This window comes from Diadema setosum, chromosome 12, assembly GCF_964275005.1.
Source record: "Diadema setosum chromosome 12, eeDiaSeto1, whole genome shotgun sequence".
In the NCBI taxonomy this organism is placed as follows: Eukaryota; Metazoa; Echinodermata; class Echinoidea; order Diadematoida; family Diadematidae; genus Diadema; species Diadema setosum.
The window spans coordinates 23,800,741-23,872,829 of NC_092696.1; the positions used below are offsets into that span (position 1 = coordinate 23,800,741).

At 38.7% G+C, this 72,089-nt stretch overlaps 1 protein-coding gene across 1 annotated transcript; it reads left to right on the forward strand.

Annotated features, from left to right (window-relative positions):
• Positions 1-2,800: 2,800 nt before the first annotated feature.
• On the forward strand, positions 2,801-36,903 carry LOC140235643 (serine/threonine-protein kinase tricornered-like). The gene is made up of 10 exons (XM_072315652.1): positions 2,801-2,966; positions 13,086-13,131; positions 14,986-15,192; positions 17,380-17,503; positions 19,742-19,896; positions 25,370-25,472; positions 27,096-27,160; positions 29,232-29,473; positions 34,912-35,096; positions 36,232-36,903. Exons 1-10 carry the CDS (start codon positions 2,830-2,832, stop codon positions 36,360-36,362), a joined length of 1,395 nt encoding a protein of 464 aa, XP_072171753.1. The 5' UTR covers positions 2,801-2,829; the 3' UTR covers positions 36,363-36,903.
• Positions 36,904-72,089: the final 35,186 nt, after the last annotated feature.

The following is a 72,089-nucleotide window of genomic DNA, read 5'->3' on the forward strand; positions in this document are numbered from 1 at the left end:
TAGAGAAGTGTGCATTCAGACTTGAACATTGAGAAGATTGTGAAAGAGTGTGCTGCCTCTATCAGAAGTGAAGGGAGGTCGTGTGGAAAGCCTCACATTTTGATGACAGCTTTGTTGACAAATGAGTGATAAGCAGGAAATGCATCATTTATATGAATCTAAATTTAGCTGAAACAATGTTTGCAATACCATAAGTTTGGAAACTTACCAATAAGGCTGCATTAGGCACGTGTGCAGGATGGTCCAAACTGCATAAAGCACTGTTGTGACAAAGTTTGAGGGAAGTCAATAGGTGGGGTAGCCTTGTTGAACCTACAAATGTAAAAACGCCCACAAATGTAAAAACGCCCACAAATGTAAAAATCGCCCACAAATGTAAAAAATTTCAACCACAAATGTAAAAAACGCCTACTAATGTAGTAAAAAATTCAAACATCAACCACAAATGTAAAAAAATTTTACATTTGTGGTTGACGTATTTCTACTAAGTGGCTATTGCAAGAAATTTCAGTAGAGGATCATCAGTTAGCCACCAAAGAGTGGCAAGCACCAGCAAGAGGGCTTTTGTAGACCTGTTCAATTTTTTTTCTTTTGCCTCTGCCACAAAGTTTCGCCGGAGGCATAATGTTTCTCGGTTGTCCCTCCGTCTGTCCTTTCTTTCGTCCGTCCGTGATCAATTTTGTGGTCAGCATAACTTAAAAACTGTATTAAAGAGGAATCCTAGTGAAACTTGGCAATTGTATGTATGAGTGGATAAAGTTGTGCCTATCAATTTTTTTATACAAATGCTCAAGGTCAAAGGTCTAGGTCAAATTCACAAATGTCACTATTTCCCCCATATCCATGCAATGTCTGAAGGTAATTCTTTTTTTCAACTTAGTGCACACATGTATTCCACTATAAAAATTCTCTAGGGAAAGTTGTGGGCCATTGGGTCAAGTGAAAATGCAGAAATATCACTTTTTTTTTCCATACATACTGTACCTCAGAAATGGCTCAAGGTATCTTTATGGAACTTAGTACATATGCATGTACACCTGACAGTGATTCTCTAGGGAATTTTGGGGTCAAGGGTCAAAGGTCAGGTTAAAATGCCAAAATTCTACTAGTTGATGCAGAATATGCACTTTTTTCTCCATACCTTGGAGATTATTGAATGCGTAATCATAATAAATCTATGTGTAAGTACATATGCATTTACTGCACAATGCTTGTGTAGGGAAAGATTTTGGCCGCCATGGGGTCAAAGGTCAAGTTTTCAAATGTCACAGTTTTTCCCATAAATTGAAAATAGCTCAAAGTATTGCCATGAAAAGGGATGCTTTCAGTAAAGGATTATTTGAAGAATTAGGGGCTATGGGGTCAAAGGGTAGAGATCAAAGGTCAAATGAAAATGCTCAAATCCCAAATACATGCTCCCACAAAATTTTGCCATCCAGCCAAATAAACCCTTATTCAAGGAAAGTAAATACTCACAAAGTGACAAACATGTCCTTTTCATTTTTTTGCCAATTATGTGAAACTGGTCTCACATTGTCAAGACATACTAGACCAACTGGGAGAACCATGTGATATGGTGGAGGCATACCGGTTGCCATGGTGACATTTCTAGTTTAACTTCAACTCTGCAATTATTGAATTTTTGCTGCCAGTGTCTGGTAGTGAAATATCAACCAATCAGCCGAGAAGAGTTTGAAAAAGGTCAAGCATCTTAGGATTTTCATAAACGGCCTATGAATTTAATGATTCCAAGTGACAAACTGAAATGTTTTATTGAGGGCAATGTGACCATCCAGCCTTCTCCTGGCTATTACAGATATCACATTGGCTGATCTCCCGCTTTGTGCAGGTGCATGCTTGAATAGAAATGATAGCCAAAGGTACCAAGCAGCTAATTATACACAGCCCAGTCGCTGTAAGTAGCGCCACAGGGCTGTACCAACGGACCGACAAACACGAAGAGAGTTCTAACGATCGCATGGCGATCGGCTTGAATTTTGATACTTTAGTTCATCTTTTGTCACCACAAACTCATCGAACGAACAAAATAATAATGAGACTTCATATCTATGCTATCAAAATTGAAATTCACATTTTACAACTTACCGAAAATGATGATTTAATATGCAGCATGTGCAAACGGTACATCTGATAATCGGCAGTTCGCTCGATCTGTCGACCGTGCGTGCTGCTACCATAGAGCGCACGCACGCAATAGATCGCTGCACTTCCAGCCACGCACGCGCACGCATAATTTGCTGAGTGGTCTCTCGCCATTTTTGAATTCTGCAATGATGAACCCTGATGGTCGGGGACTCCTTCGCTGTTCTGCTGTGCTAGAAAGTGCTTTTTTTTTGTTCAATGGACTTATCGTGAGGGCTCTCTATGGACTTATAGAACCTTCTGTAATGCAAGCATGCACTTAACGTGAGTAACGTATGAATGTTAATAAGTTTTGTAGTCATGTTGTGGTTCCCCACCTTGAAGGTGCATGCCTCGTTGGTCAGATGCTGTATTCGCACAGCGTACTAACAGCGTCTGGTCGGGCTACCAAGCAGCTAGCTATTATGATCACTTATCATCCGACGTCCAGCATAAGTCATGTGTTGTGCCAAGTGTATCGACCTTTTAGCTCACCTGTGCAACATACAAGTATTCCTCACAAAAATCTCCACATAAGTACAATTTCCTATTTTTAATGTAGCATGATTTATCTTACACTGGTCTATTGGAAAGAATCATCTGTACATCAGTGTGTATTTCGTTTTTATTTCTTGCAGATAATTAGACGATACTTGGAAGAGAGCTGCCAGGACTCTAGATAAGCCAATGAAGATGGCACAGACAAGCACTAGCCTGCAAGCATATGGAACTTCACACACGCAAGACAAAGTCACCAAAGCAAAAGTAACACTGGAAAACTTCTATTCAAACTTATGGCTACAAAAAGAGGAAAGACAAACCAGGTAAGATTTTGGGGATACTGCTTGAAAAAACAAACAAACCACAAACCTCCTACTGAGGCATTAGAGAAAGGAAATCTGTTGACCACTACCTTTCCTAAACTGGCAAATGCATCGATACTCTCTGTTTCCATGAGTTTGTTGCTCTGATTGCATTGAAAGGAATTAAAGTTCTCATGCCTCATTCCGCGGTGTTCTGGCAAATAAACAATTTTATACAACACCTATTTAGAATGTAGCTATCCGATTGGTCGATTGCCCATCACGTGACATTTAGTGAAAGGTTCTATTACACGCTCTGGCTGTCTCAGCGTGCAATTTTGGTTCGATCAAAATGTTCTATTGCACGCGCTCTTATGTCACAAACAAACGTGCCGCGCGCACTCAACAACTACAAGCGCGCTTACAAGCGCGTACTTTTGTCACTACTACTACTACTACTACTACTATTTCAAGGGCATGTATTTGCTTCAGCCGATGCCAACTCGGGTTCCATAAACAAAGTTGGCCTCCAAACCTCTCTATCTAACATGACTGTCCGTAGGTCATTAATGCTATCAAGGCCTGCGTCCTTCTTCAGGACACTGATTAAAGTGGCCTTACGTCTTTTGTCTATTGTCTTTTGTCTTTTGTCTTTTTGTCTTTTGTCACTATTTTTTGTGAACAACTTCGTTTCGCATATATACGTACGTACACGTTAACATGTACATACACGGTGACTGCGACTGTGAGGCTACTCATTCGTCTTTCACGGAATATGGTTGCCATTTCTGTGCTAAATTCAAGAATCTGTGAGTACCAAACAAATTTGTTGACGTTCGAGGTGTTGTATAAAACAAATAGTGTATGGTCTTCATACCCACCCAAAATGCGTCCTCTTCTAATCCGAGAAGACGCATTTACGAAATGTGGAGAGATTATCGGGAAAAAGTAAAGGACACATTTTCAACCCCTTTTGACACGTGCATCGTAAAAGATTACAGCCGTAGTAATTCATGAAATTGTCACAGTCCCGCTGATATTTGAGGTAAAAATAGGCGCAAAAAGGATCGTGAATTCGGCTGTGTTGTATATCTTTTAGAACGCATTTACGAAATTCGAAGATTTTATTGGAAAAAAATAAAGGACACATTTTCAACCCCTCTTGGTGTGTGCATCATAAAGATTAAAGCCGAATAATAATCCATGAAATTGTCGCAATCCCGTTGAAATTTGAGGACACAATAGGTGCAAAAAGGATCTCGAATTTGACCCTGCATGCTGTTGATAATCTTTCAAAAATGCATGCCGCATGCACAAATGCGAAGAGATATTCGGGAGAAAAATAAGACACATTTTCAACCCCTTTTGGTGTGTGCATTATAAAAGATTACAGCCAAAATAATTCATGAAATCATCGCAATCCCATTGAAGTTTGAGGAAACAAGAGATGCAAAAAGAATCGTGAATTCGGCCGTGTCATATCTTCTAATCCGAGAGGACGCATTTACGAAATGTGAAGAGATTATCGGGAGAAAAATAAAGGGCGCATTTTCAACCATTCTGGTGTGTTCATCACAAAAGATTACATCCGAAGTAGTTCATGAAATCGTCACAATCCCGTTGATATTTGAGGTAGAAATAGGCGCAAAAAGGATTGTGAATTGGACCCTGCCGTATATACCTTTCAAGAGCGCATGCACAAATGCGAAGAGATTATCGGGAGAAAAATGAAGAACCCCTTCTTACACGTGCATCAGAAAATACTACAGCTAAAATAATTCATGAAATCATCGCAATCCAGCTGAGCACCAAGAGTGTGAAATGTGCAGCAAGTAACGTGTGTTACTCTACGTGTGCCGATGTTTACAATAAGTCACAAACGCATTTAATACAATCTGATTTTGTTCATAATCATTTTACACTTTAATTCACAAACAAACATTCAATTCTTTTAAAAGGGTTGTATGCACGAAGAAGAGATAGGAGTACAAAGCATCAGAAATTCGACCCTGCAGTGTACTTTCAAGAACACATTTAAGATACGCGAAGAAATTTTCGGAGGAAAGTTAAAAACGGTATTTCAATCCCTTTTTTTTCTTCCTTTCCGTATCAACAAATCAATTTGCAAATGATTCCTTTTTGTTCCTTCTCAATGTAATGATCCATAAACAATCCAAGTTTACAAAATATTAATCTGTAAAATGTACTTTTTTGTAGGGGGTGGGCAATATTAGTGTCAACAAAAGACATGAAAATAAATTTGCAAGTCATTTAATGCTTTTTTAGGTTGTTGTTGACCAGTAAATTTTCTGCTCCGACCAGTAAAAAATTGGTGAAATGGGGTATTTACTGGTCCGACAGAGACAGGTCGGACTGGCAGAAAAAATGGGTTAGTGTGCAGCCCTGCATTACAGATCCACAGGAACCCTGTCTCAGCTCTTTCCTCTACCATTTTAGGGACAACAGTACAAAAATTGTGAGTTGCTAGTGCCGTTATTGTTACAGTCAAACCTGTCTATAGCATCCACTTACCGCATATGTCCACTAAAAACAAATCCCTCCAAGAATAAAGCATGATATTTAAAAGTACCTTTCTGTACTGGAAAAAACAATATTTTCGTGGCATGAAATTTTCGCAGATTGGAGCCGACGGCCTTTTTCGCGGTGGCGAAATTTTCGCAAGTTGCTTCTAACATTCAAAGCATATGGTGTAGACAGCGACTTTCGTGTACATTTTAATTTTTCGAATCTTGGCTCTCACAAAATTCATGAAATTAAAATGCACGCGAACATTCCTAGTTTTACAGTATAGCAGGCCACCTGTCCATAGCAGCCACTTTTTTTCATCTCCCTTGGGTGGCAGCAATAGACAGGTTTGACTGTACTTCAAAGTTGTTGCTTGGATGTTGGGGGGGGGGGGAGGAATGAGGCAAGGTTTACATGTATTCAAAGTGATGATCTGTTTGTGTAAAACATAGAATACATTCTCTTCTGCAATGTGACATTGTCATGGGCAGAAACCATTTATTCGCCTAGAAAGTTTGTCCACTCATGAACTAAAAAGAATTAAAAAAATAAAAATAAAGTGTTGGCCATCAAAAGTAATAACTGCTTTAAAAAGTACATTTTACTGCACATTTCAATTTCGAATGAATTGATTATGTAAAATTCACCCCAGACTCATGCCAGGCTCACTCCAGACTCGTGCTAGATGCTTTGTGCCAAGACCATTTAGAGTCCCCATCGTGTGGCATGAACACGGCACAACCTCTAGTGCCGTGTTTGATGGGACTCTAAATGGGGTATAGCATGCATCGCATCCACTGTTTGTCCACTGTTCATCCACTGTTCACCTGGATACTTTTTCGGTATACCTTTCATACCAATAGGGGTCTAAGGTGAACAGTGGATGACCTCCGGACGTCATCCACTGTTCACCGTCTGGTATGAAAGGGTTATAAGACATTGATCACCAGAATGATATGACTAGAAGTCCATAATGATGTGCGTGCAACATGTGATATCTCAACTGATTGGGAGTACGGTATAAGGACAGAATCTTTGTATAATGCCCTTCTAGATGCTTTTAGTGCAATTATTGGCAGTTTGCATTGACACAAACTTTGTATGTGCACCACCTTGCTCATACATATTCAGTCAAACTGCATCCTACATGATACTTCGATCAATGAAATTAATGTTTATGAAATTTCTCAAAAATACTTTATGGTGCAATAGTAGGCAGAAATTATCAAGGGTTGTTTTATTGGTTTGCTCATCTTGGCCTCCATGTTCAATCAATCAGCATCTGGCACAGGTGTATGGCCAGCCACATCCATCATACAGGCAGTTCGGTGCATACAAAATTTTGTGTCAATAGTACTTGTAGTCTAAGCAGAACAGACCCTACTCCACCCAGAACAATCACAATGTAGACAGGCAGTATTGACATTGGTTGTATTTTAATCTATATACCCAATTTGCTGGAGATAAGGCTGCACTATTTTTTATAGAAATAAAGTAGTGAATTCTTGTTGCAGATTGTATACCACCACAACCAAGTCATGGTCTTTGCAAGCCTGCAAATCACCTGCTTTTTTAAACCGAATAACAGAAAATATATCGAAATGTAGCACAGGCATTGCACAACTTACGCTACAGATCAAATGGATAAATTGGAATGTCACAGATTAGCACTGAATATACAATATGTATTTCACTTTCAGAGTGTGCGTGTAAAAATAATTAATGAATCAATAAATGCATAGCATAACATTGATTAGTCTTATCACCTGACATGCATGCAATGTACACAGATACCATGCACAATGACACACTGCAATATGTGGTTGTTTATCATGTATTTGTCTATGTGTGAGTGTGTGTGTTGGTTTGATAATGTTTAATTCTTGTTTACACTGTTTAAAAAAAAAAAAAAAAAAAAAGTGCCAGAAAGGAAATACCGGTATTCTTTGTAAACTGTGTCCAAATGATTGGAATATTTTGTTATGTTGTACAGAAATGCATTGTACCAGTTTGACATTTCCACAGGTCCTTACCAAATACTATTTGAATGGAAATGAATGAACACTATTGAGGGGAAAAAAGTGTTGTGATACTGTAAACGTCAATATTTTCGCGCGATTAATTTTTCGCGCTGAGCGGCTCGAAAACGTATTCGCGGGTTCTTAAATTCGCGCTCCGCAGCAGGTTACTTTTACTGTAGTACACATTCACTGCTTTCATCCAAAGCCTCTGCTACATAGCTTGCTATGCCAGCGTACGACAAGCGACGTAGCGAGCGGCTCGACTGCGAGTACAAGCACTCAAATACGTAGTACAGCTGTGACTGTAGTACCGTAGTTACGGGGGAATGTAGCATCGGTGCGTGCGGTGCGTGCGACAATACTGCTAGTGCTATGTTGCTACGCTACTTTATTGCTAGGCCGGTACGCATGGCCACAGAGCTAGAGAGCACATGTGTACTGTACTCGTAGACGTTTACAAAAATAATGAATCTTGGCACGTTTCAGATTTGTAACTTACCGATACTAGTGTAGATGCTCCACTGCCTCCAGCTCATTTCCAAAGATTGGAGATGTAATATTTCCAAAGTTTATCCAAAAACATCCACACCGAACATTTTTACGGCAGCTGCTCAGAGTCAAAGCTAGGTAAATACATTGTATTCCAAATTAATTGCTGCATTCCAAGCTCATCAAGCAGTTGAAGTTGATTCCAGGTTACAGTACAAACATGCTGAGTGAACACTAACAACAGCAGTAACGTTATTCAACATCTGATCTGGTTCGTAGTTGGAACATAACTTTCCATTCTGAACATGTTGCAACGGCAATATCAATGGACAACTCTTAACAATCACGGGATGCGTCCTCAGAAAAAAAGAAAACAAGTAGGCCTACATCCGAAGTCAAAAACAACAGGCAAATTAGAACTGAAAGTCACGAAGAAGTTGGGGAGATGTCTACTCGTCATCCCATTCGCCTGTTTCGGCGTCACTGTCAGCACATGGAGGTACGGGACCTGCACGAGCATCGTACACCGCCTGCACGATTCCAGTTTTCCTGAACCCCTCCTTGATGATCTCTGCCTCGCTTGACACGATCGCTTGGGTGCGGATAAGCCACTGGGCGTGTACAGGCTTGATGGTGGCCGTGCGTAAATCCAATCGAGACGCGATGTCAGCCGCTCCAAGCCCTTGCTCTACCATTGCTGCCACTTTTTCGGCAAACCACATCTGGAATTGCGTGCGCATCACCTGTTTGTACTTGGCATTCACAGTAGCATCGAGAGGCTGCATTTCATCCGTGCATGTAGGTGGAACGAACACGCACAGACCACCTGCTTCCGTGATTGCTCTCCTGACGTCATCAGTACGATGGGCAGCAAACACATCGAAGATGAGAAGTGGAGGAGCGATGGTGTTCAGCCTCTCCTGAGTGCGCCGAACATATGGAACAATGATCCGCTCGATGTAGCGCACCATGGTGTCGCTTGTACTCCAGTGACTGACGCTATGCCAGATGTCCCAATCTCGAGGAAAGTTGATGTTTGGATGACATCTCTCAGTGGTCCCCTGATAGATAATCTGAGGAGGCAACAGCTCGCCACTCATGGTGCATGCAAGAAGGGCAGTGTACTGCCTCTTGTCATCCACTCCCTTGATCTCCACTTGCGTTTCCCCACGATGATTCATTGTCCAGCTCCCAGATGGAATTACTTCCACGGCAGTCTGATCCCAGTTCAAGATCAGTTCGTCTGGGATGTTGTACTTCCGGACACGCCTGCCAATCCGCCGCTGAAACTTCCCCCGCAAAGCCTCAAGGTCATCAGGGAGTTTCCGAGCTGCTTTTGTGCCTTTCCGCTTCGTGAAGTTCATGCGCTGTAGCAAAGAGCGTGCCCAAGTCTTCTCGATGACTAGGTGTCCCCCAAATTCTGACAGAATTGGAGGGGTCTCATTTTTCAACAGTCCCTTCGTTGCCGCTACCACCAGAGGGGTTGATACAGGTCCTCCACTCTCGCGCAAAGCCCTGATGAATTTTTGGACCTTCAAATCCATCTCCTTTCCAAGCATGAGAGGTCTGCCGCGGTGCTGACGGGCAAGTTCGTCGATCGGTCCAGGGATAGCTTCGTCCAGCTTTCCGAGGTAGGCCTTCTTCATCCCTCTCACCGTACTCTCGTTGACAGGGCGTCCGAGTTCCTTGGTGAAATTTCTTGCCGCCGCAACAACGCCATTTTCAGCTGCGTATCTGCCAATCTTCGCACGAAGCTGGCTGGAGTAGACTCCATACGGACCACGCTTGGGTTTCACTTTGCCGCCACTAGTAGAACTAGCGGCAGACAACGTAGACCCAAGCGTTTGGTCCGATGAGTCTTCTTCCACTTTCTTCAAAATCTCCTCATTTGCTGATCGGATGGATGCTGGATCAAGTCCATCCTCTTGCAAGATCTTGTTGGCAGGCTTTGGAAAAAGCTGAAGATTATCTGTCTTCGATACTGGCTTAAAATAACGAAGCATTTTCGCTAAGATTGAATTGCCAACGGAAGGAAATCCCGGGAAAAATTCAAACACTCTTAGGAATCTAGTGCATGCGCGTTGCATACATAGACCGCATACCGTACCGCATACCGGTACGCCTAGCATGACACACAACGATTTCATCACATATACTTACCACATACACACGCATACAATCCAATCGGAATGCACGGTATGTAGGTACGCGCTCACTACAGTACGTCTTGAAATGCACGACGTCGTCCACATACCACAGCTTGGGGGGGGGGGGGGCATGCAATGGGAGCAACATTTTTTTTTTTTTTTGCGCCAATGGGATCGGAGGATCGCGGCCGGATATTCAGCAAGCATTACCGAGCGTCGCTCTCTACGCTACGCTACACACACGTACACGCACAATACTTACAACATGTTCGAGGACACACACCACACACACACACATGCATGCTACAGTACACATCAATCTATCGTCTCTTCGCACAGTAGCGTAAACATGCCTGTACATTGTACTACGCAGCAGTATCATCGATGAAGCGCACACAATTCATCCCGTTCAAAATGTGCATAGAAAATTGTGAAGATATATTCGCGCGTTTTTGAATTCGCGCTAGCTGAACGTAGCGCGAAATCCGCGAAAATTAATGTACCGCGAAAATTTCCACGTTTACAGTATCTGAAAAAACTAACACATGAATAGTCCAAACAAACACAGAAATCTTTGAAGGCAACAATACCATACAGTGAAGCACTTAGTTCTAAATCATATTATTTGAAGTCCCATCTCTACAAACTATGATTTGCTTGCTTTCTTAAGAGTTTCAAATTTGTGTCTCTCCGTACATGTATGTCTCCCCAACTTCATGTTGTTGAGATTTAAACAGGTAAAGCCTGTGTACTTTTGAGCCACTTAGACTTTTGTTGGCTTTGAAATATATGGTCTATTTTTGTTCTGTTTTTCTTTTAAATGAAGAGATGACATGCCCCTCTTAACAAGAATGTCTTTATCAACTTTTCTTACTTTGCTCATGTTATAAAAGTGAAGTTCTTTGTCATTTATTCTTTAAATTGCATTTTGTAGAAAATACACCTTTTATACTGGGTGTTAGCTCGCTTCAGGTGCGGACCTGAAGCGAGCTTACTCTCAGTATAAAACTAAAAAGGTCGAAAAATAGTTAGTCCAAGCTAAAGTTAGTCTCCTCTAGGGGGATGGATCAGGTCAGCTTCAGAAGCGAGCTAACTTCAGTATAAAAGGTTCGCGAGTTTAGCCACGGCTAAATCCCCTGACCCGTGACCGGAAAGCGTGTACAGTGCTTCCGGGTTGCCAATATGTGTGTTTACTGCTGTACTGTTGCCACCGGCGCGCTGTGTTTACGCAGCGCATTGGTGTGTTCGCTGTTCGGTAAAACTCTCAATGCAATGAACTCTTTGAACTAGTAAACGACATGATTAAATCGTAAGAAAAAAAAAATAGACCAGCTCAGTACGTATATACACAGTGTGATATGCCTATGACTGGTTGAATTTCGTGAGTAACGTACTGTATAACAACGGAACTGAATTCGTACTCGTAAGTAAGCATGAAAACTGTCACTGAATTTTTGTGCTCGTTGGAAGGACAGCAGGCTAATGGGGGGGGGCGATAGGTCTGGTCTCGCACGTAACCTTGGGTGGTCGAGAATGGCAGTATAAAACGAAGTTAGCTCGCTTCAGAAGCGAGCTAAAAGTCATGCCCAGTATAAAAAAGGTATTCAGATTATTAAAGTGGAGAGACTATTAATGTTTTGTTGTTGTTGTTCTTACAGTCATACAATTAATGTACTTTCTAAGTTAACATTGATAAGTGCTGGAGACTGTTATCATATGAGACAGTCTGGCTGCATCAATCCCAAGCTGTGTCACCCAAACCTGTTAACCCTACATGTATAAAGCCCGGGGGGGGGGGGGGCACATTGTGCCCCGCCCCTACCAGATTTTCATTCGCCACTCCTTTTCCCTTTGTCCAATTTTAACCAAATTTGGTGACTTTTCCTAAAATCTTATTCCGAACATTTTGATATATGATTTAGTTATATTTAATATTGCTGGTTGCCATGACAACCATAAACTGACAACCATGTCAGTCAGATTTTGCGTATTTTTCTGTTCCAATTCCAATTAACAATATTATAGTGTATGAAATGGGCATTTCTTAGCTGAAATTTGCTGAAGAAGCAAAATGTGAAGTAATTGTGGCCCTGAAATGTTTTTCCTATTATTTCCTTTGTTTTTATGTGACAACGGCATAAAACAATATAATAGAGATAATTGAAAACAACAGTAATTTCCAAAGATTGCCATTCTATTTTGTGTCATTTTGATTCCTTCACCCAAGTTATAACTCTAATATCATTTGTTTATCACATTCTCAATCTGCAAACTTACAAATTCTAATATTATGGAAATATGAAATGTGATAACTATGCATGTACCTATCCAAAACAATACATCACAAGTCTCATAACGTATTTCTTTATGTTATGAATAGTGCCCCCATGTGGTGACCTTGAGAAATTTCAACCATAACAAATGAGCTTCGACTTGCACATCATTTGTGGCAAATATGAAGATGATTGAGCTACATGTATGATTAAAATACTGTACTATATTGGAATGAAGGAATTAGACAAAAAAGTCATGTTTTTAGCATACTTCCTATGTATTTCTTTATATTTTGGTAAAAATTGGTGACCTTGAGAAAAATCAAATGTGCGGTCATGTAGAATATGAGTTGCTCTACCCATGTGCCAAATGTGACAATAAAACAAAAACAATAACAAAGATATATAGGGGGCACAATGTGCCCCCCCCCCCCCCCCCCTTGGGCCTGGGAAGGGTCAAAATGTAGCTTGGGCTTTATAGGGTTAAGATATCTGTGTAACATTGTTCATTTTATTCTAGTTTGTTGGATTTCCTGAAGTACAGTATAATCTCTGATCATTAATCATTAATCCTTCTCTTTATTTCTGTGATTCGTGACGTTGTTTTTATATGTGAGGTCTTCCTAAGGCTATTGCGAGGAAGTTTATGATGATTTTTTTTTCTTATCTGTTTGTTATCTTTAGGCAAAAGAAACTGGAAGAAGCAATATCAGGTCTATCAGAGGAAGATGTAAGTGCTCTCCTGAGTAGTGAAGATTCAAAGGATCAATAGTGTACCATATGCCATATAGCAATAATGAGTGCATGTAACCTTTGTTGCACGCTATTTCTCTGTGTTGTCTTGTATTTGTCCCTGAGCAAACATGATTATACATGATACAGTTTAATGTTTCTGCACTTCAACAAATTTTGTGTTTAGCACAGTTATTCAGAGTCGTTTTAAAGTGTATCATTCTACATTATACTTCTATATTTGTGACATACCTTATTGAATCTCAAGCATATAAGAAATGAGTCAGCAGAACATGGATAATGTACTCAGCTTCTTGATCATCTCACAGGCTGGCTGCCTTTAAGCAAGGATATATTGATTGTATCATAGGATAGAAATGCTTTGGTTGTGTACGTCTGTTTCTTTGTGTTTCACCCATTGTACTGTGAGGATGACACAAGGTTGTATGTTATACAAGTAGGTATAATTCATGGAGTTAGAATACTTTCTGATGCAAAAATTATTACACCGTGATTAAATTTGCTGCATTGTTGCAAGTGTGTCCCATTTTAAAAGATCATTTACTGATGGTTGCATTCGAGTGCTCACAAGTGAACTTGAATTATACCATACCACAGGGTGGTCCCCAACTTGAAATTTGAGCATGTTGTTACAACATGCTCTGAAAGTGAGAATATTGCAGAAATTGTACAGCACACATCGCAAGCACGTAGCGCAGTGTTTTGCAGATTATTTCATGTTGTGCTGTTTACTTTTGATGTTCTGTCTCAGGTTTTGCACCTGTCTTTCACATGTTTGAGTACATTTTATTTTGGATGTTTGCATTTGCATGTTGCCAATTCTCCAGGATGTGTGCACAGCATTTTGTTGGCTTTTGAAGATATTGCACAAGAATTTGAGCATGTTGTAGGGACATGCTCAAACCCTTTGTGGACCACCCTGTACCATACTACGTGTATACCACATTTGTAGCGTTTTGAGCGCGTTGTGGAGATAGCATGTACGGTACTGTACCTCATGAGGTATTTTTGGACTTGAGTCAGAGGGTCACATTTTTTGTAGCAACCAATATATTCACCTCACACGCTTACGCTACATAAACGTGTCCCCTACAAAGATTGTCAACTCTTTTACAACATAGTGCATTTTACACACATTCTTCTCATGTCAGCAACAGGTATGGTACGCTTTTGGCTTGCTTTGTGTTCAAGTGCTTTCTGGCATGCTATGGTATTGTAGGGTTCATTTTTGGAGCTCATCAGGGAGTGGTTCACTTTTGGCATAGTATGGTATGGTTTGGTGCCCTTTGAGAGCATTTGAGTGCTCTGGTAAGGGTATGGTATGGTACGCTTTGGGAGAGCTCTCAAACGCACCTTTGTTTCATGTCCAATTATGACTCGAATTTCACTGACTACTGTTGGAAGCTTGGTAGCTTTTATTTTCAGTAACTTTATGCCTGGGGCATATTCTCCAATGATTAAAAAAAAAGAAAGAAAATGTGACACACATGTGTATAATTTTGTATCTAAACTGTAGTATGTTGGTATAGGAAGTCCTGTTAAAAGGTTGTAATCATTTGTTACCCTTCAAATTTGAACCATTTCTACTTCCTTACTGCATTGTGATCAAATTTTAATGAATGAATTTGATTGAGACTGCTCTGATTCAGAAGTATGCAAACTGATACTTCACTCAGTGTTGATTGTTGAAAGAACAATCACAAACAGTTTTCAAAAACACCTTTCTGCGAAAAGTCAAAGCAGAAGTGCTGTCAGAATACACCTGTTTTTGTTTGTGACTAGATTTTTTTTTCTTCCTGTTGAATTTTTCTTCCTGTTGGTGTTACATCAGAAACGAGAGAAGAGAACACAGCATGCCCAAAAGGAAACAGAGTTTTTGAGGTTAAAACGATCCCGCCTTGGATGTGAGGACTTTGAATCACTCAAAGTCATAGGTCGTGGAGCCTTTGGAGAGGTACGGCTTGTACAGAAGAAAGACACAGGTCACATCTATGCCATGAAGATCCTACGAAAGTGTGACATGCATGAAAAAGAGCAAGTAAGTCATGATTTTTGTCCCTTTAAATATCTGGCTAAGACTACCAAAGATTTTAAAGTTTGTGGAAAGCTGTGTTTACATTATTTACTTTGTAGACTTTGTAATGCTTGATGCAACAAAGATACTGTACATCTCTGTTGAAATGGCACTAAATGAGATTTTTTTCCACCAAGATGTAATGAGCTTTGTGAGAGGCATATTCTCAGATACCATGCGAAAACTCCAAACCTTAATAGGCAGCAGTTTGTAGAGGAGAAATGAAAGAGAGGTTGCTGGTGAAGGCTCTTGTTTTCTTCCGGACATTAAATACAGAAACCTAGCTCCTTTCTTGCCCTCCCACCTGTCAGTGAATTGTTCACAGTAATTGATGTCCTCATTAATCCACTCCTAGCCAGATGAGCTTGGATTGAGTGACTGGTCTGTTACTAGTCTTAAGTACTGTTGATAAGCATAGTCTCATTACAGCTATGGTCATCTGTAAATTGTTACTGATAGATAAACTGTTTCAGTGTGACAATAAGTGACCACTATGTCGCATGTGTTGCAATCAAAGAAAGTCTCAGCTGTTTTTGCTCTTTCGCTGTCTGCTCGACCATATGTCCTCTCGAGGCACGAGAAGTAAAATGTTGCATGTGTTTGTTCACATTGCTCAAGTGTGGAGTGAAAACTTTCAGGGCATTGTTGTCACTGTCCTTTCTAGGCATTGTTTAGCAGTAGTTTCACCAAGGAAATATACCTCCTTGATTACATGGGTGATGTTTGTTATTCTAAAAGTTTGTTCATCCAAAAAAGTAAGTAAGGTTCATTATTTCGAAGGTTCTTTAGTCCGAAAATGAAACAGGTTTGTTCTTCCAAAGGTCCATTAATCCGAAAATGAAATAAAGTCTGTTAATCCAAAAATGAGAAAGGTCTGTGCTATGTAAAAACATTCAGAATTACAAAACTTATTTTTGTTCTTGGATCGACAGACCTTTTTTTTTTTTTCATTTTCAGATAAAAGAACTTTCAGAATGACAAATCTATTTTTCCCCCTTGATTATTGTAATATCATCATTTTGGGATTGACAAGCCTTCAGAGTTACATGGTAATATGGTCGGCTGCTGGGAGGGACTGACTATATTTCTGACCATACAGTTTACAAAAGGCCAAAGAACAAGAGACAGATTTATCAATCTACACTAGGACACTCAGTAAGCTTGAGTTGCGTAGTTTTAGACAAGTAAATTTCCATTTATAAAGCTGTGCAAGCCCCAGTTTGACCTTTAAAATTGGGTGTATGTATGCATGTATGTCAGAAATTTTGCTGCGATTCTGTTGTTCTGTATATAAAGGTGCACTCAACTTTTCGTATTTCCTGACACAAAAATAAGTGCACTGTATACATGGAACTCTACAGTATCATGTTGTATTGAACCTTACAATATCATATAAACATCAGGGAGTTCCTGACATTTGTGTCTGTGACCATAGTTTCATAGTTTCCACCCTCAATTTTTTTTTCACATGCCTGGGGGAGTTTCTCATTCATTTAAGGTAAAGTAGTGCACATTGTTTTGAGAGTAGATTTTGGGGTATGGGAAGGAATTTAAGATGTGAAAGAACTACATATATGTAATGAAAATAGAACATAAGAAAGGAAGATAAAGAGAGAGATAGTGATGTTTGCCAAATTTCTTGAAAACTGACTCGTACATTCAAGGAAAGTAAAGTACTGCATTTGAATATGCAAAACAATTTAACTTGACCAATTTTCATATATCTTCTCAAGGAAAGTTTACATATCATGGAATCTATCTCTGATATTTGAAAACAGATTACCTTGAAAAGTTATACCTATGTTGATTCCATGAAATAACAAGAGACCAAAAGATGCAGGAAAGCAAATCTGCAGACAAATGAAAGAGTACCGATAAATGGAAAAGAAGAAAGAGGAAAAGTGACAAGGAACAAAATGATGATAGGTGGAGTGAGTGAGAGGGTAGGAGGACCAGATTCCATTGTAATATCTTTGCACCATGTACAACATTGCTCTGTTAAATATGTACACTTCTCACCTTCTTGTAATATGTTGCAATTTTTTGTTAAGTACTTAGTGCACCCTGATGTGATAAAAAGGCACTGTATACATGTAAAAACAACTTCTTATATCATTGTTCTATTGGTTATTGCACTGAATGTTCCATCAGGTGGCACATGTGAGAGCTGAACGTGACATCCTGGTAGAGGCAGACAACCCATGGGTGGTGAAAATGTATTATTCATTCCAAGACCCATACAATCTCTACCTCATCATGGAATTCCTTCCAGGAGGTATGTCATCATGTCTGTGAACCTTTAAAGCCAGTATTGTTGTGAATGATACAGTTTGAGCCTAAGAGACAGTCAGTTTGGTTGAGAGAATTATTTGAAGATTTCCAGCCCAACAGGAAGCAGATGTTTGAAGGCAAATATTTCACAAAGAGAAGGTTGTTTTGAATGACATCTATGTAGGTGAAGCAAAAAATATGTATTTTTCCTAAAATAATATTAACTAAAATTCACCATCACATGAAATACTAGGCTCTTGACTGAATGCCTATTCAAGCAGAAGTGCTCAGGAGGAATCAGTCATGTTTAGGGTTTATAGATCTATGAAAATCACACACACTAATCAGTGTACATCGGCAGCAGCCAAGAAAGACTCTTCATGTGCCCAATTAATACCCATCTGAAAAAAAATGTATGGAGATAGAGCCTTCTCTTTGGTCTGTGGAATTCGCTACCAATCCCACTTCTGAATTGTAACCTTGATACCTTCAAATCTGAACTGAAGACCTATTTTTTCCAGCAACTCTGTGAATGATGTGTGACACATTGTGGCAGCCAGAGGTACCTTTGAATATTCTGCAAATAAATGATGCTATGTAAATGCTGTTCATCATCCTCGTGATCATCATCATCATCATCATCTTTTGGGCCCAGAAGTAAGGCACCAAAGCAATGCCCTAATAAACCATGCAAAAGAGAAGTGCCTGATTATGATAATGTTCATCAGTGTCTATATGGTATCTTCCATTGTTTGTTTGTTGTTGTTTTTTTTACAGTATTCTGATTCAGAGAATGATTCATTCTGAGGGCTAGGGACTGCACAGTCATTTAAAATATTGTATCCCCGCGTGTACCATAGATCAGGGCTACTGAGGGCCAAGTCATGTTTAACTTTCAATCTTCATGTCGTCATGTGGTGTAAAGGCAAATTGTATTGTGTATGAAATACCTGGACAGATAAAGAAAAATACATTTTAATTATTTGTATTCCCCCTGAAGAGATGATCACATTGTTTTGTAAATAACAAACTCTCTAGAGGAACCATAGGGATATTATGTCGGGTTATATTAAATGGGTTAGTCAAATGCCGGTTAGTGATTGGCTAAACACAGTCACGTGATGAAGGCACATTGGTTATGTTCGCCCATGGGCAGAACATTTTTGTAAAGTTCTCCCATGGGAAAACATTTTCACGTAACAAATGACAAACGACACCAAACGATTGAACGATAATATTTTTCACGCAATCAACAGGATAAATTTGCCTATTCCATACAACGTGAAAAAGCAGATGACCGATTATTGTAGTGTGCATGAAAGTGTGATTTGAAGGACCCGCGCACAGTGAATTTGGCTCTATGCAAGTGATCGAGTGCGTTGTGCTGGTGATTTGACTAACCCATATAATATAACAGATGATGACTTTTGTTGTCAGGAACATGTACCAAACGTTCCACCTTCAGGGTTTGAAATGCTTTTTCGGGAGGCTACAAGTCCCTCGACTTCGTCTCGGGACTTATAACCTCCCTCAATAGCATTTCAAACCCTTCGGGTGGAACATTCCGTATGTTCCCTCCCCCGCCAGTCATCATCTATATAATGATTTATGTTCAAGCTTTGTAGGTAATGCCCCAGTCACATAGACATCCCGGACCACCCCGAACCACCCCAAATCTGATCCGGGGAGATCCGGGGGGGGAGATCCGTGTTGATGCCAGGATGCCAACACGGCAAACACGGCAACTTCTGGAGGTCAAAAACATCCGATGTCATCCAGGGACTGCCGTGTTGGCAGAGCAATCCGGGATGGTCCGTGTGACTGCCGTGTAGCTGCCTTGTTGATCCACGTAGATGCCGTGTTGGTCCGTGTAGATGCCGCGCTCTTCTGGCCTTATCCGTGTAGCTGCCGTGTTGATGCCGTGTGTACAGTCACATCAACGCTCATCGACTCTCCATCGAGGTCGAAACTATCCCGGGACTCCCCGGATCATCATGTAGATCCTTGAGGATCCATGTTCATATGTGACTGGGGCATAAACATCAGATTCCCCGAGGTCTTTGTTCATTCAGATCATTATTCTGTGCATGATGCCAGTGTCATATTTACCTGATAGTTACTTAAGGGATTCAGATGACTTAGAGAATGCCATAGTATTAAAGGAAGAAATAAAATGAATTTAACAGATTGTGACATGTCTAATATCGTATTGCATTCTAACATTTCTACCGTGTCATGTCAGGTGACATGATGACGTTACTCATGAAACGAGAGACACTCTCTGAGGAGGTAACACAGTTCTACATTGCTGAAACCATCATGGCAATCAACTCTATTCACAAACTCAACTTCATCCATCGAGATATCAAGCCAGACAATCTCCTTTTAGATACCAAGGTAAGAACTATTACAGATGAAACAACACCTTGTCATTTTGTTCACATTTTTCTTTTTCTCCATTTACAAATAGGTGCATGTCAACCCTATATAAATGCTATTGATAAGCAAGTACTGTGTTTCCAAGACCCTATTGTGTTTGTAAGGAATCTGCCTTTCTTTGTTGTTGTTGTTTTTTTTCTCTATTTCTGCCATATTTTGTGGACCCGATGTCTTACAATGACTTCACCAAATTACATAAAACTTTTCATCGTCCTATGTCGTATCAGTATCTAATGACACAAATCTTTTCATTACAATAACTTACCAATGACGTCATATCGGTGCCATTTTGTGACTTTTAGCTCACCTGAGCCGAAGGCTCAAGTGAGCTATTGCGATCGCTCTTCGTCCGGCGTCCGGCGTCCGTCATGCGTCGTCCGTCGTGCATAAACTTTTTACATTTTCATCTTCTTCTTGAGAACCCCTTGACCAATTTTCACCAAACTTGGCAGGTAGCATCCCTAGGGGTATAGGATCTCAATTTGTTCAAGTGGGCACCTTACCTCACCTGAGGTGCCCCCAGAGGGGCCCAAACCCCTCAAAATTATGGAATCTTAAAAAATCTTCTTCTCTAGAACCAGAAGTGATAGAGCTAAGTCAGTACTATGAATTAGTACATTGATGACTGTAGTTATAAGTTTGTTCATGGCAGAATCAGGGGTGTCCCCCTTGCCCCCCTTGGGACCCAGGGGAGGGGGTGGGGAGGGGTCCTAATGGGCCCAAATTGTACATTTTCATCTTATTCTTGAATTATGAATTTTCACCAAAGTTGGCAGGTAGCATCTCTAGGAGGAAAGAATCTCATTCCCATCAAATGGGCACCATGCCCCACCTGGGGGGCCCCAGGGGGCCTAAATTTGGACCGAAATTGTAAGTTTTAATCTTTTTCTTGAAAACCCTATCACAAATTTTCATCAAACTTGGCAGGTAGCATCCCTAGGGGGATATAATCTCAAATCTATCAAATGGGCATCATGCTCCACCATTTTGGGCCCCAGGGGTCCCCCCCCCCCCCCCCCCAGGAATCTTGACAGATTTTCTCTGGAGCCAGAAGTGATTGAGCTTAGTTGATACAATGAGTCAGTATATTGATGACTGTTGTTTCAACTTTGTTCATGGGAAAATCATGGGTGCCCTCCCCTCCCCCCACCCCCTTGGGACCCAAGGAAACGATAGGATGGGGGGGGGGGGTCCAAGTGCGGGCCTAAATTTTGATCTTCTTGCTGAAAACAACAATGGATTTTCACCAAACTTGGCAAGTAGCATTCCCATGGGGATAAGATTTCATAATGGGCACCATGCTTTCTTTGAGGGCCCCAGGGGTCCAAACCTCCTAAATTAATGAATATTCAGTAATATTTTCTCTAGTCTTTTTTTCCCCAAGCTGCATAATCCAACATTCTATAAAGTACAGTGTACTTGGTAGGTATTTTTACCAGTGTGATGGAATATGTAAATGGACACCATACCCCCCCCCCCCCCACTCTCAAAGTTACCCTCACCATAAGTTTCCAATGTTCTTCGGTAAGAGTCTGCAAGAATGCATGAAAGGTGAACTTGCGATACTCAGGTTAGCGCGTGACCCCTGGGTCTCTTGTTACATATTGTTACATTATCACATATCTTCATAACTAAATGTCATATCTGTAGATAGATATTTTCTAGCGAAAGTTTGGGGCCATTGGGTCACAGGTCAAGTGAAAATGCTAAAATTTCTTTTTCCCCCACATCTTGGAAATAGCTCTAGTTATCTCTGTGAAATATGCATCAGCTGCCCCACAATGATTCTTTTGAGAAATTGTGGATCATTGGATCAAAGGTCAAGGGTAAAAGGCCAGGTGAAAATCCAAAAATTTACTATTTGACATTCAAATTACACTAGTACCTCTATTCCTTGAAAATTACTCGGTGCATCATTAATTAAACTAGGTACAGTGTATTACATGTACATATACATACTGTATGTCTGCCAACCCGTTCGATTTTATCGTATTTAGTCTGGGGGTTTTTCTTTAAAAATGGTTAAAAAATCAGAACAGTACGATTTTTCAAGCCGTAAGAGAGGGGGGGAAAAAATAGCATCTGTTATAATATAATGCTAACTTCAGCTCCAGCTCACAGTGTCTTAACCTATGGAAGATGAAAGTAATTGCCAATTTGATGAGGAAATTGATGTACTGATCACTCTTCTAATGCATATTGCGAGCACTAGTACCAACTGCGTATTGACTATCATATCATCCTGTTCAAATATACGATCCTCAAATTGGTTTGCATGATCAGAAGTAATCGCTAACTTCAGTGTATGGCTTGGAAGAACAGGGATTTTAACAGGGTTAGTAATCGCTAACTTCAGTGTATGGCTTGGAAGAACAGGGATTTTCTCCCTAGCGGTGTGCACATGAGTTGCACACCGCTAGTGAGCAATCTTCCATAGGTTAATACATGGTTAGCTTGGTCTGAAGTAAGCAGCTTATTCAAGGCGCTCGTACCAACACCACCACCAAAGATCCAGTTGCAGAGTCTTTGCCAACACGTGAAACATAAAGCACATGCATGTGTTTACGTTTCGTCGATCACATTCTCTGGTGACTGTTGCTTTGAAGTTTGATGGGTATTGCATTGCTGCGTGCATATTACTAGAGGCTAAAGCTGGACAGGAGGAAAAAGATGTGAGCAAAGCAGAACTTTTATTCACAGGATTTATTTTGGCGCATAATCTTCCCATTGCAACCACAGACCATATGCAGGACCCCTCTTCGATAAGATGTTTCTAGACTCGAAAAGCGCCAGCAAGCGCAAGTACATAATAATTATGTACGTCTAGTTCATAGTTGTACTAACGTTAGAACAAAAACTAGGCCTAAATTTACTTACTGAGATCTGCAGAAGATCTAGACCTTCCAATACATGTATGATGGGGGGGGGGGGGTTGTGTACCTGGACACTTAAGAAGTTGAGATTTAGATGAATTTTTCACATTGCCATTCTCAATAAAAATATTCCAATACACAATGATGAGGTTCTGAAAATGATACTTAACAGTTCTTCCAAAGCAAAGCGAACAAAATCAATTTTTGTCGTAATTAGAGAACTTAACTGAAACCCTTGCAAATATATTTTGAACATTGTAGCCAGCCTCCGTGTATTGTCTATGGGAATGGATTAACACTGAAGTTTGTTGTTTCTGACTCAAACACGCGCGCAGGTGTCACATCGTGCGTGTGATAGAATATTGTGCGCTTCTTCTGGTTGACAAATCATGAAACAAATCGCCAAATTTTGCTTTAGAGAAGTTACCTCAAAAATTGGTATAAAATATTTATTCAAAAGCCATTGTATTTTATGCTTATTTTATGGGATTTTATTGTGTTTGTGGAAGTAAACTTTTAGTCCGGTCCCACAACTTGTCTGGTCCGACCACGTATGGTCATACTATGATGTAGGTGAGCTATCCAAGCAAACTTCACAAATTCTATAGCTGAGAAAGCAAGCAAGGTCAGGTTCATGTAATCCAGCGACTGAGATGATGGTAGCAACGATGGGGAAGATGCACAACTTTATGCTGTGCTCCAGTTATTTTGTGTTCCCGATAGTATTATTGGTAGACCTGTACATGTACATGTTGTAACGCATCCCCCTCATTTTTTCCCAGTGTATTTTGATTACTAAAATGTCAAAATAGTGTGAAAATAGACTGACAGAATGGCTTATCCCATGAGCTTGAAAATCTAAGTCTCTGTGAATCTTCTGTCTGCTGTCTACATTCTACATAACATAGTCCTACAAACACATTTCGTGTGAGATTCTCTGACAAGCACCAGCTCTGAACTTGTCCAACCCTAGTACCTACCTTTTGTGCCCTTATATATATAGAATATATTGGTAGATAATACATGCGTTTGTTTATCAAATTCATATAGCTAATCAATTGCACTATTTAGAATTGAGATTAGAGACCCATACAATTTTCTTCCATGTTTATTGTCCATTTCTGGTAATTTCAAACCTTACCCCATGGAGCTTTAAAGGGGCATTGACCCTTTAATTTAGCATGCTAAACTAGTTCAAATTACCATAAACCCTGGACCCCACCCGTAAAAAGCGAGCGCCTTTGGCGCTCGCATATTGGGGTCGCGCAATCAGAGTAAGATTTCTCATTTCAAAATGTTGGCAGGTATGGGAAAGATGTGGGCCATGGGGTCAAAGGTCAAGTGAAAATGCTGACATACTTCCTCTCTGAAACAATTTAGCCATCCAAATAAAATTTAATTCTAGAAATTTGTATATAAGCACTTGACACATTTGAAATTGTGCTATCACCTTCAAACATGTAATGTTTGTACCAATTGTGAAAATATCGTCTAACCTTGTTGAGATGTACTACAGACCTATGGGAGAATAGTGTTATATGGTGAAGGCATACCAGTCACCATAGCAACATTTCTAGATTCTTTCAATCACTAGGCCATTCCAAAAGTTTCGTTCATGGAGACATGTGGATGTGTGGTTAAGAACTCTGCTGCACACACCGGCGACCCAAGTTCTAACCAAGTTTTAACAATCCTGTTTGTTTTTTGTAGTTGAGTTAAACTCTGATTTCGTTCATGTTGAAATCATTTTGTGAAGTATACACACCCACACACACACACAGACATATCCCTGTTGTATCAGAGATTGCATTGACTCAACTGCTGTAAAATTTTGTAAGCTCATAGAGCTTGACCAACTTATATTATATAATAATGGCAAGTTCATACATATCCATCTTTAATAGATATGGAAATTTTTGTCAAAGTTTATATTTCAAAGGCCTATTCTAAGGTCAAGATGACTTTTAAAACACTAAAGTGTCATGTTTGATTTTGTTTGTATCTAAGGTTCGTGGTAATAAATGTACAGTCACCAAGCTTGTAAAATCGACTTACTCCCACACGGGCACACACGTACATGAATTCCCTTTGTTTTCATCAGAGAAACCATTTCCCGAAATATGCCTAAAAATTGTTCGCTTGTAGAACTCGACTACACAAATGTATCTCATGGAAGTGATAAACGTATATCACTTCCATATATCATTTCCTTGGTTGTGGAAATGAGAGTCAAAATTAAGGTATGTAAGGGTGTGATTACTTTTATCCTAATAACAGCATACTTTTGTAAATGTACTGTTTTCACCTGATTTGTAACTATCCTCTTTACAAAGGTGGCGATCACAGGCAACCTACAGTGTATCTGGTCATCACTCCACCCTGTATGTCACCTAACTCATCTCAGTGACGAGTTTCATGTCTCATTTGTTCTTGTTTCTTAGTTTGTTTTTTGTTAGGATGAGAAGACTTCTAGGGCATAGATGTAAGCTTGGATCTGGCTTGTCAACACATTCTCTCTGTATGTGTGTGTGTTATTTTCGTATTCAATCTTATTTCAGGGTCATATAAAACTCTCTGACTTTGGTTTATGTACGGGTCTGAAGAAATCACATCGCACAGAATTCTACAGGGATCTATCACAGGCACGGCCAAGTGACTTTTGTAAGTACGCTATTTGACTCGTCTTTTGTTATACATTGAGCATGCACAAATATTAGTCTTGAGTTACACTTGACACCTAGAGTGTATTAAGAATCCAATAGCATGAAAAACACATCTTTATGGAAATCAAAAGCACACTGAAAATGGAAATGAATGTAAAGAGCACCAACTGGTTACAGAAAAAAGACAAAAAACGCCCACAGCAAGTCACTTCACCCTTTGTGTGCTTGAGTACTGATTGGCACAGAAAGGGTTAATTAATTAGTTAGTGATTATGTCATGATGTGATATCTTACACCTGGCTGCACATATGGCCTAGCATGATAATTACAATACATGCAATCCTACTGCTATTCCTGTTATTAACAAGAGACCACATGTGTTTTCATTTTTTAATACATGAAATTGGAAGCAATAAAAGCAACACTTTTCAGTAATGCTTCTATTTTCATATTCTGTAATAGTCTTATTTATCTTTTGATAACTCAAAACAGAGAGCAAGCATACACTAGAGCTCACCTCAGTGGGCCCAATCTTGTCCAAACCGTGACATCATGCAAAACAGGCTAATGTGCTATACAAACATTGTGGTGATCTGAGGAAACTCTCTTTGCTGGATTCATGTCGCAGATTCTTGTTTCATGTTGTCAAAATGAATGAAAGAGGATGAAATTCAGGAATTCTGTGCACTCTCGTCTCTATGCAGATCAATGTCATCTAGGTTGAAAATTTCTTGCTAAAGACTTGTATCATGGGCTGTTTAGTCTTGCTCATCATATAATCATAGTGTTTCCTTGATGTTGCCTGTGGGCCATTGTGTTTGTATATTTGGCGTCTGAACATGCTTATCCTCATGTGTGTAACAGGGTTCTATGAGTTGATGTATCATTGTCTTGCTTACATTGTAACAACACTATACCCTTGGCAAGGGGACTGTCCCTGCAAACAATCCTAATGTTCCTACTATATGCTATGTTTTTTTATTTTTACAAAACCCATTACAGCTGTACAACTTGAAGTCATCATTTTTTTTCTTTCTGACCATTTCTTTTTCTCCCCTCTTCCTTACAATGAATGAAAATGGATAAAAAATGAGTTACAAAAGGAGCTTATTCAGGAGGTTTTGTAGAGAATCGTTCTACTAAGAAGGCAAGCCTTTTGTCAAAGGCTAGTCTCACAGCATCCCTGTATGTTTGCAATGTTCAAGGCTTTTCATGGCAGTTACAGTTGTAAACAAATTTTGTCAGGTTTCTGGTGAGAGGATAGGGTTATGACTTACAACAGAAACAAACATAAATGCTGGAATGCTCTTGGTATTGCCTCATTATCATTGAATTTTATAAACAATTTATGTTTGTGCCATTTTAACTAAATATTCTAGAAAAATCACTTTGTAATGTGTCAACAGTGACAAAGCATAGATAGTTTTTAAGGCCACATGGAGAATCCCTGGAAGAAAGTAGATTGAAAGAGCTGCATCATCACCTTCGGTTAGCATCTAGGCCTTTGTTATCTGAACTCCAGCTTTCTTCCATTTTGTAAACCAACAGACATTAAAGTTGATCTACCAATATACAAATCAATCATATCTATCTTTGCTTCAATCATCTGTATCTTCCTTAGCTGCAAGCAAACCTATGGACTCCAAGCGATTAGCTGAGAGCTGGAAGAGAAACAGAAGGGCATTGGTGAGCATTGTGCATTATGTATTATAACTTCTGACCTTTAGGACTGTTACTCATTCCTACAACTTTTGCTTAATGTTGAAGTTTATCACTCTAAAAGCGTCATGGGGTCTCAGCAGATACAAAAATTACCACAAATCTCAACATTTCATGAATGTTCATGTGGTAAATCTACATACAAACATATAAATCAATTCAAATTGAACTTAATGTAACTGCCCAGCATTGATTTTGTAAAGTCTGTCCAGAGAGATACTCTGTGTCATTTTCAATTTAGTGGCTATGCAGTGGGTATAAGTTGATTGATGGACCACCCAAAGTAAACATCTGCTAAACATGCTTAAACCCAAATATTTTGAAACCTACAGAATTGGGTATGGGTACATGTGACAATATAGTTTTTATGTTTTGATTACTGGGATGTAAGTTGCACGTATTTGATTGCCATTTTTTTTTCTAGTAAGCACATTTTGTTGTAGTGTAATCTCACCATGTACATACTGGTAATATCCTTTATCATAAAAGTGCAACGAATGAAAGAACAGCTTTGTTATTTATTATGTGTATGTGCATGGGAGGAGGGTCCATAAACTACATGTACCTGGCTGTTAATGGTAGTTCAAGATGTTGGAAGCGTTGTAACAGGAATCATATTCAATTTTTTTTCCCAGGAAAAACAGCATTAATCAAATAGGCTGTAACACTTGCAGTATGCAAGTGCTGTCATTGAACTTGTGCATAGTAATCCTATAGTGGTCCCATCTCATCCCAGGGGCAGCAACAGGTTTTTAGCAGGACTGAGCTTTACAATTTTAAGGGAACAAATGAGAAGTATCACACCTTTTATAGCCATCTTCCTGTGTACATCTTAATCCAGACCATAAAGTAAACAGTTATTCATGAGAATTGATTTAGAATTAGTAGATGTTTTTTTGTTTTGTTTTGTTTTTGTTTTTGTTTTTTGTGGTGGTGGTGTTTTTTTTTTTTCTTTCTTTCTTTCTTTTTCTTTTTTTCAATTCTCCAAAGGAAAGACTGTTTATGGCAGTCTTGATAAGACCTAGACCTTCTGGTTCTCCATAGTAATACCATTGTATACAATGTGATGTTGATACAAAGGGAGTTTCTGTCAAGTCAAGAAATATTCATGCCAAATGTACAGTACATTTGATATGCAATATCAACATGTATGTAGCTCAACATATAGCTCAACATATATGTAGCTCAATCTTGGCCCTCGCACCCACAACCGTTATGGTGACCGCGCTTTCTCCGTTTGTGCCCCCCTTCTTTGGAACACCCTCCCTACTCATATTCAGTCCTCCACCTCCGTTGACATCTTCAAAAAGAAACTTAAAACCCATTTATTTTTAGAACAGAACTGATGATTATGTATGTATGCATTTGTAGTAGATTATTTGTATTCTGAGCTGATTTATATGTTTGTTTGTTTGTTTGTGTTTGTTTTGATGATTGTAAAGCGCTTCAAAACATATTGTATTAAGCGCTAAATAAATATTCCGTGTTATTATTATTGTTATGTAATGGATGGAGCTTGATGGCAAGGATGATAGGTGAGACATTATTATTACCTCCGCCAAGAAAGGAGGTTATGTTTTCATCAGTGTTGGTTTGTTTGTTTGTCTGTTTGCAAAATAACTCAAAAAGTTGCAAATGGATTTGAATGAAAATTGCAGGAAAAGATAATGATGACACAAGGAAGAGATTATTAAATTTTGGAAGTGATCCCAGAATTTTTATGGATTTTTGAAAGATTTTTTTTTTTATCCTTTTGCAGATAGGGTCAATGAACTTGGGAGTTCAGGTTGAGCATATTTGAGATTTACATACGCGCTCTAAAGCGCATGCTCTGCTCGGGCAAGGCGCTGCATAGCTGGAACCTGATGACGTAAACAAAAGGTGTGTATATTGGGAAATGGGGCGACTTTAAGCATGCATGCATATTGGGTGGATATGAGCTGCTGCTTGGCGGAGGTCTGTGCTCTACGAATGCTTTTGTATTCTAGTTACATGCTTAAATTTGAATGATGTATCTTAATCCCCTCTCTCATATCAGGCATATTCTACTGTTGGTACCCCTGACTACATTGCTCCTGAGGTGTTCCTGCAAACAGGCTACACACATGTGTGTGACTGGTGGTCACTGGGAGTTGTCATGTATGAGATGCTGATGGGTTACCCACCCTTCTGCTCAGAGACACCTCAGGAAACTTACCGTAAAGTGATGCACTGGAGGGAGACACTACAGTTTCCAGCAGAGACACCAATCTCCAATGAGGCCCGCAATCTTATCCAGAGGTACAACAATGGAGGGGTGGGATCAGCAGCAAGAATGGAGAAATGTGTTGTATTTATGATAAAGGGAATGAGGAAGGAGCTTGCTATCAGGTGTAAGGGAGAAGTACTAACATAAAATGCAGAGCAGGTAAAACAAATAGATGGCATGAAAGGCTTGGAAGCCAATGACAACAAACAAAAACAAAATAAATACAAAAAAAAGGGGTAGTACACTTGAAGAAAAGAGGGACTACTTAACATTAATGGGGAACTGACTAGAGAGAAAAAAGTATGGTAAGAGTAGAGAAAAGAAAGAGGATTATAAAAAAAGTGAGGTGACTAAATAGATACAGGAGATGCAAACATGGGTAATTCCGTGAAGTTGGGGCACAAAGTGTGACATTTTAGCATAACTCAATACTAATTATGCTATGCATATATTGTGTATAGGCTTTACATTTGTATTGAGACCATACATTTTCCTGGAAATTTGTGCCATTCAGACTCAATTTTGATGAAGTTATTAAAACGATATGTAACGGTGTCCTGTAGCATCGTGACGTGTCCATGTAGCATCGTGATAGTTAAAATCTGGTCCTAAAAGACAAATTAATGCAATTAGCTTGACCAAAATTTGATATAATATGCATAATTACTAGATTCGTCAGATAGCTAAATATCTTAACTCTCCTTTCCACAGTTTTACTTTTACAAGAAAATTACACAATGTGTCACTATGCTACGTGGTGTCCACCAAATGTCACAAAAAATGACACCGCATAGCATCGTGATACATTTTGTAATTTTCTTTTAAAATTAAAACTGTGTACAGGAAATTTGAGATATTTAGCTATCTCATTCATATCTTGTAACTATGCATATTGCATTAAATTTTGGTCAAGCTAATTGCCATAATTTGTCTCTTAGGACCAAATTTTAAAATATCACGATGCTACATGGACACGTCACGATGCTACAGGACACTGTTACATGTTGTTTAATAACTTCATCAAAATTGAGTCTGAATGGCACAAAATTTCCAGGAAAATGTGTAGCCTCAATGCAAATGTAAAGCCTACAAACAATAAATGTATAGCATAATTAATATTGAGTTATACTGAAATGTATTTTTTAGATATCACGATGCTACATGGACACTGCCCAAACTTCATGGAATTACCCACATAAATATTGGGTTTATATACATTACTTATATTTAAACACCAGTGTTTAAAGGGGATGGCTTGTAACTGATCAGTAGGAATCAGTGGGAATGCTGGGGATGATTGTTCCAATCCTTGTGGGATCATTTAAGAGTACATTATATGTCCATTGTGTGAAAATTATTTGCTTCAGATTGGTCTCATATTCAAGTAATGTGCAGTTCAATGTTTTCAGGTTAGCATGACTGTACAGTGTCGGGGCGATCATTAACGGCCTCACACTGTACAGTCATGCTATCCTGGAAACATTAAACTGCACATTACTTGAATATGAGACCAATCTGAAGCAAATGATTTTCACACTACAATAGATACATAATGTACTCTTAAATGAATCCCACAAGGATTGAAACAATCATCCCCCAGCATTCCCACTGATTCCCACTGATCAGTTACTAGCCATCCCCTTTAATAAAGACTCAAGATGGTCCTTCTTTGAGCTATGTTGAATACAAAACCATCATGCATACAAGTGGTTTGATATATCTGCAGTAAAATTGAAGTTCGTTCGTTTACAGAAAGAAATTGGAGATTGCTATAGACCAGTGCTTCTCAACTAATGAGCTGCTAAGCTCTCTCAGGTGGGCCGTGATTTTGGCCAAAAATGAAACATTTGTATTTGTGCTGACTGGGCCTCAGAAATAATTGCTGTAGCCAAAGTAGGCCTCTGATTGCCAAAATGTTAAGAAGCGTGGCTTTAGATGCCATATGTTGATACCATCACAGGTAAGTACAGATTTCTGATATACACTCGACATGTACACATGACATTGTGATGAGATTTGATGAGATTAAAAAAAAAAAGAAATGGTAAAAGGACAAAGTGATTCACAGACTAGAAACCGTAAAAGAAGATAGAATTAGAAAAAGAAAGAATAAGAACAAAGTGAGTGCAAATCTCAAATAAAGGCAGATGTAGAGAAAAAGGGACAGAAAGGGAAAAGGAAATAAATGATGCATCACGCATTACCCTGGGGTACCGTAGTACCCCTGGTTACCGCGTTGTGTAGCGCCACCTCACGTCCACTCGAGGACAGCCGCAGAGAAATGCATGCACAGTGTGCGTGTACATAGTCACTCCCATGCCACTGCATGTTATACGATGCATGCATGGCACGCTGTGCTATCACTAGCGTGTGCTTCAGTGCTCTGCAGTGTAGTGGCTAGCGCTGCTAGCTCCAGCACCAAAATAATTTCCACTTTTTGGCAACCCAGGGTACAACCTTTTTTTAAAAAAACAAAATAAAGATGTCACAAAACTTCAACGGTTGCAAAATTCTGCTGCCCGATTGTTAACTTTTACTAATAAGTTTGATTCCATGTCACCAGTTCTCCGTTCCTTACATTGGTTACCTGTAGAAAAGATTATTTTCAAGATTCTGTTATTAGTACATCATTCAGTTCATTCTTTTTCCCCAATATACATAAGTAATTCTGTTCAAAAATACAATCCGACACGAAGGCTACGTTCATCATCAGATGCATTCTTACTCCAAACACCCAGAGTAAAACATGGGTATGGTGATCGTGCTTTTTCCGTTATGGGACCAAAATTGTGGAATCAGTTACCTCTTCAGTTAAGGGAACTGTCATCTACAGAGTCATTCAAATCCAAACGTAAAACTTATCTGTTCCTTTCATACTGAGGACTGTAATTGCTGTATGTCATTAATATTGGATTAATATTGTATTTTTAATTGATATATGTTGTATTCTTTATTTGGTATATATTTGCTTTTGTTTACCATTTTTTTCTTTGTTGAAATGTTTGAATATGTATATGCATGTAAATATATGATATTTTTTCATTTTTGAAGCGCCATGAGCACTGAAAAGTGGACCTGTGCGCTATACAAGTAGCCACTATTATTATTATTATTATTATTATTATAATTCAACAAAATTGCTGATTTTCATTTGGTACCCCGGGATACCATTGATGTCGTCAAATGCAAAATCAGTGTTCAGAAAGGGAGAATGAAGAAAATTACAACATACACTATTAAAGAAGTATGATCATAGAAAGACATATTAAGTGTCAAATTGGATTTACTCTTGGAAGAGGTGGGTAGCTTACTCATTTCTAATGTCACAGTCCTAAAATGTAGGCTCCTGTTAACGGAACAAATAGCAAACATGCTGATAACTAGAAATGCTGCATGTGGCGACTGGTATGCCTCTGCCATATTGCCAATGTTAGACCAAATTAGAACATGATTGGCAAATAATCATTATCTGATGTTTATACTCCAATTTTCATGAAAATATTTAGAGCCATTTTCAAAATACGAAAAATGGGTGAAATTTTGCATTTTCATGTGACCTTTGACTCCATGGCCTAAAACTTTCCCAGCAATACCGCGTAGTAATACAAAATTGTATATACCAAGTTTAACTACACTCCTAAGTGTGTACATGCAGTATTTTCTAGGGTATGGAGACAGTAGTGTGATTTCAGTATCAAAAATTGAAATTTTAACCCAACTTTTGACCCTTGTACTTTGAACTCATGACCCAAAACATCTAAAGAAGATCAATGTCAGGCAATACATGTATACCCTGGTATATACTGAATTTCATGAAGATACCATTAGCCATTTCCAGGATATGGATTTAAAAAAAAAAAAAAATAGAATACATTCTGGCATTGCAGATGTATAGGGGGCAGGTGCAGTACTCTCCGCTTAATCGGGTAGTATCTGGCAGAGTATTTCTTACCCGATTATTAAAAGCGGAGTACCCAATGAACAGGAAAGCCTGTTAATATCTATTCACAGTGCAGATACCACAAAACACGCACTAATCACACACCTCTCTACGACAGACACACAAGCACAGTATGCCCCTTATCAGCACACAGTGGTTCAAGTGTGTCCCTGTGTGTGTGTGTGTGTATGAATATGTTAGTAATGTGTGTGATGCTGGTGCAAGGGTTTGTACACGGCATGCATAAATGCGTTGTGACAGTGATACGGCGAATCCGTCATACACTGCACTAACATGTTAAAATGTCAAACTAAGCTCTCTATCGACTTTCAGCACCTCACAGTTTCTTGATAATCTATATTTACACAAATTTTAAAGGTTTTCTGCTTGAAACTATATAGATCAGATTAATCTGGAAAATTCCTACCCATTTCTCCGGAATGCCTACCCAATAATCGGGTAAATATAACACGCACTGGGAAGTGTTTTTCAGCTTGTGTGAGTCAACTAAGCAGAGTACCCGATTAAGCGGTACCCAATTAAGCGGAGAGTACTGTAGTGAGATTTTAGCATTTGACCTTGAGTGCATCCGCCCAAAAGTCAATAGACACTGTTATGGCACATTTTGGTAGCTGCACATTTTGGTAAATTTACCAAAATGTGCAGGACATTGATGGCACATTTTGGTAACTTTCTGCTCCTCCACAATCATCACAAAAACAAATTGTAAGTGCAGTTGGTTTTTGTCCCCACAGAATGAGTTCGGTAGCCTAAAGGCCGTGTTACACCTTTCCGGGCAAGCTACGCGGGCTTGTTGCAAGTAAGGTTTTCCAGCACGCATTAAAATTATCTCGCCAGTAGTTGCCCAGAGCTGCACACGCAAGTCCGATTTACCTGCAGCCAAGTTTTGAGCAGCACCTCGCTGGCAACTCCCACGCAGGTGCTTCACAGTCCCCGTATGCAGCCGGCGCGGCCAAGATAATGACATTCTGTCATTTCTGTTAGACTTCTGCCATTCCTTCAGATGAATTTCTGAGTTGTCGGCCCCCACGCACCTGCACGCAGGTCACACAGAATACCCGCAAGAAGAACATAAGTAGCATTCATCCAGCAAGTAAGACACATGCACAACTCGCCCAAATCCTTGTCTGCCCTCAGAAATTGACCAGTATGCTGGAAAATCCTCACACGCTACAAGCCCGCGTAGCTTGCCCGGAAAGGTGTGACAAGGCCTAAACATGGTTACAGGTAAAAAGGATTTGCGTGTGCACCTCCGGGCAACAACGGGTGAGATACATGCTGAGTACTGTTATGTGCAAGGCATATGCCAAGTTTCATTTGGATACCTCAACCAGATTTTAAGCTCCCACATTAACAATGCGTTAATGAGTTCAGACAGACGGACAACCCAAATCAATCATGTTTCATTGGATTTGCATGATTGACTTCTGCAAACCCTCACTGGCTAATGATAATAGTGTGTAGTATCTGAACTCTACTATTTTGAATCATTTTTCATACTGGACACAGGTTTTGCTGTGAGGCTGACAAGCGAATTGGACGGAATGGGGTGGAGGAAATCAAGTCACATCCTTTCTTTCATGGTGTGGACTGGGAGCACATTCGTGAGAGGCCAGCTGCAATTCCCACCCGAGTAAAGAGCTTTGAGGACACTTCCAACTTTGATGAGTTCCCAGAAATAGAACTCAAACCGAGTGAGTGGACATTCAAAATTTCTTCCCTCTTTTCCATAGTCCTTGTCTTCATTATTGTATTTACTGTAAAACAAGAAGTTTTTTGGGCATGAAACTTTCGTGAATTTCACAAGGAGTCAAGATTCGCAAAAGTAGGATGCACTCAGAAGTGTTTGTCTACACCGTGCATTGAATGCCAGTGGTAAGTTACAGAAGTTTCATGCCACGAAAACGACTGTTGCCTCCAGTTTGTGAAAGTTTCATGCCATGAATGTTTCTGGTTTTACAGTATTTTGTTCTCACTTTTCTTTGTTGCTTGATTGTGCTGCTTTGATGAAAGGCCATTTGAGATGCTATTACCTCTTGTCACAAGAAAAAACAGAAAGGGGATAACAATGAGATATCACAGTGTTGCCTGATATACTGTGTATATGATAATGTAACCATCCAATTGTGAATTAATCAAATTCTTGGTTTGAGGCCATGGTCATGATTTCAGAATACTGGTAAAAAGCAAAATCAAATGCTGTTTCAGTAATGTTTCAAGAACCAGTGTATGTATTGAATAAAAAGTAGCTAAGAGAAAGCATACTTGTAGGTAGTCCACTTACATTTGCACATTTCTAATTGTTCATTTCTTTTCACTTTGGACTCCTTCTCTTTAGACTTGTAGTTAGTTTAGTAATGAGCTCAAGGGATGTATTGTGATCATCTTTGTCCCTAATTCATTATTTACCTTGCCTTGTCTGTGCGATAATTTTGTCTTAATCTCCTTCAAACCCTTGGTCCAATTGAAACCAACTGTGGAAGGAGTTGATTATAGGGTATGGGATACTTAGTTGATCAAATGGTACACAGCACCTCCATAGGGTCCCAGGACATGGCCCATTTGTTATACTTCTTGTCACCATTTTTTGATAGAGAAGATGCATATGTACTGGTATAGTTTGTCATGAATGTAGGTATTTTCTTTGAAATAAAGTCATGGCAAAATTGTAGTGGCAGTTTGAACTTCTTTACATTTAATTAGGGGGATGAGATTTTCATTAAGAAAAAAAAAAAAACTTGGATAGTATTGATGACCAGTTCATTGCTGACTTTGTATTGTCATCTGTGTTCATTTTTGTCTCTTCCTACTTTGTTTGGTTGAATGCAGTCACACCACCTCAAGCAACTGGGGAACACATGAAAGACTGGGTATTTATCAACTACACCTTCAAGAGATTTGAAGGGTTAACACAGCGTGGCCTAGGACAGCGCCAGTCCACACAAGGCCTCATTAGGTGAAGCTCGCTGAGGATTGGGATTGCCACAGCAAGAGATGCAGGTCACACATAGTCCTAAACAAGCATGTGTTCTTATGTTCATCTTCTTTCTCCTATTTTCCATTGCAATTTAAGCACCATATGTAGCCACAGAGTTCTCATACTTGGTGCTCTCTTTGAGGAGTCTGTGCTACTCTTTAAGGGAACTTCAGCTATCAGTGAGTCAATGATGTATTCTTGTGATGCTTAGCAATTAGGCACATGTACCTAAGGCCAACATCTAATCCTGTCACATTGTTTATGTTATTCATTTCTGAATGGCTGATGTGGCACAACATAGCAGGTTGTATGGAAGGGACAGGTAAGTGCTGTAGTTTGTGCTTGTTTAAATCTTAAATCATTCTTTGTAGAGAATACCAATGATTAATTCTATGACAAACTCCACATACTACTGCACCTGGTGAAATATTTACCTCAATTCTGTATGTGATATACAATGTGTGTTGTTGAGCTTCAAGAGCTGTGCTTTCATTAGGTACAGTATGTGTATCTTTATGAACCACTCAATCTCTTAGCTACATAGGAGGTGATCTTCCAATTTAAAACTGCTGTGGTAGACCGATGATAACCCCTGCAACTTCTTTAAAAATATAAAGTTTAGGCTGATATGTGTAGCTGTGTTTTTGATGGAAGTTTGTTTTAAGAGTTGCTTTCCCTTTGCTTTTGTAAATATGTATGTATATCTAGCTACATTGTGCAGTGCCTTGCATATAAATATATATATATATATATATCTCATCTTTTATTTTGATTACTCTTTGAGTATAAAATATCTTGTCAGATGCCTCTTTAGAAACGCTTGTGACATACAGCAGAAGTGAAAGGGCAGAAATTTTGCATGTAAATGACAGATCTTGTGAGCTTAGGTCAATTTCAGGGAAAGTATGAAATGTACACTGTAGGCAAATCTTCAGCTTGCTTATGCCAGTGGGGTAGCTCATTTTAAATTCAACCGCAAATATGCAGTGGGATATTTTAGTAGGATTATTTAGATTAGCCTGGATGTAAATACCAGCAGTGAAAGTACATTGTATGGTAATGTCCACTCTCCTTGGCTGTTCGTTATCTGTCAAGTAGCATATTCTCTGGAGCCTTCATTGTTTTTGTAGAAATGCAATTGGACCCCAGTATTTTTTGTCTAATTTGCCAAAATACATGTCTGGAGACAAGAATAGAAAACATTTTTGCAGTGACATGATTGTTACTTGAATGAGAGGCCATGTCAGATTTCCACTGAGCTGCTGTACTTGATGATTACCTGACTTCGAAATTGTCCTCGCTCTCCTATATGTATAAATATATATATATAAATTTATGTTTTAATCATAAATGTCTGAGATCAACAAGAAAAGTAAAGAGTAAGTAGCTACTACATGACTCAAGTGAACAAGGTTTTCAAATCACCCGTTAAGATTTGTTGTATTTTTGTTTTATAGTATTCAGGCTAGAAGAGCATTTACCACACTAGTCTTGGTGGCTACATGTCTATAGCTGTGGCCAGGGAGGAGTCACCCTCAGGCCAGTGCTTTGTTATTCACCCTCCAGGCTATCTGCACAGTCAAAGCTAGTCTTATGACTGTCTTCCATACATGATAATCTCTGAGAAGTTTTAATTACCCCTGAAAATTACACCTAGGAGCTGAAAATAGAGGTTTCAAATTTATAGTTTCTGAATAATGTTGTCTGAAGTTTTGAGGGCCGATTCAAGTTAAGAAAATGACACCGACCTTTTATCTCCAAGAGCTGTGAGCCTGGTTGTATGTGGCTAAGGATGGTGCAGTAACACCAGCTTGATTGGTGTAGCAGGTATTGGTGAGGACTTGTGTGAGAGGCCCACTGAAGACTAGTCAGTCTTGTCTTCTAGCCAAGTCGTGTAAGCTGCATAGCTGGTCTGAGCTCAGATATGCTGGTGGGTGTGGGTTGGGTGTGTTGTGAGTGCTATAATGGCTGTCATACACACTCGAGGAGTATTTCCCACAATTCCAAGTTTTCCTCCCAACCATTGACCTGATTGAATGATCCTTGAGGTGATTGGGAATGCATTGGACATTATTATTTCATTGTTGTCATCATTATTACTACGTTTCAGTGGCAGTCATTATCATCAAGTCACCATTATCATTACCACATGAGGTGCATGCAGGTACTGTTTACTACTTTAGTGCTTCAGGGCACAAGTTTGATTTTGTGACTTAAAGTCAATGTGCAGAGTCCCCCTGTTCTCCTATATGTTGGATTGTAATGGTTGATAATTCCTCTAATTGAATTTGGTCTACACAGTGCTACATCCCAGACATTTCACGTGGCTGCTGAGATTAACTTGGTTCTGGCAATCGCTGTAGACTGCGTGACATATGTCAAAAGAAGTGTGGCTACAAAGAGTTCTGACAGAAATGAATACCAGCACTTTAAAATTTTAGAAGATAACACATGGTATACATAATGTGGTGTGATGTTGCAGAAATGCCAATCTGATCTTATGGTAAATAATAATATTAGTGATTGAGTGCTTACCAGTACCCCTAACTGTCTTGGATCATGAATGATATTGGATTGATAACTTAGATACCATGGAGTTTAAGAAAATTTGGATAGAGGATTAGTGAAACCTTAATAAGATGGAACTGTTGACAAAATTGTCATCAATTTGGATACGTGTGGATTTAGCAAACCATTATCTCTTGGTCATATGGCAGTTGATTACTCTTTTATATTATTTCCTGGATTGTTTTTTATGTAAACTACATGACTAACAATTGTATTTTATGAAGTCTGGTGATGAGGCTATTGACTTTTTCAGTCATACAAAATGTGTAGGTATGTGCTCTAGTTCTCTCTTCAGCAGAGTCAAAAAGAATGTATGTCTATTTTAGAAAATTAAAATAGAATAAGCTGCATTTTGTGCTAAAATTTATAGAGTGGTACACAAGTTAATATGACTATAATATTTAACTGCTTTTTTTTTATGCCTCTGCCATGAAGTGTTGCTGGAGGCATTATGTTTTCAGGTTGTCCTTCCGTCTGTCCGTCCATCTTTCCATCTGTAATCAATTTTTGTGGACACTGTAACTTAAAAACCGTTGAGGTATCCTAACAAAACTTGGCATATGTATGTACGAGTGGACAAAGTTGTGCTTATCAACTTTTGGGTGCACATGCTCAAGGTCAGGGTCATATTCTTAAAATTTCCCCATATCTGTGATATGCCTGAACTAGTTGTGTCCTCTGAACAGATCTTGGAGGATACCATGGATTTAGATCATCTTCAAATTTGGCATGAAGGTGTATTATGGTAAAACCAAGAAGCCTATTGATTTTGGTGACGGGGCCCTCGCTTGTCCTATCTTTACACACAAAAAAGTAAATTTTTCAGGGTCTGCTTGTGTGTGCAATATTGGCCAGGTTTCTTGACCAATTTTTTTTTTTTTCAAATTTGGTATGTAAATGTATCATAGTCGAGTCTAGGTACCTATTCCCATTGATAATGTTGCCCCCACTTTTCCAACTTTTACATGGTCGATGATCACCCTCAGGGCAAAATTTGCAAAAATGCTTATCTATTCAATAACTTGATTGTTACTCAACGGATTTCATTCAGACTTGCTAAGGTTGTGTATGGGTGGTAATTCTACATGTAGGACAGAAAAGTTTTCATTGATGCCACCCTCATTGTTCCAACTATTAAAGGATGCCATGTCATCTTTCTTGTATATGTTATACCAGTCTCATTTCTCGTCAAATTTTATTCAGATTTGCTAATCATTCTACACATAATACATAGATGATGTGGGAAACAGTTTGTAGTGATGATGCCCTCAGTGCTTTGATGCCATGTCACATTTCGTATATTTGCTCTATTGATCTGTCAGCTACCTGATTTGTTGGATTTTATTCAAACTTGCTATGGAGGTTCATGGGGAATTATTCTAGGTATCAAAAGTTTTCATTGACAATGCCCTCATTTTTCCAGCGACAGTTGCCATATTACCTATACAACATTTTGGTCTAGAAAGTCATCCAGATGGGGTATGGGGGACGGGTTAGGGGGATACATGTGCTCGAACAGGTCCCCTTGCGAGTGCTCTAGTTTTTCATGAAACTTAGTGTATATATGTATTCTTTAGGCAAAGGTTTTGGCCATGGGGTCAAAGGTTAAAGGTCAAGTTAAAATGCTAAAAACTCACCTTTTTTCTCTATATCTTGGTAGTGGCTCGAGGTATCCTCAAGAAAGTAAAAACATATCCATGTACTGCCTGACAATGATTCTCTTGGGAATTTTTGGGTCATGGAATCGAAGGTCATTTTAAAAAGCTAAATTTCTATTTAGTGCTGAAATTACACAATTCTTTCGATACCTTGGAAATTTCTCAGTGCATAAACTTAGTGAAACTAGGTATAGACATCGTATCCGCACAATTATCCCCAGAGGGTAATTACCCCCCCCCCCCCCCCCCCCGGCTAAATACTGGGTAGTGGTAAGGTTAGAGTAAAGATTAGGGTTAGGAGTTCGGGTTAGGATTAGGATTAGGGTTAGGATTAGGATTAGGGCCAGGGGAAGGGTCCAGGGTAATTGCCCTAGACCCCCCTAGACATGCATTACTTTACAATGATTCTGAAGGAAAAGATTTGGGCCATGGGGTAAATGGTCAGTTCAAGATGTTAAAATGTCACTTTTTCCTTTTTTTTGAAAGAGCTCAAAGAATTGTGAAAATTAGATGTTACCAGTTCTTACCAGTTTTGATTATTTGAAGAAAGTTCTAGGCCATGGGGTCAAAGGGCAAGGGTCAAAATTGAAGTAAAATTTCTGAGTGCTTGCTCTCTGAATCAATTTAGCCATCTAAATGAAACCTTGTTCAAGGGATATATAAACACTCGAGACATTTAGGGTCGTGCCATCAAATTTTCAAGCATGTCATTTCAATATTTTGCCAGTTATGTGAAACTTCTGTCATCTCACATTGTCAGGATGTACTATAGACCTATTGAAGAATAATGCGAGATAGCAGAGGCATACCAGTTGCCATAGCGACATTTCTAGGTTAAGTATGTACTGGTATATGTGTGTGTATGTGTGGGAGAAATGAATGCAAAGCGAAGTTCATAGTCCAGTGATAAAATCACAGCGCCTTCACATCCAGGTGTCCTGGTGTTTGTTATAGTCTCATCACTCTAACTTGTATACCTAACGTATAATATTTATTGAAACTTTCGAACATACAAATATCTGATATTTTCACAATCCATGTAACTTGTTTTTGTCATTTCTGTTTGTACTGTTTGAAGCTATATTGTATGTATTCAGCTCTGACTGTTCATTTTTTGATTGTCTTGGTTTGCTGTTATCCATAGTGTGAAAGGTCATGTACCCAGATTTCAGGGTGTTAGATTTTTTTAAAGCTCTGACAAACAGCAGAAAAAAAAGAGAATTCACCAGCCTTCCTCTAGGTCTTGTAAGTGTTCTAATTATTGCCCGATGTGTATAGCATTGTGTATAGAACTTGATGTGCAATATATATTAATAAACCATATGTATTGATAACTGTTTAATTAGGTGTAAAGACAAACCTTCAGCCACGTATGGTGACCTACATTAGCAAGACTGGTTTGGAAAACACCTTTGAAATGGTGTTAGGACAAACGATTTCACTGCACTATGAAATGAGGTCACATTTACTGATTGCTTCACGTTTGATTCCTTGTCATATTGGGAAATTCTCAGTTTGAATTTTTTTCTTTCATGAAGGCAACTGAGACACACCTCAAGCAGTAAATAACATATATGAAAAATCCTTGATGCCGTGTAATATATCAGTGCCAAACCTCAACAAAATGTACTGACAAAGTAGAAATGATGCACAGTAATTGCTATGAAATTTTACTGCAGATTGTAGAGGCTGCAGTGTGATTGCTGCTGAAGTTCAAAAAAACAAAGTGCTTGTATGAATGTCCAGTGGCCACATGTACTTGTCTTTGTAATTGAATCTTATCACAATTAATGAATTTCAATGATTGTTTGCAAACTCTTGAGTTCAAAAGTATAAATATGATTACACAATAAAAATAGTTGCGATAGAATTCCATGATATAGTATGACTGACATCATTCTTGATAATGCAGTGATGATGTAATCAAAAACTAAAAAACCAATAGGATATAGAGTAATTTTTATGGCAAGTTTAATTTGTGTGTGTGTTATTACAAGCAGAAGTCTCAGGTAGTAGAATGATTTGCAGTAGGAAAGAGCTGAATCTAAAAGGTCTCAGATTGATTTTAATTACTAATTTACCTGGTGAATAGCATTCAGTCTCTTAGGAACACATTTTGGGAATTTAGTGGAGTTTTCCACTTTACGTAGTTCACAATTTATCTTTTATTTGTTCAACTTGTTAATGACAGAATTTTAGGAAGTTGAGGCAGAGACAGATTTTCTCATATTCCCCTTTAGCGTTTTCTGAAACTTTGTTCCAGTTGCAAATGTGGCGTTATGCATTGAGTCAGAGTGTCATGAAATGACACAGTTGATGTAATGGCATTGGTCATGCAGGCCAAACGTTGGCTAATAGGTGGAGTTCATTGCTTAGAGAATTTGTGATGTTGCCATTGAGGTATTTAAGCATATATATAAATTTGATTATATTTGAGTAATGTATTGTTAATTCAGATATCCTGTACATACTTACCAGGAAGAAGCAATAATGAAAGAAAAGAAGCTCATTTCCAACTCCAAAGAGGGTTATTCAGTATTCTGTCTGTTACGATTTTAGTAGTGAAATCTAGGTATTTCAGGTTCTCTCACAAGTGTAACTAGATATGCTTAATGCTCCATTGTGTGGCACTCCTGTAAGTTTGTGAGAGTAGCATGTAAGACTTAATGTGCACTTAAACTACCAATGTTTTGAAGTCAATACTGTGGATATATACATGTACAGAATGTACACCGATCTCCAAGGACTCCGTGTAGCATGTCATACAACACAATCTGTACCAGCGCTTGGCTTCCAATGTGTATGCGAGGTAGTTGAGATGTCAACTATCTCAGTTCACATTGGCATTTGATCATACAATACTGCATTGAAAAATTTTTCTTGTGTAACATACCTCCTGTAGGCCCTACTGACAGAGAAAGACTTGCTATATTTCTTTCTCAGACAGCCCATCTCGGGAAGCCAGGTGTTTGGAAGCCTTAGTATCAATTTTACCGTTATTATTTATTTGAATTACCAACATAGTGGCTTGAATCAAGACTAAACCCTAGAAGAATGCCATATACCTGCATGTAATTTACAATAGGTGAAGTTCTCATAATATATGAATATGTTCACAGAAAACTACCCCGGCATCTTGAAACTCCCAATGGAAGGGGGGGGGGCCTAGGGGGCATTTCATGAAGCATTTTGTCAGATTTTTTTTTTCTGACGATCTGTTATAAGCTACTGAAATCCTTGCATCTGATTGGCTAATTTGTCAGACGAATTTGTCAGTTAAGATGCTTCATGAAATGCCCTCCAGATTTCAAAGCAGAGAAGAAAGAAATGAGGTTTATTTTTCTGCATGCATATGGTCATTGTACCAAATGTGGTGGACCCTTGTAGAATGAATGCAGATGTATTCAAAAGAAACCCAAACAACCGTGTAATGGCATGAAAGTTATTGTGGATATTCACTTTATGTTGTTAAATCCATGCATGTACCATAATCAACAAAGATAGCTCAGTTAGGGTGGATGGTGAATGAAATTAAATCAGACATTAACACCACAAGTTTTGCTTGACCTGAAAGTTAGTCTGCCATACCCACTATCTTCTCCTATACAGGGCATATCAAAAAAAGTTACGCTTTTGAAAAAATTGTCTAAATTACATTTCAAAATATTTGGAACATTTTTTCATATTTATGGATGCCCAATAGTCTCATCTATCAAGTGCAATCAACAAAATAAATTTTTGTTCACGCTTGGCTGAACACTGAAGCTCTTTGTCCAGAGTGAAAAATGACTTGCCCCAAATTGAAAGAAGATGGAAAATTCAGCCAGCAATCCAAATAAGTGCTCCCATTCAAACAAATTGCTCTTTTGCTTAAAGCTTTGATTATGATAGTCTGAGATTTTTTTGTCAGCTTTATCGTAATTTAAATGATTTCATTCATAAATCAATTGGTGAGAATGAGAGTGTGTAATTACTTCAAGATCTTTAAAGCACAATCTTCACAATACACGAAAACATCAATATCAAATGCCAGTTATTCATTAATGCGGTAGTGGTACCAAATTAATTAATCAATATTCAAATCATTCATCCCATTAATCAATCAATTGATTGACCAATTAATCAATCAATCAATCAATCAACCCATCAATACGTCAACCGATATGTCAGTTAGTCAGTCATTGAGTCGTTCAATCAGTGAATCAACCCAATAATTAATCACTTTTCAGTCATTGAAATGATCAGTCGGCTGATTGAACGAATAAACAAACAAATAAATCAGTTTTTCAAACATTGATCAGCCTATAAGCCACGGGGGGGGGGGGGGGGAAGGTTGTATTCCCTATGTCGATCTGCCACTTTTTATAAAACATGCATACAATTGTGACTGATTGATTGATTGAATGAATGATCGATTGCTTGATTGATTGATTGATTGGATTGACGGATTGATTGGATTGATTGTATTGATTGAATGATCTGAGGATGCATTAATTTTGTACTTTTCCTCTTGACTGAGTGACTGGCATGTGGGTTCGATATGTCTATGCACGATTTGTGATAACTGTGCTTAAAAGATCTTGATGTTGTTAATCAACCTTCCATAACACAATGGAATCATTTAAAACATGACAGAAAATCGCCAGAAAATTCCTAAACTAGCATAACATAATCAAAATTGTGAGCAAAAGAGCTATTTGTTTGAATGAGAACACTTATTTGGACTGCTGGCTGAATTTTCCATCGTCTTTCAATGTGGCGCAAGCCATTTTTCACACTCTGGACAAAGAACGTCAGTGTTCAGTCAAGCGTGAACAAAAATTTGTTTTGTTGATTGCACTTGATAGATGAGACTATTGGGTATCCATAAATATGGAAAGATCTTCCAAATATTTTGAAATGTAATTTAGACAATTTTTTCAAAAGTGAAACTTTTTTTTTATACGCCCTGTATAGCCAATTGTGTGTATGTAACATTTACCATCATTTTTGACATCAGAAGTTGTTTAGAAAACCTACAGAATGAATAACCTTGTGTCCATTTCAGGGATGAAATTTATCGGGAGGTAAATTTTATTTTTATTTTTTTTTTTTTTTTGGGGGGGGGGAGGGGGGGAGAATCCCAGAGAGAGAGGGGGGGAAAATCTTACATTAAATTTCCCCAGACGAATTTCCTTGTAAAGAAAGCAATCGCTTGGTTTTACATACCCCTTTGCACTCTTAGTATAGAATAATATTTTGTAGGTTGCTAGCCCATAATTATGTCCAAGACAGTGCATGAATATAAACATGTGAGATTTACCAGTTAGAATTTGGTTAAGCTGTTTTGTTATATATTCATGGGTTACTTGACCAAATACATACTAAAGAATGCACTGGCAGTCTTTTTCTGTTGCATTTTAAAAGAATTGCATCTAATATGTTTTCTTCCATGTTTGTATTGTGAAAGGACAAGAAAAAAGAGAGATGAAAGTGTGTGTATTTGTTGTTTCCTCAAGTTATGGCGGATCAAGAGTTCAAGCTTATTCAAAAGTGTGCAAACATGGGCTGCAATAGAACAACTTATAAAAGATATTTCAATGATCAACAGGTACTAGATGACATTTGCTATCACAAGTGAAAAATACGCATGAAATTTCAACAATGCAAAATATTTGATGTTTACAGTATACATATGTAAACATAGTAAATAAATACTGCTTTGGTGGTTCTTAGCCATTTTGAAGACGTGACTTTTTTCTGTTTTTTTCTATTTTGTTCGGGAAAGATTATTCGCCATATTTTGTCAGTTCTAATACACATTGTGTGTTTTTTCTTTTTTCTATTCATCATCTTTAGAGATTCATGTAAGTTGTTTAACTGTGGAGCTTTGTCATTTGAGTGACAGTGTAAATGTGACTAGCTTATTTGTGCAGAGTATTGGCTTTTTAATATCTATAAAGCTTCCTTTGTTTGAAAGGTTAATAGAGTGCTGTAGGAGGTAAAATACACATAGAGATATATCATATACTATATGTAAGAAAACTTTTATGATTACAGCACTTCAGTAGAGCTTTGATGCATATCACGTCTTTGTTGAAAAGATAAATCATCCAGAATTATAGATGATTCAACAGTGTGGATGTAAAGAGGAATACAGAATTAAAATAAATCTTTGAATGACTTCAAACAAAGAGTGTTGTCCATGGCTTTATTATTAATATGAGTGTTTTTTTAACTGTGTATTTTCTGGTTTTGCATGCTGTCAGGGACTGAAGAAGTTCTACCTGGTATGATGTAACAGACGGCATTTACTGCACTGAAGGAAGAGTATTGCCCACTAACAGCCAACATTACACCTGTCACCAGCTCTGGTGGCACCCAGCTGCATACAGGGGGAATAATATCGTAAGACATTGGGTAGAACTTTGAGCCCCTGAGCAACACTCCCACAATAAATGCAGCAGCAACAGAGCAAGTGGATCAGCACTCCATTGCCTATAGCCTAGCAGCTCCTGGAACTTGAGAAAAGCTTGAAAAAGCAATAGAATTATTCTGCAATAGCAAATTTCCACTTATAGACAAATTTACACGCAGAAAAATTACAAGTCTAGATGGAATCGGGTCAGAGAACAGCTCCTACATTTATTAAGTTACATGGTCTAATGAAATTCTTACAAAAGATCTCAGACATGGCAATATTGTCACATGGTACAAGTGTAAAGGTGACAGGAATGAGTGTGGCAGCTATGAAAGAATAATCAAAATGGGCCACATGAAAGTGACAAATCGTATGCATGCTCTGTGCAGATCCCATTGCCCAAGAAGAGCAGGTCTTTGGAAACTTTCTAGGAAGCATAACAAGAAATAACCAAGATACATGAGTGGAACTGTGTCAGTCATCATCTATATCGATAGTAAAGTAATAAACCAAATCATTATTCCACATTCCACAGGAGAGTACTGACGTTTCCACCAAACTCTTGTGTTTTGCTTTAAAGTGCGCAAATATGTGAGGCAGTTCAACATAAAGAGGTGGTAAGAGTGACGAAGTCGATTTACCCCAACAATTTCCTTTGCTTATACATTACAATGATTTATCACTTTGGTTCCTGTTGAATTCACCTCGTTTTATTACCAATTTATTACCAATTCTTCATAAAACACATTGAGAAACTCCCAACTTAAGTATCCGTAAGTATCATATCAATGTCATGTATAAACGAAGCAAATCGATCGTGGGCTAAATCGGTTTTGTCACATTTGCCGCCTTTTATTTTTTATGACGGTATGGTATATTACAAGAGTATTTTCTTTAGTTAAATGAATTTCGTCGAGATTGCCAACTTTTTTTTTTTCGTCATCCGATCAAATACATCAGTCACTTGAATGTAAGTAAAGGGTAACTGAAAGGGAATTTTATTCTTTTTACCAAACTAAATAAAATTATACATGAAGTATTCACAGTTTGATAACATTTCGTATAATTTCGCTTGACTGCGTCATTTACAGTAATGACGAAAAAAAAAAATGATTCCGTCTATATAGCACAAGCATTTAAGGATTTGCTCCGTAAAGTTCTATACCGGATAGGAGTTTTCAAATTCACCAGTGAAGTGGTATGTAGAGGACGACGAAAAAAATACAATGATGCCGAATTCGATTTAGACATCAGTACGCTCAAATATCGTTATGCCTTACTGAGAGGTGAATGCTTTTCAATGTGCTACACTAATTAATAAGTTTTTCCCAAAAGAGACGGCGGTTTCAATTGGGTGCTTGAGACATACTTGGTGAACACATATTGTGACCAAAAACGCTTTTCAGTCTTATATATCAAGTTGTTTTTTGGGTTTTTTTCCAAATGGACACGCGCTTTCTGATTTGATTCCTGAAGCACAGAGACAGTACACAAAAGATAACGAAAGAAGGCAGTAAAGACGTTTTTCTCCCAGAAATTTTAGCTTTCCATTTGATTGCTTAAATAAATCAGTCAGTTCAATATAAAGGGAGACGGAAAAATCCGTTAAGCGTGACGAAATAGATTTAGCCCACAATTTGCTTTGCGTATGTATAACGATGTTATTACTTAAGATGGAGTTGCATGCATCTCATTCGGTTTTATTACGAATTTTCTACAAGTGATTTATCCTGTTGACTAAATGGCTCATATGCATTAGACAGACTCACGGAGACATGTGTTTGCTTTTAAATGCTCAAGGGCGACGAAATCTACTTAGTCCACGGTTTTCTTATGACTCACATTCATGTTTCACTTTCGTTAGAGTTGATTGCATGTCAATGTGTTTTATGAAGAATTTACTTCGAGTGACACGTTTCTCACTTTGGGTATTCAAATGCATCAGACAGCTCTACATATACATAAATGGTGACGAAATAAAAAGACGACAACCATGACGATATCTTTTTCTGGCCAACTATTATGTCAACAGATTTCATCAAATCGCACACCGCTTTGTTTTACTTCCCAAAGTGCGTTATCAAGAATTTTGTATTGCAGACAAAATATAATTAAGAGAAGCGGGTTACAAATACATCCGACAGTTTAACTACAGGGTGACGAAAAAGTCGACGAAATCCCTTTAGCAAACGGCATACAGGTCAACTGCAGGTAATATATCAAATCAGTATTCCACGTACCACAGGAGAGTACTGACGTATCCACCAAAGACTTGTGTTTTGAATTCGAGTGCTCAAATATATGAGGCAGTTCAAGATAAAGAGTGACTGAAAAAGACAGTAAGAGTAACGAAGTCGATTTACCCCACAATTTTATTTGCCTATACATTATGATCATTATCACTTTATCATTATCACAAATACATCAGTCAGTTGTACGTAAAGGTAACTAAAATGAAAGAAAATGCGTTTTACCAAATTGAATGAATCAAAATAATACACGAAGTATTCACAGTTTGATAACATTTCGTTTAATTTCGGTTAATTGCGTCATTTACAGTAATGACGCAAAGAATAGAATTATTCCTTCAATATATCACAACCATTTAACGATTTCCTCCTTAAAGTACTATTCCAGACACAACTTTTCAAATTCATTGAATCGCATGTGGATGAAATGACTTTAGCCCACAATTAGCTTTGCTTATGTCATTCGGTTTTATTACCAATTCTCTACAAGTGATTCATCCTGTTGACTAGATGGCTCCAATGCATCAGTGTCCCGGAGACATGTGTTTTGCTTTCAAATGCTCATGGGTGGCGAAATCGACTTAGCTCACGATTTGCTTTTCTTATTATTCACATTCATATTAAATTTTCGTTAGAGTTGCATGCATGTTAATGTGTTTTATGAAGAATTTACTTCGAGTTACATGTGTTTCACTCTGTGCACTGAAATGCATCAGACAGGTCTACATAAAGTTTGACAAAATAAAAAGACGACAACCTTGACGATATCTTCTACTGGTCAACTATTATGTTAAGCAATTTCATCAAATCGAACGTTGCTTTGTTTTACTTCCCAAAGTGCGTTATCAAGAATTTTGTAGTGCAGACAAATATAATTCAGAGAAGCGGGTTACAAAAGTCGACGAAATCCATTTAGCAAACGATATATCGTTTGCTAAAGGGATTTCCTCAACTTTTGTAATATACTCAAATATACTCAAGTAATATACCAAATCATTATTCCACATTCCACAGGAGAATACTGACGTTTCCACCTAACACTTGCGTTTTGCATTCAAGTGCTCAAATGTATGAGGTAGTTAAACATAAAGAGTGACGAAAAGAGGCGGTAAGAGTGACGAAGTCGATTTACCCCAACAATTTCCTTTGCTTATACATTACGATGATTTATCACTTTGGTTCCAGATGAATTTACCTCGTTTTACTACGATTTTTTTTTTCTAGTGACATGTGCTCTCGAAATGGGAAGTTATTGATATTCTGACATCGAGGAGGAAAACTTTAGTAAAGTGGTGTGCAATTGTTGGCCAAATTGATTTCTTCACACTTGCTGAATTTTTAGTTCTTCACCCTCAATTTACTGCAGTTTGACGCACTTGAGCCCTCATATTCAAATCGCATGTCAATTATTTTACGAAAGAAGAACTACTTTACTAAAGAAAATTCATCATAAAACACATTGAGAAACTCCCAGCTCCCAGCACATAACTCAAGTACAAAGAATATCGATATTTTCATGTATATCACAAAAGGGGCCCTTCCGGACATTTATACCCTATTGTCCATGGTCAAACCTGGGTTATCAACAGATGTGAGTTATATTATGTCAAATATACCAATATGAAACTGGACAATAGGGGATAACAGCGACATCTATAGGCCATATGCCTCTATTATATAAAATACACATATTTCCGACTATATCCCAAAATAGGCCCTTTGGGGCATTTATACCCCATTGGCCAGGCTCAAACCTTCGATATCAACAGTTATTATTTATTTAATGACAATTAGAGTTATATAAACGTTGCCAATAGGGGAAAACAGCTTTTTCTACAAACACGCATACCTCAATTACAAAGAATATCAATATTTTCATGTATATCACAAAATGGGCACTTTCGGGCATTTATACCCTATTGGCCAGGCTCAACCCTTCGTTATCAACAGTTTTTATTTATTTTATGACAATCATACCTATATAAACCTGGCCAATAGGGGAAAACAGCTTTTTCTACTAACACACATAACTCAATTACAAAGAATATCGATATTTTCATGTATATCACAAAATGGGCCCTTTCGGGCATTTATTCCCTATTGGCCAGAGTCAAACCTGGGATATCAACAGATGCGAGTTATATTATGTCAAATATACCAATATGAAACTGGTCGATAGGGGATAACAGCGACATCTGTAAGCGATATGCCTCTATAAAATATATGAAATACACATATTTCCGACTTTATCCCAAAATAGGCCCTTTTGGGCATTTGTACCCTATTGGCCAGGCTCAAGCCTTTGTTATCAACAGTTATAATTTATTTAATGACAATTATACCTTACCTATATAAACCTGGCGAATAGGGGGAAAGCAGCTTTTTCTATATACGAACACATTTACTCAATTACAAAGAATATCGATATTTTCATGTATATCACAAAATGGGCACTTTCGGGCATTTATCCTCTTTTGGCCAGGGTCAAGCCTTAGTTACCAACAGTTTAATTTATTCAATTACAATTATACCTATATAAACCTGGCCAATAGGGAATAACAGCGACATCTATTAGTGATATGCCTCTATTATATAAAATATACATATTTCCGACTATATATTCCAAAATAGGCCCTTTTCGGCATTTATACCCTATTAGCCAGGCTCAAGCCTTCGTTATCAACAGTTATCATTTATTTTGACAATTCTTCTTCTTAAGTGCCGTCTTCAGTCCGAAGGTTGGCCACTATGGACCTCCACTCTGTTCTGTTCATGGCCGCCTTACTACATGCAGCCACACTCTTTCCTGTCCACTCCTTTATGTTGTTACACCACACACTGCGCTGGCGTCCTCTGCATCTCCTGCCTTCTATAATCCCTTCCAGTACACTTTTTTGGATGTTCTGATGTCTTTTAACATGGCCAAAATAGTTGAGTTTTCTTGATTTGATGTCTTTCATCAAGGTTTTTGTGACATTCAGATGATCTAGAACATACTGATTTGTTTTCCTGTCTGAATATCCACATCTCGAATGCAGCCAGCCTTTTCATATCATCCAAGTACAATGTCCATGTTTCACAACAGTAAAGGAGAGTTGAATGCACGTAACATTTAACCAGCCTGAGCTTGGTAGCAGTAGATATCTTCCTTGATGTCAACACTTTACTCATTTGGGTAAACTTAGTTTTAGCCATTCCAATTCTTCTCCTAATTTCTCCACCATTCTTCCCATCTTTATAAACATTTTGTCCTAAATATGTGAATTCACTAACTTGTTCCATTAGAGTGTTGCTGATAGAGATGTTTACCCTTGGTATTTCCACTTTTCGAGATATTGCCACCGTTTTGGTCTTTTTCACATTCATGTCCAAGCCAAATGCCTTACTTTGGCAGTATATGACATCAACAATATTGTTTGCAGGTCTTGTTCATTGTCAGCTAGCAACACAGTATCATCCGCATATCTCAGATTATTTATCATTACTCCACTAACGTTAATGCCAGGCCTGTCTTCAATGCTTTTAAAAATGCATTCTGTGTATAGATTAAACAAACTAAGTGACATGATGCAGCCCTGACGAACACCCCGTTTGATTTCTGCATAATCAGAAAATTCATTGTCAATCCTGACGCATGCCCTTTGGGTCCAGTGCAGGTTTGCAATCACTCTCAGATCCTTACTGTCCATCCCGGTATTGCGGAGACACTCGAAAACTTTCTGGTACTGGACTCTATCAAATGCCTTAGCATAATCAATGAAGCATACATAGAGGTCTTTTCCCTTTTCCAAGCACTTCTCCGTAATGATGCGCATAGTAAATATTGCATCGCGTGTCCCAGACCCCGACTTGAAGCCAAATTGGGTTTCTCCAGAGTTCTCACTGAGCAGAAACTGATTCCTCTTCAGAATGATCTTGAGTAGGATCTTCATGATATGGCTCATGAGACTGATAGTCCTGAAGTCACCACATTCCATTGCCTTTGGTTTTTTGGGCAGTGTTATGAACACAGATTCCAGCAAGCCTGATGGAAGAGATATCCTGTTTCATATATACTGTTCAATAACTGAGTCAACTGAGCAACACCATAATCATCCAAAGCTTTAAGCATTTCAGCCTGGATCCCATCTAATCCTGCTGCCTTGTTGTTTCTCATCTCTTTCAAAGCATTTATAACCTCTGATTCTAGAATGGCGGGGCCTTCACATTAAGTTACCTCTGGTTTTGGCGGACGATCATCAGCAAATAAGTCTCCAACACATTCCACCAATCTATCAAGAATCTTATCTTTATCAAAGATGATTGTGCCATCCTTCCCTTGAATACAGCCATTTTTTGCTGAACGTTTCTTGATGCCACACAGATTCTTGGTTTCTTTGTGTAGTTGAAAAGTTCTGTGTTGTTTGTCAAGCTCTTCAATCTCCTCGCATTTATCATTGAGCCATTCTTCTTTTGCTATTCTGCACTGCTTATCAATCTCATCATTCGGATTCTCATATTTTACTGAACCTCTTTTCTGTCCTTTAGACATCATCTGCTCCGTATCTGCTCCGTCATCCATGGCTGTTTTGCCTGTCTCTTTTTCTTTGGTAGAATTTCGTTGGCAGACTGTAAGCTGAGTTTGAAGTTGTTCCATGTTTTTTACCACAAATTCTACATTATTTGACTGATCTTCAATGTCTACATTTAGACTTTCGTAACGATTGCGAAATGTTACATTATGTTCATCGGAAATATCTGTTTTCAATGCATTTACATCGATTCCCAGGTTTGGACCTTTGGATGTTCTCTTAGTCTTCTTCAGTTTGACACTCATCTTCACAAGCACTGGATTATGATCTGAGTCTATATCAGCACCTGGGTAAGCTTTGGCCTGCTTTACGTTATTTCTGAAACGTTCCCTGATGAGAATGAAGTCAATTTGATTCCTGTACATGTCCCCTGCGCTCTTCCATGTATACCGTCTTCTCATAGGATGCTCGTAAAATGTATTTGTCACAATTAATTGATTCTCTTTGCAGAACTCAATCAGCCTCTCTCCCCTTTCATTACAATCTCCAAGACCGAATTTGCCAACTACGTTTTCACCATCGGAACCGACTTTGGCATTGAAGTCTCCCATAACAATGACAACGTCTGTCGACTTAGTCTGTTTGATGGCCTTTTGTATTTGTTCATAGAACACTTCAATTTCCTCATCACTATGTGAAGACGTAGGGGCGTAAACTTGGATAATAGCAAGATCAAAATGTTTGGCGTTGATCTTCAGTAGCATCACCCGGTCACTTACTGGCCAATATCCTCCAGTCGAATTCTCCAATGATTGTTTAACTAAGAATCCTACACCATGACAGTGTTCATCACCTCCTGAGTGAATGAAAACGTAATCGTCTTTCTTCAAGTATCCGTCTCCTGTCCACCTTGTTTCTGCCACTCCAAGTATGTCAGTATTTAGACGATTTGCCCCTTGTATTAGATTGTCTAATTTCCCAGACTTATAAAGAGTTTGGACCTTCCATGTACCAATGTTCATACAGCCTCTTTTAGGTTTTGAACACATATTATCATGTGACATCCTCTCTGACGAGTTTAAGTCGTGACCATCATTCTCGTGTGAGCTACTTCCATTAACAGTTGTATATTCCCAGTTCCTGTTTACAGCATCAGGATCAATTGCTGGGGGCCCATTTTCTCCTGCATAGCGCTTTCTTATTCTTCTGACATGGTCCATAGTTTTCTTTGGGATAATACGTGGTGAGGTCCCTGGCTCTTCCACGGAGGCTGGCTGCATTACCTTTCGACGCCTTGGTTGCACCCTAGGTGTGCCTCACACCTTGTTTACCGCCATTGAAGCCATTTTTTGCTGTAGAACAACTCTTCTGCCTCCTCCGCCGGCAAGACTTTAAGCACTGGAGTGAAGACGGCACTCGCATTACCTCACTACCCCACACCAAAGGGTGTAAGAATAGCTACTTAACCACATCACACACTTTAGGCATATGTGATGCACCCACGTAGTCCATCCGCTGCCGTGCTCAAGCAGCTACTAGAAGCCATACGTGAGCTGAAGATGAGAGGTGGAGTCCAACGATCCGGAGCCATGCATGTCTTCTGACACACATGAGTCTCCTTATTATCATTAAATGTCCCGTTTTTAGGAGCTCCATCGACACACGCACAAACTCAACCACTGTATCACCCTATCATGAAGAGAAAATGGAAAGATCTTACTTGAAGTATCCAGGCTTGACATGTGATATTAAGAATCTTGATGTAAGTCCACAAACCACGATCCCCGACGTAAATCCTCAAAGCACGATGACAATTATACCAATGTAAACCTGGTCAATATTAGAAAACAGCTTTTTCTACAAACACATATAACTCAATTACAACAAAAAAAAAACCCGATATTTTCATACATATAAAAAAAAATGGGTACTCTCGGGCATTTATCCCCTATTGTTCAGGGTCAAACCTTGCTTATCAACAGTTTTTTGCTTATTTAATGACAATTATACCTATATAAATCTGGCCAATAGGGGAAAACAGCTTTTTCTATAAACACACAATTCAATTACAAAGAATATCGATATTTTCATGTATATCACAAAATGGGCCCTTTCGGGCTTTGGCCAAGGTCAAAACTGGGTTATCAACAGATGTGAGTTATATTATGTCAAATATATACCAATATGAAGCTACTGGCCAATAGGAGATAACAGCAACATGTATAAGCAATATGCCTCTATTATGGAAAATATACATATTTCCAAATGTATGCCAAAATAGGTCATTTTGGGCATTTATACCCTATTGGCCAGACTCAAGCCTTCGTTATCAACAGTTATTATTTATTCAACGAGAAATACACCTACATAAGCCTTCCCAATAGGGGTGTAGAGCCCACTAATGTCAAAATCGCCCACTAATGTCAAAACAACCACTGCTGTCATAACACCAGGAGGGATCAGTCCACAAGTCCATGGTATACTCATGAGATCATCCTTGCTAAGCGTAGCTGTCGAAAAGCTGAACGGAAATGGCGTACCAAAGGCAAACTGGAGATAGATCGGCAGCTGTACTCCCATCAGAGACAGATTGTTCATTCTCTTCTTCGCAAGGCCAAGCGTAACTACTATGTTAGTCTCATTGAAGACTGCGGATCGGATTCGAAGCGTCTATTTAGTGTGGCTAATCGTCTCCTGAATCGTAAGAAGTCATCACCCCTTCCAGCTTATGTGAATGCTCAATCCTTGGCACAGCTCTTCATCCAGTTCTTCAAGTCAAAGATTAGTAACATATGTAGCAAATTTCATGCAGATGTCACCCCTCAACCACCCTTGCAAACAAGTGCATCTTTGTTATCATTTGAATCTACCACTCCAGCTGAGATTGAGAAACTTCTGCGCAACATATCACCAAAGTCCTGCGAGTTAGATCCGATTCCTACCATCTTAGTGAAAGAGTGTGCTACAGTTTTTGCACCTATAATAGCCAGCATTGTTAATTTGAGTCTTCAGCAGGCATCAGTCCCAGTCTCATTGAAGTTGGCTTACATTCACCCTTTGTTAAAGAAGCCATCCCTTGATCCTGAGGCTCTGCAGCATTACCGGCCTGTGTCGAACCTTCCATTTTTGTCCAAGATCCTTGAGCGTGTTGTCTTTTCACGATTATCAGACTATCTGCTGGAGAATAATCTCTTAGATAACCGTCAGTCAGCATATCGGCCGCATCATAGTGTTGAGACCTTACTAGTTAACTTATCCAATGATATCTTGAGAGATATGGATGATGGAAAGATTACTGTTCTCTTACTGCTTGATTTATCATCAGCATTTGATACTGTTAATCATACGATTCTGATGAATACTTTGAAGTCATTAGGTGTTGATGGTAAAGCTCTTGAGTGGTTCAAGTCATACCTATCTGAAAGGTTTCAGGTTGTTTGTGTTAATAATGCAAAATCTGATCCTGCTCCATTAGACTGTGGTGTCCCACAAGGATCTGTCGGGGGCCCAACGCTTTTCTCGATTTATCTGACTGGTTTGAAAGAGATTTTACATTGTCACTCTTTTAACTATCATTGTTATGCTGATGATATCCAGATATATACATCATTTCTACCTACCCAAACAAATGTCGTTGACATTATTCAGAAACTTGAGGCTTGCATCCATGATATCAAAAAGTGGATGAGCTCGCATTCATTGAAGTTAAATCAGGAAAAGTCAGAGTTGTTATTTATTGGTTCCAAGGTTCTACTTGACAAGGTTAGTCTTCCTTCTTTAACGGTTGACAATGATGTGGTTATTGCTCCATCTAAATCATGTAGAAATCTTGGAGTATTATTTGATTCTACAATGTCCATGTCTGTTCAGATCTCTGCTGTCTGTAAATCCGCGAGATATCAGTTACGCAATTTGGGCATTATTCGCAAGTATTTAACTCGTTCAGCCACAGAAAAAATAGTTCATGCTCTTATATCATCACGACTTGACTTTGGTAATGCACTCCTATTTCAGCTACCACAATCTCAACTTTCACGGCTACAAAAATTGCAAAATTCAGCAGCCCGCGTTGTTACCCTTACCAGGAGAAATACTCACATTACCCCTGTTTTGTCCTCATTGCATTGGTTACCTGTTGAATCTCGCATTGTATTTAAACTATTACTATTTGTTTTTCATTGCATACATGGATCTGCCCCAGAGTACAATGTTAATTTACTGACATTTTATAATCCTTCCAGATGTTTAAGGTCATCCGATTGTAGATTGCTTGTTGTTCCAAAAACGAAGAAATCATGGGGGGATCGGTCGTTTGCACATGCTGGACCTTACCTGTGGAATCAGTTGCCTCAAGCTATCCGTCACATTTCGAATGTTGACTCCTTTAAAGTTGCCCTCAAGACTCATTTGTTCATGACCATTTTCCAGTAGAATTGTATATTATGATGTATATTTTTTCATTATCATTATTGTGTCATTCATTTTCATGTGCATGTTTGTGTAAGGATTTTTGTATTTCATAACTTACTTCTTCTACTGCGCCTTGAGCACGTTAACTATGTGGAACTGGCGCATTATAAGTACCCTGTATTATTATTATTATTATTATAACGCGTCACAGGGGCGTATCCAGGAATTCCGTGAAGGGGAGGTACCCTTATGAAATCAAAGGCTCGCGCGACCCCCTCCCCATTTTCCTCTTTTCATTGCGTCAACCACAAATGATCAAACTCATTGCTTGCATTACGGGGGCGGATCCAGTAATTTCGTAAAGGGGGCTGGCGCAACTCTCCCCCCCCCCCCCACATTTTCTTCTTTTTATTTCTGTTGTGTTAACAAAACATAGCGAGGGGTCACCAGAGAGGGATGCGCCCCCTCTCGATCCGCGATTGCGCCAACCGCAAATGTCAAAATTGGATTAACCATAAATGTCATAAGACGTCGACCACAAAAATGTCAAAATTTCCAAACGTACTGCAAATGTCATACCGCGTCACAGGGGCTTGTCCAGGAGTTTCGTAAAGGGGAGCCGCCTTTACAAAATTAGAACTGCCACATCCCCTATTTTTTTCTTTTTATTTCTCTTGTTTGAAAAAAAAAATGAAAGAAGGCACCAGAGAGGAATGCGCCCCCTCTCGATCCGCGATTGCATTATAGGGGCGGGTCCAGGAATTCCGTAAAGGGGAGACGCCTTTAAAAAAAACAAATGCTTGCGCAAACCACCTCTCCTTTTCTTTTTATTTAATCTCTTTTGTGTTAACAAAAATATAGACGGGGAGGGGGTATACCGCGCCTCCCCCCCCCCCTCGATCCGCGACTGCGTCAACCACAAGTTTATGGCAAATCTCATTGCTTGCATTGCATGGAGCGGAACCAGGAATTCCGTAAAGGGGAGGCCCCTTTACAAAATTAATGACTGCCACTGCCGAGCCCCCATTCTTTTTTTTTTTTTTCGTTTAAACAACAGAAATTAAAACAACAGAAATTAAAAGAAATTAATAAGGGGGAGGGGGCTTGCGCAAGCATTTCATTTTGAAAAGACGTCTCCCCTTTGCGCTTTACGGAATTCTTGGACCTGCCCCCGTAATACAAGCAATGAGTTTTGACATTTGTGGTTTACACAAAGGGAGGCGAAAGGGGGCGCATCCCCCTCTGGTACCCCCTCTCTATTTTTTTTTTTTTTTGTTAAAACAACAGAAATGATATGAAAAAAAGAATAGGGGGTGCGGCATAACGCGTTACAGGGGCGGATCCAGGAGTTTCGTAAAGGGAAGGCGTCTTTACAAAACTAGAACTGCCGCACCCCCACCTCCCATTTTTTTTTTATTATTTTAACTAAAGAAAAAAAAAAAAAAAAAGAGAGCGAGCACCAGAGGGGAATGCGCCCCCGTCTCGATCCGCGATTGCGTCAATCACAAAATGTCAAAACTCATTGCTTGCATTATAGGGGCGGATACAGGAATTCCGTAAAGGGGAGGCGCCCTTACAAAATCAAAGCTGCCACAACCCTACCCCATTTTTGTTTTTATTTCTGTTATTCTAACAAAAAAATAGATAGGGGGCACTAGAGGGGGTGCGCCCCCCCCCCTCCCCGATCTGAGATTGCGTCAACTACAAGTTCATGTCAAATCCACCGTTTGCGTTAAAAGGGTGGATCCAGGAATTCCGTAAAAGGGAGGCGCCCTTACAAAACTAAAGGCTTCCACACCTCCATTTTTATTTATTTCTGTTGTTTTAACAAAAAAGGGGGGGGGCAACAGAGATGTATCAGTCCCCTCCCCATCCATGATTGCGTCTACCACAAATGTCAAAACTCATTGCTTGCATTACAGGGGCGGATCCATCGATTCAGTAAACGGGAGGCGCCTTTACAAAATAATTATAAGGGCTGTTTTGCCGCACCCCCCCCCCCATATTTTATTGTTATTGTTTAAAAAAAAAGGAGGCGGCAATCGATCCGCGATTGGGTTAACCATAATATCAAAACTAATTGCTTGCCTTACAGGGGCGAATCCAGCAATTCCGTAAAGGGGAGGCGCCTTTACAAAATTAAAATCTGCCGCACCCCCTATTTTTTTTCTTTTTATTTCTATTGTTTAAAAAAATATAAAGGAGGCACCATAGAGGGATGCGCTCCCTCTCGATCCGCGATTGCGTCAAACACAAATGTCAAAACTCATTGCTTGCATTAGAGGGGCGGGTCCAAATTCCGTAAAGGAGAGACGCGTTTATAAAATCAAAGGCTTGCGCAAACTGCCTCGCCTTTTTTTTTTTTTTTGTTCATTTACTCTGTAAATTTCTTTTGTGTTAACAAAAATAGAGACGGGGAGGGGGTACCGCGTCCCCCTCTAGATCCGCGACTGCGTCAACCACAAGTTAATGGCAAAACCTATTGTTTGCATTACAGGGGGCGGAACCAGAAAATTCCGTAAAGTGGAGGCCCATTTACAAAATTAAAGACTGCCTCTTTAACTGTCGTTTAAATAAAGGAAATAAAAAGAAATTAATAAGGGGGAGGGTGATAGCACCAACCTATCATTTTGAGAAGACGTATCCCCTTTACGCTTTACGGAATTTCTGGACCCGCCCCTGTAATGCAAGCAATGTGTTTTGACATTTGTGGTTGACGCAATCGCCGATCGAGAGGGGGCGCATCCCCCTCTCAATGGGTGCCCCTTTCTATTTTGTTTTGTTGTTGTTAAAAAACAGAAATGAAAAAAAAAGGGGGTGCGGCAGGTTTTAATTTTGTAAAGGCGCCTCCCCTTTACGGAATTCCTGGATCTGCCCCTGTAATGCAAGCAATGAGTTTTGACATTTTGTGGATGACGCAATCGCGGATCGAGACGGGCGCATCCCTCTCTGATGCCCCCTCTCTTTTTTTTTTTTCTTCAAAACAACATAAATGATAACAAAAAGATGGGGGATGCGTCAGGCTTTAATTATGCAAAGGTGTCCCCCTCCCCTTTACGGAATTCCTGGACCCGCCCCTGTAATGCAAGCAATGAGTTTGGTCATTTGTGGTTGACGCAATCATGGATCGAGAGGGGGCGCATCCCCCATGGTGCCCCCTCTCTATATTTTGTTAAAACAAGAGAAAATGAAAAGAAGAAAATGGGGTGGTGTCGCGCGAGCCTTTGATTTTGTAAAGGCGCCTCCCCTTCACGAAATTCTTGGATACGCCCCTGTAATGCAAGCAATGAGTTTGGTCATTTGTGGTTGACGCAATCACGGATCGAGAAGGGGCGCATCCCCCATGGTGCCCCCTCTCTATATTTTGCTAAAAACAAGAGAAAAAGAAAAGAAGAAAATGGGGCGGGGGTCGCGCGAGCCTTTGATTTTGTAAAGGTGCCTCCCCTTCACGGAATTCCTGGATACGCCCCTGTGAGGCGTTATGACCTTTGTGGTCGACATTTGTGGTTAATCCCCGATTTTGACATTTGCGGTTGACACAATCGCGGGTTGAGAGGGGGTGCATCCCCCTTTAGTGCCCCCTCTCTTTATTTTATCAACACAACAGAAATGAAAAGAAGAAAATGGGGGAGGGGGAGGGTCGCGCCAGCCTTTGACTTTCTAAAGACGCCTCCTGGAATTCCTAGAAACGCCCCTGTAATGCAAACGATGGGTTTTGACATTAACTTGTGGTTGACGCAATCTCAGATGGGGGGGGGGGGGGGGGGAGGGGGCACAAAATAAAAAGAAAAATGGGATGGGGTTGCGGCAGCTTTGATTTTAATTGTAAACCCCCCTTTGATCTTAAACCCCCTTTTACGGAATTCCTGTATACGCCCCTGTATTGCAAGTAATGAGTTTTTCCATTTATGGTTGGCGCAATGATGGATCGAGAAGGGGATGCATCCCCCTCTGGTGCACCCTTTCTTTCTTTTCTTTTTTGGTTAAAACAACATAGATAAAAAGAACAAAATGGGGGGTGCAGTAGCCTTTAATTTTGTAAAGCCGCCTCCCCTTTTACGGAATTCCTGGATCCGCCCGTGTAATGCAAGCAATGAGTTTTGATATTTGTGGTTGACGCAATCATGGATCGAGAGGGAGCGCTTCCCCCTCTGGTGCCCCGTCACTATATTATGTTAAAACAACAAAAATAAAAATAAGAAAATGGGGGGAGGGGGTCGCGCAGCCTTTGACTTTTCTAAAGGCGCCCCTCCCCTTTAAGGAATTCCTGAATCCACCCCTGTTTGCAGTTAGTTTGAAAATTTTGACATCTGTGGTCGACGCGTTATGACATTTGTGGTTAATCCCCGATTTTGACATTTGCGGTTGACGCAATCGTGGATTGAGAGGGGGCGTATCCCCCCCGTAGTGCCCCCTCTCTTTATTTCGTCAACACAACAGAAATAAAAAGGAGAAAATAGAGGAGTGGAGGGTCGCGCCAGCCTTTGACTTTGTAAGCACTCCTCCCCTTTACAAAATTCCTGGATCCGCCCGTATAATGCAAGCAATAAATTTGGTTATTTGTGGTTGACGCAATCATGGATCGAGAGGGGCGCATCCCCCATGGTGCCCCCTCTCTTTATTTTATCAACACAACAGAAATAAAATGAATAAAATGATGGAGGGGGAGGGTCGCGCCAGCCTTTGACTTTGTAAAGACGCCTCCCCTTTACGAAATTCCTAGATCCGCCCCTGTAATGCAAGCAATGAGTTTGGTTATCTGTGGTTAACGCAATCATGGATCGAGAGGGGGCGCATCCTCCATGGTGCCCCCTCTCTATATTTTGTTAAAACAAGAGAAAATGAAAAGAAGAAAATGGGGTGGTGTCGCGCAAACCTTTGATTTTGTAAAGGCGCCTCCCCTTCACGCGGAATTCCTAAATCCGCCCCTGTAATGCAAGCACTGAGTTTGGTCATTTGGGGTTGACGCAATCATGGATCGAGAGGGGACGCATCCCCCATGCTGCCCCCTCTCTATAATAGTATTTTGCTAAAACAAGAGAAAATGAAAAGAAGGAAATGGGGAGGGGGTCGCGCGAGCCTTTGATTTTGCAAAGGTGCCTCCCCTTCACGGAATTCCTGGATACGCCCCTGTGACGCGTTATGACCTTTGTGGTCGACGTGTTATGACATTTGTGGTTAATCCCCGATTTTGACATTTGCGGTTGGCGCAATTGAGAGGGGGCGTATCCCCCTTTAGTGCCCCCTCTCTTTATTTTATCAACACAACAGAAATAAAGAGAAGAAAATGGGGGAGGGGGTTCGCTCCAATCTTTGATTTTGTGAAGGCGCCTCCCCTTTATGGAATTCCTGGATCCGCCATTGTGACGCGTCATTACATTTGCAGTAAATTTTGAAATTTTGACATTTGTCGTCGACGTGTTATGACATTTGCAGTAAAAATGGAAATTTTGACATTTGTCGTCGACGTGTTATGACATTAGTGGTTTATCCGATTTTGACATTTGTCGTCGACGTGTTATGACATTAGTGGTTAATCCGATTTTGGCATTTGTCGTCGACGTCTTATGACATAAGTGGTTGTTATGACATTTGTCGTCGACGTGTTATGACATTAGTTGTTGTTTTGACATAAGTGGACGATTTTGACATTAGTGGGCTCTACATGGAGTCACCAATATCCCCAAAACAGTTATTCATCTTTGTTCTGGAATTGACTGCTTATCAATGCTGCGTAACACATGCGTTCTTTTCAGGAGAGATGCAATATGGAATCGAGGGCTTACAAACATAAAGGAGTTAAACGTCAGTGGTGACGAAGAAAAGGCGGCCAGGGTGACGAAATCGCTTAATTCCGCAATATGCTTTCCTTATGATTTACATCAATACAACCATTTCGTTAAAATTGAATGCATCTCAATGTGATTTGCGATGAATAACCTTGAAGTGACTTGTCCTTTTGATTACAGAGCTAAAACCTATCACACAGTTGTACAAAATGTTTAAGCGAAAAATCGGCAGTTGGACATAATCGGGTGACAAACGTTTTCCTTACGTTAGGCATCACTTTCCAATAACAGTAAAAGTAATATATCAAACTCTGTTAATACCACTTTGCTGTGCTTTCAAGTTCCATGATTTTCAATGCGTGATTTTCAATTTTTTTAATATGTCATTCAATGCGTCATTTCAAGACTTTCATTAATTGAGACGTGTGCTTTGCATTTCAGGTCTCAAATACTTAAAGCATAAAGGGAGATGAGAAAACGTGGGCAAGGGTTACGAAATTAATGCAGTCACCAATATCCCCAAAACAGTTATTGATCTTTGTTCTGGAATTGACTGCTTATCAATGCTGCATAACAAATCCATTTTTTTTTTCCGGAGAGAGTCATCACTTTGGAATAACAGTAAAATTATGTAATATAATGCATTTCAGGTCTCAAATACTTAAAGCATAAAGGGAGATGAAAACAAGTCGGCAAGGGTGATGAAATTGATGCAGTCACCAATATCCCCAAAACAGTTATTGATCTTTGTTCTCGAATTGACTGCTTATTAATGCTGCATAACACATGCATTCTCTTCCGGAGAGATACAATATGGAATCGAGGGCTTACAAACAGAAAGGAGTTAAACGTCAGTAGTGACGAAAAAAAGGCGGCAAGGGTGACGAAATCGCTTAATTCCACGATATGCTTTCCTTATGATTTACATTGATACAACCATTTCGTTAAAATTGAATGCATCTTTCATTAATTGAGAGGTGTGCTTTGCATTTGAGGTCTCAAATAAAGCATTAAGGGAAATGAAAAAAAGTCGGCAAAGATTACGAAATTGATGCAGTCACCAATACCCCCAAAACAGTTATTGACCTTTGTTCTGAAATTAACTGCTTATCAATGCTGCATAACACATGCATTCTTTTACGGAGAGAGGCATCACTTTGGAATAACAGTAAAACTAAGTAATATATCAAACTCTGTTAATACCACTTTCTGTGCTTTCAAGTTCCATGATTTTCAATGCGTGATTTTCAATGATTTTCAGTGCGTAATTCAAAGCGTCATTTCAAGACGTGTGCTTTGCATTTGAGGTCTCAAATAAAGCATTAAGGGAAATGAAAAAAAAATCGCCAAGGGTGACGAAATTGATGCAGTCACCAATATCCCCAAAACAGTTATTCATCTTTGTTCTGGAATTGACTGCTTATCAATGCTCCGTAACACATGCATTCTTTTCCGGAGAGATGCAATATGAAATCGAGGACTTCCAAACATAAAGAAGTTAAACGTCAGTGGTGACGAAAAAAAAAGGCGGCCAGGGTGACGAAATCGCTTAATGCCGCGATATGCTTTCCTTATGATTTACATTGATACAACCATTTCGTTAAAATTGAATGCATCTTAATGTGAATTGCGATGAATAACCTTGAAGTGACTTGTCCTTTTGATTACAGAGCTAAAACCTATCACACAATTGTAAAAAAATGTTTAAGCGAAGAATCGGCAGTTGGACATAAACGGATGACGAAGTGTTTTTACAACACGTTTTGCTTAGGTTAGGCATCACTTTGTAATAACATAAAAGTAAGTAATATATCAAACTCTGTTAATACCACTCTTCTGTGCTGTCAAGTTCCATGATTTTCAATGCGTGATTTTCAATAATTTTCAATGCGTCATTGAAAGCGTCATTTCAAGACTTTCATTAATTGAGACGTGTGCTTTGCATTTGACGTCTCAAATAAAGCATTAAGGGAAATGAAAAAAAAGTCGGTAAGGGTGACGAAATTGATTGAGTCACCAATATCCCCAAAACAGTTATTCATCTTTGTTCTGGTATTGACTGCTTATCAATGCTGCGTAATACATGCATTCTTTTCCGGAGAGATGCAATATGGAATCGAGGGCTTACAAACATAAAGGAGTTAAACGTCAGTGGTGACGAAAAAAAGGGCGGCCAGGGTGACGAAATCGCTTAATTGCGCGATATGCTTTCCTTATGAATTACATTGATACAACCATATCGTTAAAATTGAATGCATCTCAATGTGATTTGCAATAAATAACCTTGAAGTGACTTGTCCTTTTGATTACAGAGCTAAAACCTATCACACAGTTGTACAAAATGTTTAAGCGAAAAATCGGCAGTTGGACGTAAAAGGGTGACGAAGTTTAACAGTGTTTATACCACACGTTTTGCTTAGGTTAGGCATCACTTTGGAATAACTGGACAAGTAAGTAATATATCAAACTCTATTAATACCACTTTGCTGTGCTTTCGAGTTCCATGATTTTCCGTGCGTGATTTTCAATGATTTTCAAGGTGTCATTCAATGCGTCATTTCAAGACTTTCATTAATTGAGACGTGTGCTTTACATTTGACGTCTCAAATAAAGCATTAAGGGAAATGAAAAAAAAAAGGTCGGTAAGGGTGACGAAATTGATTGAGTCACCAATATCCCCAAAACAGTTATTCATCTTTGTTCTGGTATTGACTGCTTATCAATGCTGCGTAATACATGCATTCTTTTACGGAGAGATGCAATATGGAATCGAGGGCTTACAAACATAAAGGAGTTAAACGTCAGTGGTGACGAAAAAAGGGCGGCCAGGGTGACGAAATCGCTTAATTGCGCGATATGCTTTCCTTATGAATTACATTGATACAACCATATCGTTAAAATTGAATGCATCTCAATGTGATTTGCAATAAATAACCTTGAAATGACTTGTCCTTTTGATTACAGAGCTAAAACCTATCACACAGTTGTACAAAATGTTTAAGCGAAAAATCGGCAGTTGGACATGAAAGGGTGACGAAGTTTAACAGTGTTTATACCACACGTTTTGCTTAGGTTAGGCATCACTTTGGAATAACTGGACAAGTAAGTAATATATCAAACTCTGTTAATACCACTTTGCTGTGCTTTCGAGTTCCATGATTTTCCGTGCGTGATTTTCAATGATTTTCAAGGTGTCATTCAATGCGTCATTTCAAGACTTTCATTAATTGAGACGTGTGCTATGCATTTCAGGACTCAAATACTTGAAGCATAAAGGGAGATGAGAAAAAGTCGGCAAGGGTTACGAAATTAATGCAGTCACCAATATCCCCAAACAGTTATTGATCTTTCTTCTGCTATTGACTGCTTATCAATGCTGCATAACACATGTATTTTTTTTTTCGGAGAGAGTCATCACTTTGGAATAACAGTAAACTTATGTAATATAATGCATTTCAGGTCTCAAATACTTAAAGCATAAAGGGAAATGGAAAAAAAGTAGGCAAGGGTGACGAAATTGATACAGTCACCAATATCCCCGAAACAGCTATTGATCTTTGTTCTCGAATTGACTGCTTATTAATGCTGCATAACACATGCATTCTCTTCCGGAGAGATACAATATGGAATCGAGGGCTTACAAACAGAAAGGAGTTAAACGTCAGTAGTGACGAAAAAAAGGGCGGCAAGGGTGACGAAATCGCTTAATTCCACGATATGCTTTCCTTATGATTGACATTGATACAACCATTTCTTTCAAATTGAATGCATCTCAATGTGATTTGCGATGAATAACCTTGAAGTGACTTGTTCTTTTGATTACAGAGCTAAAACCTATCACGCAGTTGTAAAAAATGTTTAAGCGAAAAAGCGGCAGTTGGACATAAAAGGGTGACGAAGTGTTTATACCACAAGTTTTGCTTAGGTTAGGCATCACTTTGGAATACCAGTAGAAGTAAGTAATATATCAAACTCTGTTAATACCACAAAGATCAATAACTGAAACTTGAAAGAACAGCAAAGCGGTTTTGCTTTCAAGTTCCATTATTTTCAATGCATCATTCAATGCATCATTTCAAGACTTTCATTAATTGAGACGTAAGCTTTCCATTTGAGGTCTCAAATACTTAAAGCATAAAGCAATAAAAGTCGGCAAGGGGTACGAAATTGATGCAGTCACCAATATCCCCAAAAGAGTTATTGATCTTTGTTCTGGAATTGACTGCTTATCAATTCTGCATAACACATGCATTCTTTTCCGGAGAGAGACATTTTTTTTTTTTTTATTCATGTTCCATATTCCACATTTCATACAAGTTATATATTCCATTTGATTTGAAGCAGAAATGTTTTACACACAATGGTCAGTTTGAACCAATAATGCACAAATGTATAAGGACATATAATTGGCGTGTAATATGAGGAACCCACTAAAAAGCAAAGCTTGTAGGATGTGGGCTCCAAAAATATAACATAGGTTTTAGTACAGTATATCAATGTCAGAAGTAACGTAACATGCAAAATTCAAAATATCGAGAATATTACAATGTTTACGGGATGTACAAGGTATAGTATATAATGTTTATGATTAACTTATGGTATAAATGCTAAGAAAAGTAGCAAGTTGATCAAACTAATGAAGTCATCCGAGCGAGGCATCATTTGAGTATATGCAAAAAAAAAAAAAAATTAAAGTGATTACGGCAAAATAATTAAACATAGGATTTTAGAAAATTGGCTTTGAGATTTTTCTTAAAGGAGCTTAAAGAACTTGAGTGCACCCGAACCGAAGCTAACTCATTCCAGAAAGAAGGGCCGGTCGATGTAATTGTCTTAAGGGCTAAAACTGTATGAACAGGGGAAAGATGATAGGATTCACTGTGTCTTGTAGGGTAAGTATGAATATCACTGTTTTTCACAAACATTGAGGAAAATATACTAGGAAGGTCACCAGTATTCAACTTATACATGAAAATTCCAACATAATATAAATACAAATCAGAAATTTTTAACAATTTACTTGAAACAAACAATTCATCAGTGTGATCAAAAAATTGTGCTCGATTTATAATCCGCAAGGCCTTTTTCTGAACCAGATATAACAAATCAATTTTAGTCTTTGAGCAATTCCCCCAGGCTAATATTCCGTAATTCAAGTAAGGTAATAATAAAGTTGTATAAAGAGAATGCAATATTGGCTTTGGGAAGAGATATTTCAGTTTGTGAATAATTCCAACATTCTTGCACAACAATTTACATAAATAATCAACATGTACCTTCCATGAAAGGTTACTGTCAATATAAATACCTAAAAATTTTGTTGAATCTATTTGATTTAACTGTAAACCGTTCATTAAAACTAAACCTGGAAGAGATTTTATTGTGTTACTGAAAACCATATAATTGGTCTTATTTATATTAAGTGACAATTTATTTGCCTGAATCCACTCAAACACCAACTTAAGTTCATTATTCAAAGAATCGAGCAAAACATAAGGATCTGAGTGAGAATAAAAGAGACTTGTATCATCTGCGAACAGAAGAAAAGACAGCAGAGAGGATGAGTTCCGGAAGTCATTGATGTATAAAATGAATAAAAGAGGACCTAAGAGGGAGCCCTGTGGAACACCACAACAAATCGAGTTTATATCAGATTCATGATTATTTACGGAAACAAATTGAGTTCGACCGGTAAGATAACTTCTGAACCACTCCAAGGCCTTTCCACGAATACCGTAATGATTTAGTTTATACAAAAGAATTTCGTGATCTATTGTGTCAAAGGCCTTGGAGTAGTCCAGAAACAGACCGACTGTATGCGACTTTGTGTCTATAGCTCTTACAACTTTCTCAACCAGTAGTAATATAGCATGGGTAGTTGCATGTTTTTTCCGGAACCCGAATTGATTATCAGCTAAAATATCACATTCGTTTACAAATTTCATTAAACGATCATAAATCACCTTCTCAAGTAATTTAGAAAAGGATGACAGAAGCGATATTGGTCGATAATTTCCTAACTCATCCTCTCTGCCTTTCTTATAAATTGGAATAACTTTAGCAATTTTCATTTTAATTAAAACATTACGTTGGAATAACAGTAAAGTAAGTAATATATCAAACTCTGTTAATACCACTTTGCTGTTCTTTCAAGTTTCAGTTATTGATCTTTCTTCTGGAATTGACTGCTTATCAATGCTGCATAACACATGCATTCTTTTCCGGAGAGAGTCATCACTTTGGAAAAACAGTAAAATTATGTAATATATCAAACTCTGTTAATACCACTTGTTCTTTTGATTACAGAGCTAAAACCTATCACACAGTTGTAAAAAAAGTTTAAGCGAAAAAGCGGCAGTTGGACATAAAAGGGTGACGAAGTGTTTATACCACATTTTTGCTTAGGTTAGGCATCACTTTGGACTACCACTAGAAGTAAGTAATATATCAAACTCTGTTAATACCACTTTGCTTTGCTTTCAAGTTCCATTATTTTCAATGCGTCATTCAATACGTGATTTCAAGACTTTCTTTAATTGAGTTGAGTTGAGTTGAGTTTATTAACAACATACATGTGAATATGATAACATGAAATTCCATAGGGTAAGATACAATAACATGAAAATTTTTTTATGAGAATACAATGATTTTGTACAAGGTTCTTACAGCTATGCAAGCATATATTTTACATACTTATATTTATCTTACATTAGAATACATGTGGTGTAATAGATTTAGTTTCGTTGTGATACATTTATCACTGAAAAGACAAAGAGTATGAATAAGTATGTAATGTAGAAATACGCATAGACAAAGGTTCTGAAAAAAAAAAATAGAAAAACAGAAGATAATGTTGTTAAAGGGGGAACCAAAAGTTAGCACAAGGGCTAGTCGAGAATGGTTCTTCCATTATAGCTACATGTACATATATTTAAGCTGCTTATTGCAAGGTCTACTCTTTTAAAGTAACTTAACTATAAAAGTACTTTAAACTAAACACTGAATATTCTTTTCTTCACTAAACTTCATTTAACAAGTGCTTTTTTAGGTTTCTTCGAAATGAAGATCTTGTTCTTTCTTCCTGAATATTTTTGGGCAAACTATTCCAAAACTTTAACCCGACAAAAGATATAGAAAATGTACCATGTGTCGTTTTACATTTCGGGAGTCTAAGCATGGAATGATCTTTGCCTCTAGTCCTGTATGCATGATTCATTGGCTCATAATATTGCGTTACAGAATGTGGTAAATGTCCCTTGTGTAGATCATATACAAAGGTTGACACTGCAAGCTTATGCAGATCAAAAACATCTAACACTTCTAGACTGGTGAATAATGGCCTTGAACTAGTTCTTAAGGGGGAAAATGTAATTGCTCTCACGGCCATTTTTGTGCTAAGAGTATACAATTTAAGTGGCTTCTGTAGGTACTTCCCCATACTTCAATTCCATAAAGTATATGTGATTGTATAAAGAATTTATATAAAAGCATGAGAACATGCCTTGGAACAAAGTATCTTAACTTAAAAATTAAGCCAATTTTGCGCCTAATGCATTTGTTGATACACTGAATCTGATCCTTCCATATCAAGGTCTCATCAATTTTGATTCCTACAAAAGATGCTACATGTACTCTTTCTATAACCGTTTCAGAGAATGTTAACACACCTTTAATTGCAATTGGTTGTCTTGGTCCTTTAATAATCATACAATTTGTTTTCTTCAAGTTAATAGTTAATTTATTTACAATACACCATTCCTGTACATCATTCAATTTTCTATTTACGTCATCCATATCAATTTCTTTTGTACCTTTGGGAAATGTATGAAAAATGTTTGAATCCTCAGCGAATAGTCTGAACTGAAAATAGTTCGATGAGCTAGGTAAATCATTGATGTATAATAGGAACAGTGTGGGTCCCGGCACTGATCCTTGTGGTACTCCACATGTGATCGTTCTACTACTGGATATTTCATTCTTGTAGCACAATACCTGCGATCGGTTTGAGATGTAATTTTGGAACCACTGCAACACAATGCCTCTTATGCCATAATATTCTAATTTCGCAGAAAGGATGCGATGATTGATTGTGTCAAACGCCTTTTTGAAATCTATAAATATACCA

Coding starts and splice junctions, on each gene's coding strand:
- LOC140235643 (XM_072315652.1), top strand. CDS start 2,830: ATGAAGATGGCACAGACAAGCACTAGCCTGCAAGCATATGGAACTTCA. Junction 13,132..14,985: donor CAGGTCTATCAGAGGAAGAT/GTAAGTGCTCTC, acceptor GTGTTACATCAG/AAACGAGAGAAGAGAACACA. Junction 35,097..36,231: donor AGAAATAGAACTCAAACCGA/GTGAGTGGACAT, acceptor GGTTGAATGCAG/TCACACCACCTCAAGCAACT.